Source organism: Papio anubis, chromosome 16 (assembly GCF_008728515.1).
Source record: "Papio anubis isolate 15944 chromosome 16, Panubis1.0, whole genome shotgun sequence".
NCBI lineage: Eukaryota > Metazoa > Chordata > Mammalia > Primates > Cercopithecidae > Papio > Papio anubis.
Genome location: NC_044991.1, coordinates 21,905,395 through 21,976,045, shown reverse-complemented (window position 1 = coordinate 21,976,045; position 70,651 = coordinate 21,905,395). Strand labels below are relative to the sequence as shown.

The 70,651-nt window shown below is 45.5% G+C and overlaps 3 protein-coding genes across 10 annotated transcripts in view; 2 read left to right on the top strand and 1 right to left on the bottom strand.

Annotated features, from left to right (window-relative positions):
• The window catches only part of HSCB (HscB mitochondrial iron-sulfur cluster cochaperone), a 15,700-nt gene extending 4,559 nt beyond the window's left edge, over positions 1-11,141 (top strand). For 4 of the 7 annotated variants that reach the window (XR_004178926.1, XM_017945200.3, XM_021921427.2 and 1 more), the window contains 2 exons: positions 4,982-5,029; positions 10,722-10,856. Coding sequence is in view for 6 of the 7 variants with exons in the window: in XM_021921427.2 (XP_021777119.1) it covers positions 4,982-5,029; positions 10,722-10,813 (140 nt within the window). In the remaining variant the exon portion in view is untranslated. Of the gene's footprint in view, positions 1-4,981; positions 5,030-10,721 lie in introns of all 7 variants that reach the window. The other 3 variants (XM_003905371.5, XM_017945201.3, XM_009216991.4) reach the window with 3 other exon arrangements.
• A 14,270-nt stretch (positions 11,142-25,411) lies between these two features.
• On the top strand, positions 25,412-41,620 carry CCDC117 (coiled-coil domain containing 117). Of its 2 annotated transcripts, XM_003905372.5 has the most exons (5): positions 25,412-26,402; positions 27,062-27,112; positions 34,010-34,234; positions 36,116-36,253; positions 38,398-41,620. In XM_003905372.5, exons 1-5 carry the CDS (start codon positions 26,215-26,217, stop codon positions 38,633-38,635), a joined length of 840 nt encoding a protein of 279 aa, XP_003905421.1. In that variant the 5' UTR covers positions 25,412-26,214; the 3' UTR covers positions 38,636-41,620. The 2 variants fall into 2 exon arrangements, with proteins under 2 accessions (XP_003905421.1, XP_003905422.1); XM_003905373.5 differs by lacking the exon at positions 27,062-27,112 and having other exon boundaries at positions 25,414-26,402.
• Positions 41,621-47,756: 6,136 nt separating this feature from the next.
• XBP1 (X-box binding protein 1) lies at positions 47,757-54,075 on the bottom strand. Its single transcript, XM_003905375.4, is given in 6 exon segments — positions 47,757-48,651; positions 48,967-49,074; positions 49,077-49,112; positions 50,310-50,438; positions 52,527-52,623; positions 53,775-54,075. Coding segments are annotated over 6 exon segments (1,155 nt in total). The 5' UTR covers positions 54,002-54,075; the 3' UTR covers positions 47,757-48,093.
• Positions 54,076-70,651: the final 16,576 nt, after the last annotated feature.

Genomic DNA, 70,651 nt, shown 5'->3' with positions numbered 1-70,651 from the left:
CTTTGGGAGGCCAAGGCAAGTGGATCACCTGAGGTCAGGCGTTCAAGACCAGCCTGGCCAACATGGTAAAACCCTATCTCTACTAAAAATACAAAATTTAGCCAGGTGCGGTAGCAGGCGCCTGTAGTCCCAGCTACTCGGGAGGCTGAGGCAGGAGAATGGCATGAACCCAGGAGGCAGAGCTTGCAGTGAGCGGAAATCACGCCACTGCACTCCAGCCTGGGCGGCAGAGTGAGACTCCGTCTGGTTATTTACTTTAAGGAATTAGCTCACATAATTGTGGGAGCTGGCACATCTAAAATCTATAGGGTAGGACTGGGCGCAGTGGCTCATGCCTGTAATCCCAGCATTTTGGGAGATCGAGAAGGGCAGATCCCTTGAGTCTAGGAGTTCGAGACCAGCCTGGGCAACGTGGCGAAACTCCATCTGTGAAAAAAAAGACTAAAAAATCAGCCAAGCGTCGACCGGGCGTGGTGGCTCACGCCTGTAATCCCAGCACTTTGGGAGGCCAAGGCAGGTGGATCACCTGAGGTTGGGGGTTCGAGACCAGCCAGGCCAACATGGAGAAACCCCGTCTCTACTAAAAATAGAAAATTAGCCGAGCATGGTGGTGCATGCCTATACTCGGGAGGCTGAGGCAGGAGAATCGCTTGAACTTGGGAGCCGGGGCAACAGAGTGAGACTCTGTCTCAAAAAAAAAAAAAAAATCAGCCAAGCGTGGAGGTGCACACTTGTGGTCCCAGCTATCCGGGAGGCTGAGGTGGGAGAATCACCTGAGCCCGGGTGTCAGAGCTTGCAGTGAGCTGAGATCACGCCACTGCACTCCAGCCTGAGTGACAGTAAGACCCTGTCACAAAAAAATAAATAGATAAAATCTATAGGGTAGATAAGTAGGCTGAAAGTCTAGGCAGGATTTCTATGTTACAGTCTTGCTACAGAATTCCTTCCCAGAAAACCTGTTTTTGCACTTAATGCCTCTACTTGATTGGATGAGGCCCACCCACATTATGTAGGGTAACATCCATTACTTAAAGTCAACTGATTATAAATGTTAATCACATCTACAAATACCTTCACAGGATCATCTAAACTAGTTGGTTTTTGTTTTTTTGAGACATGGTCTCACTCTGTCACCCAGGCTGGAGCGCAGTGGTACAGTCACAGCTCACTGTAGCCTTGACCCATGGGCTCAAGCAATCTTCTCACCTCAACCTCTTGGATAGCTGGGACTACAGGCGTGCATCACCACGCCTGGCTAATTTTTTGTGTCTTTTACAGAGATGGGATTTCGCCATGTTGCCCAGGCTGGCTTTAAACTCCTGGGTTCAAAGCAATCCCCCTGCCTCAGTCTCCCAAAGTGCTGGGATTACAGGCGTGACTCAATGTGCCTCGCAAACAACTGGGCACCATAGCCTAGCCAACTTGACTCATCAAATTGACCATTCCACATATAAAAGATTCCAAGGTTCTCTGTTAGACTATATTCATTACATACTTTCACAGATACTTGTAGTGTTCTACTACAAATATCAGGCACTGCGTATGACACTGAGGACACAGCATGGAACAAGAAAGACTGTGCCTTCTTGGAGTTTATATATGTCAACTGTGCCCAAAATGGATTCCCAAGTGTCTCCCCTCCCCACCTTTCCCCTAAAAAAAAGTCTGTTCCTCTTAGGCCGGGCGCGGTGGCTCACGCCTGTAATCCCTGCACTTGGGGAGGCCGAGGCAGGTGGATCACGAGGTCGGGAGATCAAGACCATCCTGGCTAACATAGTGAAACCCCGTCTCTACTAAAAATACAAAAAGTTAGCTGGGCGTGTTGGCATGCGCCTGTAGTCCCAGCTACTCGGGAGGCTGAGGCAGGAGAATTGCTTGAACCCAGGAGGCGGAGGTTGCAGTGAGCCGAGATCGTGCCACTGTACTCCAGCCTGGATGACAGAGCAAGACTCCAAATAAAAAAATAATGAGAAGAATAATCTGTTCCTCTTCCAGTGTTCCCTAAGAGAATGACACCAGTTGAACAAGTGTAAATTTTGAGGAGGCCTTAACAATCTTATTTTTCCTTATGCGCATAGTCAATCTTTTACGTCTGAAAGAGCCGACTTAAATTTGCCTCAAATTCATCCACCCATCTCTATTTTCACTGCCACCAACCTTTTCCAAGCTACCATTCACTCTCACCTGGACAACTGCAGTAGCTTTTCACTGGTCTGTCTATACCTTCAGGCCCCATCTAACAAATCCCTTCACTGTCACTGGAATCTTTTTGAAACTCAAGTCTTTTTTTTTTTTTTTTTTTTGAGACAGAGTCTTGCTCTGTCACCCAGGCTGGAGTGCAGTGGTATCATCTCGGCTCACTGCAACCTCTGCCTCCCAGGTTCAAGCTATGCTCCTGCCTCTGCCTCCCAAGTTGCTAGGACTACAGGTGTGTGCCACCATGCTTGGCTAATTCTTCTATTTTTTGTTTTTAGTAGTGGCGGGGTTTCACCATGTTGCCCAGGCTGATCTCAAACTCCTGACCTCAGGTGATCCATCCATCTTGGCCTCCCAAAGTGCTGGGATTACATGTGTGAGCCACCAAGCCCAGCCAAAACCCAAATCTAATCACTACTTTTGGCCTTATTTAAATTGGCCAGGTGTGGCTTACACCTGTAATCCCAGTACTTTGGGAGGCTGAAGTGGGAGGATCTTTTGAGCCCAGGAGTTCAAGACTAGCCTGGTCAACATAGCAAGACCCCGTCTCCATAAAAAAATTTAAAAATTAGCCAGATGTGGTGATGCATGCCTGTAGTCCCAGCTACTCAGGAGGCTGAGGCAGGAGGATCACTTGAGCCCAGGAGGTGGAGATTGCAGTGAACCGTGTTTGCACCATTGCTCTCCAGCTTCAGCAGTGGAGCGAAACCACATCTCAGAAAAAAAGAAAAAACTTTTAAGTGGCTTCTCACTGCTCTAAAGCTCTAGCATCCCTTACAGGGCCCTGCATGCCCTGTCCTCTGCTTCTCTTCGTTTTGCCCTCTCCACTCCAGCCACACTGACCACTTCCGGTTCCTCATCTGTACTAGGCACCCTCCTACCTTAGGGCCTCTTGCTTCTGCCTGAAGCCCTCCTCTCCTTCACCCCATTTAAGTTAACCCCTCCTTCTCCAGATCTGAAGGCAATCATCATTTCCTCAGAGAAGCCTTTTTTAAGCTATCTATTAGTAGTGGCTATCTCTTTTGTAAGACTAATCACAGTTATAACTTCACTGTTCTGTGTGATATTAATTGATCAATATCAGCCTCCCTCATTAGATTGGAAGTTCTGCAGAAGGAGAAATCATGTCTACTTTTTGCTTCCCTCACATCCTCAGCTCACAGAAAAGTACTTATAGTTTAAAAGGAACTTGGTAAGTATTTACTAAATGAGCAAACAATAATGAGAAAAGACATTTAAAGCAGTAAAATAGAATTTGTGGTGAGGGGACTGTCAGCTGGAGATATGTTGACAGCATTAGGGCTCGGTGATAGGGAGAAGAGAAACTCAGGAGTTGCAGTCGATGGGCTCAGCTGCCCAATTTTAGATGACAAGGCAGCATGCTATTGACTTTGTGTGACCTTGAACAAATGACTTCATTCCTCTGACCTTCAGTTTCCTCATCTGTAAATAGAGATAATATTAGTACTGGTTGTTGTGGGGATCAAGATAAATGAGATAAAGCATGTAAAAGCATGTATTCTAGGCCAGGTATGGTGGCTCACGCCTATAATTCCAGCACTTTGGGAGGCTGAGATGGGCAGATCACCTGAGGTCAGGAGTTCGAGACCACTCTGACCAACATGGCGAAACCCCGTCTCTACTAAAAATACAAAATTAGCGGGGCATGGTGGCGCATGCCTATAATCCCACCAACTTCGGAGGCTAAAGCAGGAGAATTGCTTGAACCCGGGAGGCAGAGGTTGCAGTGAGCCGAGATCGCACCATTGCACTACAGACTGGGCAACAAGAGTGAAACTCCGTCTCAAAAAAAAAAAAAAAAAAAAAACTTATTCTAGCCCTATAGTAAACATTTGACTTTGAGCAGCTCACTGACCTTAATTTAGATTAATTCCTAAATTTTCTCCTGTAAGGTATCTGTTACGGCCCAGGTAAAATGAATGTTCAAGGCATAGAGCTAGTTAATTTTAGGGTCAGGGCTTAAGAACCTCCAGGTTCGTAGTCTGTTCTTTTGTGGACACCACACTGCTACCTGAGAGGTGAGTTTCAAACACCAGACTGGGAGTCAAGTGACTTGGATTCTGCTCCCAGATCTTCCACTTATCACCCATGGGACAATTCCCCCAATACCTGTCATTTCCTACCTCAGGGATATAATGTATTTGACAGTGTTTCGAAAGACGACACCATATAAATGACTGATACTATTTATATCTGAGAAATGAGATTACTGGAAAATTTCTCATTTTCTAACAAGGAATCAAGAGAAATATGAGATAGCTGCTGCTTTATTTTGTTTGGCATCTTCTCTCTTATGACACAACATGATGTAAATGTTTTCATTTTCCTGAGAGGCCATACAATTTGCAAATCGTTGCCAGAAACACTCAGTAATGCTTTACTGATAGGTGTTCCCAGCATGTTAATATTCTCCTTGCTGAAATGTCGCAGACCCAAACTGTTTTGTGGAGATAATCAGTATATCCTTGTCTTTTTTTTTTTTTTTTTCTTTAACTGATTCTATAGCCATTTTATAAGCCTTGGTGATTGCTCCTCAGACCTTTCATGGGTAGAAAACAGAGTGTTATTAGGGTCAGCCAGAGTTCTGCTAAACAGCAGCTGCCGTCATGGTACACGCAGAGACAAAGGTTATGAAGCCTTACCCTTGAATACAAACTTCCTCCTTAGTTGTATTCAAACCAGCATGATTACAAAATATATGTATTGTCTTCATATTATAAGTCTATTTCAGTGGAAAAATTAAGAGAATGGTTTTCTTTTTCAGCTAAACAGAAAGAATTTACTGACAATGTGAGCAGTGCTTTTGAACAAGGTACTTTCTTTTCTTGACTTTCTTAAATATGGAAAGAAATTCCAAGCACTAAGACATAGCCATTCATTCAATGACTAGCTATGATATACCTTCCTATGATAGCTATGTTGGGAGATATGAAATACTTAGAATCTACATTTCTGCCTTTAAAAAATGCCTTTAATACATTTCTGGGCCGGGCACAGTGGCTCACGCCTGTAATCCCATCACTTTGGGAGGCCAAGGTGGGCGGATCATGAGGTTGGGAGATAGAGACCATCCTCGCTAATGCGATAAAACGCCATCTCTACTAAAAATACAAAAATTAGCCGGGCGTGGTGGCACACCGCCTGTAGTCCCAGCTGCTATGGAGGCTGAGGCAGGAGAGTCACTTGAACCAGGGAGGCGGAAGTTGCAGTGAGCCGAGATTGTGCCACTCTGCCAGCCTGGGCGACAGGGCAAGACTCTGACTCAAAAAAAAAAAAAAAGAAAAAAAAGGATCGACATTTCTGCCTTGCTAGAGAAACAAACTATATCAAAAAAGTGATCCGGGCATGGTGACTCATACCTGTAATCCCAGCAGTTTGGGAGGGTGAGGTGGGTGGATCACTTGAGGTCAGGGGTTTGAGACCAGCCTGGCCAACATGGTGAAACTCCCATCTCTATTAAAAATACAAAAATTAGCTGAGTGTGGTGGCATGTGCCTACAGTCCCAGCTACTCAAGAGGCTGAGGCAGGGGAATCACTTGAACCAGGGAGGCTGAGGTTGCAGTGAGCCGAGACTGCACTGCTGCACTCCAGCCTGGGCAACAGAGCGAGACTCCTTCTCAAAACAAAAAAAGAAACCTGAAGGAGGAATGAAGCTATTCTCAGGCAAATAAAAATTGAGGGAATTTGGACTGGGCGTGCTGGTTCACACCTGTAATCCCAGCACTTTGGGAGGCCGAGGCAGGTGGATCAAGAGGTCAAGAGATCAAGACCATCCTAGCCAACATGGTGAAACCCCATCTCTTGTAAAAATAGAAAATTAGCCGGGTGTGGTAGCGTGCCTGTAATCCCAGCTACTCGGGAGGCTGAGGCAGGAGAATCACTTGAACTTGGGAGGTGGAGGTTGCAGTGAACCTAGATCGCACCACTGCACTCCAGCCTGGATAAAAGTGCAAGATTCCATCTGAAAAAAAAAGAGGAAATTTGTTGACAGGAGACCTGCCTTGTAAAAAAATGTTAAAATAATTGATTGGCCGGGCATGGTGGCTCACGCCTGTCATCCCAGCATGTTGGGAGGCTGAGGTGGGTGGATCACGAGGTCAGGAGTTCGAGACCACCCTGACAAACATAGTGAAACCCCATCTCTACTAAAAATACAAAATTAGCCAGCGTGGTGGCGCTCACCTGTAATCCCAGCTACTCAGGAGGCTGAGGCAGGAGAATCGCTTGAACCCAGGAGTCGGAGGTTGCAGTGAGCTGAGATCACGCCAATGCACTCCAACCTGGGTGACAGAATGAGACTCTGTCTCAAAAAAAAGAATTTATTTAGAGTGGAGGAAATTTATATAGGTCAGAAACTTGGGTCTACGTAAAGAAAGGAAAACCATTGGAGAAAGGAATAAGTAAATGTAAAATTAAAACTTTTTTTTTAATTGATCTAACAGTTAAATTTGTTCAAAATAATAAGTCCAACAATGGGCTGGGCGCAGTGGCTCACATCTATAATCCCAGCACCTTAGGAGGCTGAGGCAGGCGGATCATTTGAGGTCGGGAGTTCGAGACCAGCCTGGCCGACATGGTGAAACCCCATCTCTACTGAAAATGCAAAAAAATTAGCCCAGCATGGTGGCAGGTGCCTATAATCCCAGCTACTCAGCAGGCTGAGGCAGGAAAATCACTTGAACCCGGGAGGCAGAGGTTGCAGTGAGCTGAGATTGCGCCATTGCTCTCCAGCCTGGGCAACAAGAGAAAAACTCCATCTCAAAAAAAAAGGATAGAAATTTTGACACAGGGTCAGGCGCAGTGGCTCAAGCCTGTAATCCCAGCACTTAGGAAGTCCAAAGCCAGCGGATCACAAGGTCAGGAGTTCAAGACCAGCCTGGCCAATATGGTTGAAACCCCATCTCAGGCCGGGCTTGGTGGCTCAAGCCTGTAATCCCAGCACTTTGGGAGGCCGAGACGGGTGGATCACAAGGTCATAAGATTGAGACCATCCTGGCTAACCCGGTGAAACCCCATCTCTACTATAAAATACAAAAAACTAGCCGGGCGAGGTGGCGGGCGCCTGTAGTCCCAGCTACTCGGGAGGCTGAGGCAGGAGAATGGCGTGAACCGGAGATGAGGCTTGTAGTGAGCTGAGATCGACCACTGCCTCTAGCCTGGGCGACAAGCGAGACTCCGTCTCAAAAAAAAAAAAAACTGAAACCCCATCTCTACTAAAATACAAAAAGTAGCCAGGTGTGTGGTGGCAGATGCCTGTAATCCCAGCGCTACTTGGGGAGGCTGAGGCAGGAGAAGTCGAGGCCAAGATCCCTTTGCCACCCTCCTGCAGAGCAACAAAGGCCCGAAACTCTGTCTCAAGGAAAAAAAAAAAAAAGGAAATTCCTGGGCGAGACTAACCCGGTGGGAAACCCGTCTCTACTAAAAGTACAAAACTAGCCCGGTGAGGTGGTGTAGTCCAGCTACTGGGGAGGCTGAGGCAGGAGAATAAGCGAGAACCGAGGGAGAAGTGAGCTTACAGTGACTGAGGAGACTCGGCCTCAAAAAAAAAAAAAAAAAAAAAAAAAAGGAAATTCTGACACAGGTTCCAACATGGATGAACCTTGAGGGCAATGTACTATGTGAAATGCCAGTCACAAAAGGACAAATACTATATAATTCCACTTATATGAGGTACCTGTGATAGATTCATAGAGAGAAAGTGGAATGGTGGTTGTGGGGAATAGAGTCAGGAAGAGGAAAATAGACAGTTATTTCATAAGTAGACAGCTTCAGTTTTGCAAGATGAAGAGAGTTCTGTGGAAGTCTGGGCAGGGTGGTTTGCACCTGTAATCCCGGCACTTTGAGAGACTAAGGCAGATGGATCACCTGAGACCAGGAGTTCAAGACCAGCCTGACCAACATGGTGAAACCCCATCTCTACTGAAAATACAAAAATTAGCTGGGTGTGATGGTGCATACCTGTAATCCCAGCTACTTGGGATTCTGAGGCACAAGAATCACTTGAACCCGGGAGGTGGAGGCTGCAGTCAGCCAAGATGATGCCACTGCACTCCAGCCTCAACGACAAAGGGAGACTCCATCTGAAACTAACAAAAAAAAAGTTCTGCGGATGGTTGGTGATGATGCTTGCATAACAATGTGAATGTAGTTAATGTCATTGAACTGTACACTTAGAAATGGCTAACATGATGAATTTTATGTCATGTGTTACCACAACTTAATTTTTTTTTTTTTTTTTTTTTTTGAGACCGAGTTTTGCTCTTTCACCCAGGCTGGAGTGCAGTGGCACGATCTCAGCTTACTGCAACCTCAGCCTTTCGGTTTCAAGTGATTCTCCTGCCTCAGCCTCCCAAGTAGCTGCGATTACAGGTGCCTATCACCACGCCCAGCTAATTTTTGTATTTTTAGTAGAGATGGGGTTTCACCATGTTGGCCAGGCTGGTCTTGAACTCCTGACTTCATGATCCGCCCACCTCGGCCTCCCAAAGTGCTGGGATTACAGGCCTGAGTCACTGCACCTGGTCCTAAAATTTTTTTAATACAAAAAATATATTAAATAAATTGAGAAATGAAATATGACCAAGGCCTTCCAAGTCCCTGGTAGACCCTTTGCCATTACATTTCCCACAGTAACCACCCTCCTGAATTTTGTGTTACTCATTCCCTTGCTTTTCTTGATAGTTTTAACCATATATGTACATAATAATGTATTATTTCGTCTCACATATTTTTATCTTTATATAAATATCATATATATCCTGTGACTTTTTTGCTAAGTATTTTATTTTTGGAGTCATCTGGAATGATGCGAGTGGTTATAACGTATCTTCATTTTAGCACTCTTCACATTGTGTTGTACTTATCTAAGTCAGGGTTTCTCAACTTTGGCACTACAGATATTGTAAGCCAGTTAATTCTTCATTTGGGGGAGCTGTCCTGAGCACTATAAGACGATTAGCAGCATCCCTGGCCTGTACCCACCAGATGTCAGTACTACCTCCTAGCTGTGACAACCAAAAATATCTCCAGATCTTGCCCGATGTCCGCATGGGGACAAAATCATCCCCAGTTGAAAATCACTGGTCTGGCCAGGCATGGTGGCTCATACCTATAATCCCAGCACTTTGGGAATCCACGGCAGGCAGATCACTTGAGGTCAGGAATTTGAGACCAGCCACAGCCAACATGGTGAAGCCCTGCCTCTACTAAAAATACAAAAATTAGCCAGGCATGGTGGCAGACACCCTGTAGTACCAGCTACTCAGGAGACTGAGGCATGAGTATTGGTTGAACCCGGGAGGCAGAGGTTGCAGTGAGCTGAGATTGCGCCACTGCACTCTGGCCTAGGTGACAGAGTGAGGCTCCATCTCACACACACACAAAAAAAGAAAATCACTGGTCTAACGGTGTCTTTCTTGGGAACTGTAAGCCCCCTGAGCTTATCTCTGTGCCTTAGCACCTAAACTGTAAGCCCCCTGAAGGCAGCTCTGTGCCTCAGCACCTGGCATAGAGGAAGCATCCAGTGCTTTCATATCCTCAGTATACCACCACATGTGTTAGGGAAAAAGTTTTAAAACTTTTAAAACACAACCCCCTGGCCGGGCGCAGTGGCTCAAGCCTGTAATCCCAGCACTTTGGGAGGCCGAGGCGGGTGGATCACGAGGTCAGGAGATCGAGACTATCCTGGCTAACATGGTGAAACCCCGTCTCTACTAAAAATACAAAAAACTAGCCGGGCGTGGTGGCGGGCGCCTGTAGTCTCAGCTACTTGGGAGGCTGAGGCAGGAGAATGGCGTGAACCCGGGAGGCGGAGCTTGCAGTGAGCCGAGATCACGCCACTGCACTCCAGCCTGGGAGACACAGCAAGACTCCGTCTCAAAAAAAGAAAAAAAAAAACAAAAAAACACAACCCCCCCTTTTTTTTTTTAAAAGAGACAGGGTCTCACCCTGTCACCCAGGTTGAAGTACAGTGGCGCAGTCATAGCTCAGTGCAACCTCAAACTCCTGGGCTGAAAGGATCCTCCCACCTCAGCCTCCCAAGTAGCCAGGACTACAGACATGTGCCACTATGCCCAGCTAATTTTTTTTTTTTTTTTGGTAGAGACAGGGTCTTGCTTTGTTACCCAGGCTGGTCTTCAATTCCTGGGCTCAAGCCATCCTTCCGCCTCAGCCTCCCAAAGTGCTGGGATAGCAGGTATGAGCTCCTGCATCTAGCCCCCACCAGTCATTTATTACTTGGGTCTATCCTGAAGAGAATAAACTTCTCTAATTTATGTGAATCCTGTGCACATGCTCTTACATGCCCCCCTCCACCCCATTTGGTTTATCCCTTTGTCTCCTTAACGATCCAGATGTTCTCCCTCTTTGTTGCTAAGTCTTATTGAGGAATTGAGGGGCCCTCCGGACCCCAGGGCTCCACCTATATATGGCTGCCCTAGTCATCAGAGTTGGTTTTATTCTTGCTTGAAATGAAGCCTGACTTCAGTGTCTCTGTTTATTTCAGATGACTTTGAAGAAGCCAAGGAAATTTTGACAAAGATGAGATACTTTTCAAATATAGAAGAAAAGATCAAGTTAAAGAAGACTCCCCTTTAATTGTTGATAGTTTAAAGTTTAAAAAATAAAGTTCTTGCCAGGCGCAGTGGCTCACACCTGTAATCCCAGCACTTTGAGAGGCTGAGGTGGGTAGATCACGAGGTCAGGAGTTCAAGAGCAGCTTGGCCAACATAGTGAAACCCCATCTCTGCTAAAAATACAAAAATTAACCGGGCATGGTGGTGCGTGCCTGTAGTCCCAGCTACTCGGTAGGCCGAGGCAGGAGAATCACTTGAACCCTGGAGGTGGAGGTTGCAGTGGGCACAGACTGCCACTGCGCTCCAGCTTGGGCAACAGAGTGAGACTTTGTCTCAAAAAATAAGAAAATAAACAAAGTTATTGTGTATTTCTTTTCTGGCTTCTGGTAATTGGAAATAGATAAGCTGTAACCATTTATATCATCTTAATTAAGCCTGTGGCTCAAGCATTAATGGATGGCAAAGTTTGTCATGTGGGAAGAAACACAGCCTAGTCAGAGCTTTGGGTGGTCAGTTCTTCATCTGATACTTGACATTGCATGACCCCAATGTAGGCTAATGGATGAAGAGGTGGAGATGGGGCCAATTTGAGGCCCTACAAAGAGGAGTCCAAAAACTTTTTTCTGCAAAGGGCCTGGTAGTGAATATTTTCAAGCTTTGTGGTCTATATCAAGGGTCCCCAACCTGTTAGGAACTGGATCACACAGCAGGAGGTGAGTGGCAGATGAGCGTGCAAGCGAGCATTACCGCCTGAGCTTTGTCTCCTGTCAGATCCACTTTGACCTTAGATTCTCAAAGGAATACGAACTGCGCATGTGAGCGTTCTAAGTTGCATGCTCCTTGTGAGAATCTAATGCCTGATGATCTGAGGTGGAATAGTTTCATCCCCAAACCATCCTCCAGCACCATCTGCATCCATGGAAAAACGGTCTTCCATGAAACCACTCCCTGGTGCCAAAAAGGCTGGGGACCCCTCGACTATATGGTCTTTGTTGTAACTGCTGTTGTGCCATTGTGACACAATCAGCGTAGAGAGTATGAAAACAAATGGACAGGGCTGTGTGCCGGTCAGACTTTATTTACAAAGCAGGTGATGAGCCAGACTTGGCCATGGCTCTGCCAACCTCTGCCCAAGAGCCACAACTTTCTAATGGCATGACCCTCCTCCCTAAGATAGGTAGTCCCCTTTGGTACTGTGGCCTTGGGGCATTCTGTTTGCTAACAAGCAAGGCTGCCTAAGAGTCTCTTTGGTCTAAATTTCAAACTAGATAATATTATAAAGAATTAATCTGGTATTAGGCCGGACATGGTGGCTCATGCCTGTAATCCCTGCACTTTGGGAGGCCAAGGCGGATAGATTACCTGAGGTCAGGAGTTCAAGACCAGCCTGGCCAACATGATGAAAACCCATCTCCACTAAAAATACAAAAATTTAGCCAGGCGTGGTGGTGCGTGCCTGTGATCCCGGCTACTCGGGAGGCTGAGGCAGGAGAATCACTTGAACCCGGGAGGCGGAGGTTGCAGTGAGCTGAACTTGCATCACTGCACTCCAGCCTGGGCAACAAGAGCAAAAAACTCCATCTTAAAAAAAAAAAAAAAAATTGATCTGGTATTAAGCACTAACCACATTTTCTGCTCCATCTTAGTGGAGTGGAGAGTAGTTGTAATTACTCTCTGGACAGCTGACGCACTTGTCACTATTTCCATGCTCTTCTAATGCAGCCCAATGCAGTTCTACTTCCCCTTCTGTATCTTTGAAATTCAGTTTAAGTTCTTCATCCCTTTCCAGGAAAACAAACAAAAAGTCTCTGGATCAAGGAAGATTAAAATAGCAAACAAAATTCTGAATTAAAAAATTCCAAGGCCAGGCACAGTGGCTCCTGCCTGAAATCCCAGCACTTTGGGAGACCGAGGCAGGGGGATCACCTGGGGTCAGGAGTTCAAGACCAGCCTGACCAACATGGAGACACCCCGTCTCTACTAAAAATACAAAAAATTAGCCGGGTGTGGTGGTGTGTGCCTGTATCCCAGCTACTCAGGAGGCTGAGGCAAGAGAATCGATTGAACCCAGGAGGCGGAGGTTGCAGTGAGCCGAGATTGTGCCACTGCACTCCAGCCTAGGTGACAGAGTGAGACTGTCTCAAAAAAAAAAATTCCAAGAAACAACATTTTAAAACTCTGGAGATAATTGCCTGTCTGTAATTGGAAAAAAGTCAGGGGGTTTGATCCAAAGTTTAAATACTACTCCAAGAACTTAAAACTGTAGCTCCTTTGCAGTTTCTTTTTTCTTTTTTCTTTTTTTTGAGACAGACTCTTGGCTCTTGTTACCCAGGTTGGTGTGCAATGGCGTGATCTCAGCTCACTGCAACCTCCACCTCCCGGGTTCAAGCGTTTCTCCTGCCTCAGCCTCCCAAGTAGCTGGGATTACAGGCAACTGCCACCATGCCTGGCCATTTTTTTGTATTTTAGTAGAGATGGGGGTTTCACCATGTTGGCCAGGCTGGTCTTGAACTCCTGACCTCAGGTGTTCCACCCGCCTCAGCCTCCCAAAGTGCTGGGATTACAGGCATGAGCCACCATCCCAGTCTCTTATCCTTGTCGAAAAATGTGTATCTTGTGAATCCCGAACCAGTTATACTCAGTTAACATTTTAGAATTCTTTGATCTTTAGAAGGCAAATTAACCACAGCAGCTGTCGGGCTTAATGATACTTGGGAACATCAGTACAATCTCTACCCCCCCCCACAGTATACAAGGAGAATGAATTACTTGTCTGAAAACACACCAGGAGTCCTTTAAGTAAATAATTACAATGCAAGCATATGTCCTCATTAAATTGGGTGCTTCTGCAAAAAAAAGGAGGAAATGAAAGGAGGGTTTGAAATACTTGTGCAGACAATCTTCATTCCTTCTTCAGAACAATGATCAAGACCAAAACAATCTGACCACAAAAATAAATCAGATCAACATTGCCACATCTTTGGAGGAACTTCAAAGAAACTTTCCTTTACCTGTTACCATCAGCTGGAAAAGCTGCAGGGCCTCCCAGCAAACCATGTCTAATTTGGGGAATAAATAAAAAAGACATTATTTCTGAGTCATGGCTTCTGAGGTGAGTGGGTTTACCTTTTTCTCCCACCTCTTCCAAATTCTTCCCCTTCTCATCTGAAGTTTAACTGGACTTCTAAATCCAGGAACCCTTTCAAGTGTTCGCTAACAAAGCCCTGTGGGAGGTATGCTAATAGATGGCTGAAAAGTTGGCAGCCCAATTTGGATTAAAGTTTTAGACCAACAATTGAAGCAAATGAAGCACCTCCTGCCCCCGCCCCCAACACACACAGGCACACACACACACACAGTTCCCAATATAGTGTCAGAACAAATCAGAGGTTTCAACTAATTTGTGACTATGTCTTCCCAGAGTTTGGTGTCAGACAGTGTTCATGTTGTGAACTGAATAATTTTGTCTTCCAAAATTCATATGTTGCAGTTCTGGCGCCTCTAAGGAAGTAATTAAGATTCTACAAGCCAGGAAGAGAAACTGAAACTGACCATGCTGGTACCTTGAGCTTGGACTGCAGCCTCCAAAACTGTGAGAAAATAAATTGCTGTTATTTAAGCTACCTAATATCTGGGTTTGAGTCCCAGTTCCCCTACTTATATTTCATCTGTATTTTTTTTTTTTTTTTCGAGATGGAGTCTCGCTCTGTCGCCCAGGCTGGAGTGCAGTAGTGCCATCTTGGTTCACTGCAACCTTCACCTCCCAGGTTCAAGCTATTCTCCTGCCTAAGCCTACCAAGTAGCTGGGATTACAGATGCCTGCCACCACACCCGGCTAAGTTTTTTTTTTTCTTGTATTTTTAGTAGAGATGGGATTTCACCATGTTGGCTAGGCTGGTCTCGATCTCCTGACCTCGTGATCCACCCACCTCAGCCTCCCAAAGTACTGGGATTACAGGCATGAGCCACCGCGCCTGGCCATCGTCATCTGTATTTTGTTTGTTTGTTTGTTTGTTTGTTTGCTTTTGAGAAAGGGTCTCTGTTATCCAGGCTGGAGTGCAGTGGTACAATCTTAGCTCACTACATCCTTGACCTCCCAGGCTCAATCAATCCTCCCACCTCAACCTCCCAAGTAGCTGGAACCACAGATGGGCACCACCATGCCTGGCTAATTTTTTAATTTTTTGTAGAGATGGGGTCTCTCTACATTGCCCAGGCTGGTCTCGAACTCCTGGGCTCAAGCTATCTACCCACCTTGGCCTCCCATAATGCTGGGAATACAGGGGTGAGCCACCAAGCCCAGCGTCCTCATCTTATTTACGTATTTATTTATTTAAGACAAGGTCTGGCTCTGTTGCCCAATCTGGAGTGCAGTGGCATGATCTCGGCTCACTGCAACCTCCACTTCCCGGGCTCAAGCCATTCTTCTGCCTCAGCCTCCCAGGTAGCTGGAACTACAGGCATGCACCACCATGCTCGGCTAATTTTTGTATGTTTTGTAGAGACAGGGTTTTGCCATGTTGCCCAGGCTGGTCTCTAGTGATCTGCCCACCTCAGTGGCCTCTCAAAATGTTGGGATTACAGGCATGAGCCACTGTGCCCGGACATGGCCTCCTTATCTTTAAAAGGATAATAATAGTTCCTATCTCACAGTGTCATTGTGAAGATTAAGTGAAATAAATTATCCATGCAAATTGCTTAGCATGGAGCATGGCACATGGAACTCAGAGATAATTCTTCTTTTACTTTCAATTATTTTATTTTATTTTTTTTTTTCTGAGGCGGAGTCTTGCTCTGTCACCCAGGCTGGAGTGCAGTGGCCGGGTCTCGGCTCACTGCAAGCTCCGCCTCCCGGATTTACGCCATTCTCCTGCCTCAGCCTCCTGAGTAGCTGGGACTACAGGCGCCCGCCACCTCGCCCGGCTAGTTTTTTGTATTTTTTTTAGTAGAGATGGGGTTTCACCATGTTAGCCAGGATGGTCTCGATCTCCTGACCTCGTGATCCGCCTGTCTCGGCCTCCCAAAGTGCTGGGATTACAGGCTTAAGCCACCGCGCCCAGCTATGCTGCAGTTTTTTAAAAGCCTCCTAAATTTCAGGCTGAAAACAACAAAAGTTTAGGTCTGTCTCATGCTACATGGCTTTTTTTTTTTTTTGAGACGGAGTCTCGCTCTGTCACCCAGGCTGGAGTGCAGTGGCCAGATCTCAGCTCACTGCAAGCTCCGCCTCCCGGATTTACGCCATTCTCCTGCCTCAGCCTCCTGAGTAGCTGGGACTACAGGCGCCCGCCACCTCGCCCGGCTAGTTTTTTGTATTTTTTTAGTAGAGACGGGGTTTCACTGTGTTAGCCAGGATGGTCTCGATCTCCTGACCTCGTGATCCGCCCGTCTCGGCCTCCCAAAGTGCTGGGATTACAGGCTTGAGCCACCGCGCCCGGCCTACTTTCAATTATAATTACTACTTTTATTATTTTTACTTGGGAAACAAAATCATGCCTTTCATTGCGCCGTAAATACATTCTTCCAACAAAATTCCAAGCACCTACTTTGTGTAAGAAACCACTTAGCACTGAGAGAGATAGAACAGTCAGATGCTTCCTGTATATTTGGGGAAATCACTTTTCACCAAAAACAAAACAATAATAAAAGTTCTGGGCTGGGCCGGGTACGGTGGCTCACGCCTGTAATCCCAGAACTTTGGGAGGCAGAAGTGGGTGGATCACTTGAGGTCAGGAGTTCGAGACCAGCTTGGCCAACATGGTGAAACCCGGTCTCTGCTAAAAATACAACAATTAGCCAGGCGTGGTGGTGTGCGCCTGTAATCCCAGCTACTCGGGAGGCTGAGGCAGAAGAATCACTTGAACTTGGGAGGTGGAGGTTGCAGTGGGCTGAGATCATGCCACTCAACTCCAACCTGGGCAACAGAGTAAGACTCCATTTTGAAAAAAAAAGATTCTGGACTGGGTATGATAGCTCACACCTGTAATCCCGGTACTTTGGGAGACCAAGTGGGAGGATCACTTGAGCCCAGGAGTTCAAGACCAGTCTGGGCAACATAGTGAGACCCCATCTCTACAAAAAATTTTAAAACTTAACCAGGTGTGTTGGCAGCCTGTGGTCCCAGCTACTGAAGTGGGAAGATTGCTTGAGCCTAGGAGTTGGAGGCTGCAGTGTGCTATGTACATGCCACTGTACTCCAGCCTGGGCAAAAGAGCAAGACCCTGCCTGAAAAAAAAAACAAAGTTCCCATTTGCTGCATAGTTACCATATGCCAGGGAATATGTGTAGTATTTCGCCTGATTCCATCAAAATAAGCTGAATTTGACTTATTTTACTGATGAAGAAACACAATTCAAGAAGGTAAGAGTTAGCCAGGTGAGGTGGCTCATGCCTGTAATGCCAGCACTTTGGGAAGCCGTGGCAGGTGGATCACTTGAGGCCAGGAGTTAGAGACAAGCCTGGGCAACATAGCAAGACCCCATGTCAAGTTTTGTTTCTTTTTTCTTTCTTTTTTTTTTTTTTTTGGAGATAGTCTCGCTCTGTTGCCCAGGCTGGAGTGCAATGGCATGATCTAAGTGCACTGCAGCCCCCGCCTCCCAGGTTCAAGCGATTCTCCTGCCTCAGTCTCCCAAGTAGCTGGGATTATAGGCACTCACCACTACGCCCAGCTAATTTTTGTATTTTTAGTAGAGATGGGGTTTCTCCATGTTGCACAGGCTGGTCTCAAACACCTGGTCTCAAGCCATCTGCCTGCCTCAGCCTCCCAAAGTGCTGGAATTACAGGTGTTAGCCACCATGCCCAGCCACGTCTCAATATTTTTTTTAATGTAACAAAAATAGAAAAACAAAAGTAAGAGTATTTAAACCCATCTATCTGCAAAGCCTGTGCTCTTAAAGGGCTGAACTCACCAAGATTAAGTACCAGTCAATGGGGTTAAGCAATTCATAATGAGAGGTGCCATTTACCAGGGTCCATGCCATGCCACGGAGAGGTAAGATTTGTTAGGAGTCCCTATTTCCAAAGCGTGTGCATACAGCCTCACTGGTTCTAGGGAGGGATCATTTCCAGGTGTGGTAACTGAAGAAGGGAAGAGGAGGAATAAAATCCAGACAAGCAGAAAGAAACTACGTCAGGTGTCCTTCAAACCACCGGAGTTCTGATGATTTGCCAGGAGATCTCACAGGATTCAGTATATGGTCCTACTCATGGCTATAACTTATTATAACAAAAGTATACAAAATGAAATCAACACAAGGAAAAGGCTCCTGGCACAAAGTCTGATAGAAATCGGATGCAAGCTTCCAAGGGTCTTCTTCCAGTGGAGTCACATCAGAAGCACATAATTCCCCCAGCAACAAGTTGTGACAACACATGTGAAAATGTTGTCTGTAAGGAAGCATAGATAGACGCAATACCAAGGGGTTGGCCGGGCACGGTGGCTCACACCTGTAATCCCAGCCTTTAGGAGGCTGAGGAGTGCAGATCACTTGAGGTGATAACTTCTGACAACCCCCACCCCTCATGGATCATTGCCATGAACAGTTTGGTATCATGTGTTTCTTTCAGAGGCGATAAAGCCTAGTACTCTAGTATTATTTACCTAACTCGCTTGCTAAGATTGTTTCTTTTTTTCAGATGGAGTCTTGCTCCATCACCCAGGTTGCAGTACAGTGGCACGAACTCAGCGCACTGCAACCTCTGCCTCCTGGGTTCAAGTGATTCTCCTGCCTCAGCCTCCTAAGTAGCTGGGACTACAGGCATGTGCCACCATGCCCAACTTATTTTTGTATTTTTTGATACAGACAGGGTTTCACTATGTTGGCCAGGCTGGTCTTATACTCCTGACTTAAGGTGATCTGCCCGCCTCAGCTTCCCAAAGTGCCGGAATTACAGGCATGAGCCAACGTGCCTGGCCGCTAAGTTTGTTTCTTAAGTTCTATCAATTAATAACTATTATGTAGGCAAATTACTCATTCCCCTCCCGCCAGCCCCAGCTTTTTTTTTTTTTTTTTTTTTTTTTTTGAGACGGGGTTTCACCGTGTTAGCCAGGATGGTCTCGATCTCCTGACCTCGTGATCCGCCCATCTCGGCCTCCCAAAGTGCTGGGATTACAGGCTTTAGCCACCGCGCCCGGCCTTTTTTTTTTTTTTTCTGAGACAAGGTCTTGCTGTGTTGCTCAAGCTGGAGTGCAGTGTTGCAGTCACAGCTCACTGCAGCCTCAACTGCCCAGGATAGTCATAATGGAGTTTCCTTCTGGATGGTATTAAGTGATTTTTATTTGCTTTTCTGTACTTTTATCAGCCCCACCACTAACTAAGAAGCTGTGTTCATTTTATAACCAGAAAACATTGTTTAAAAAAAAGGTAGGGGGGAACAGTTGAGATTAACCACCAAGGAAAAAGTAGTCATGAAAGGATTGTCTAAGTGTCTGTATGTCTCTGACCCACCAACCCTATGAGAGGTGCACTGGAAGTAACATCAAAGAGGCAGGGTTGGACAGTCACTAAGAAAAAGATGGGTCCAGGTGCAGTGGCTCATACCTGTAATCCCAGCACTTTGGAAGGCCAAGGCAGGTGGATCACTTGAGGTCAGGAGTTTAAGACCAGCCTGGCCAATATGACAAAACCCTGTCTCTACTAAAAATACAAAAATTTGGCCAGGTGCAGTGGCTTATGCCTATAATCCCAGCACTTAAAGAGGCCGAGGCAAGTGGATCACTTGAGGTCAGAAGTTCGAGACCAACCTGAGCAACATGGTGAAACCCCATCTCTCCTAAAAAGACAAAAAATTAGCCAGCTGTGGTGGCACATGCCTGTAATCCCAGCTACTCGGGAGGCTGAGGCAGAAGAATCACTTGAACCCAGGAAGCGGAGGTTGCAGTGAGCTGAGATTGGGCCATTGCACTCCAGCCTGGGCTACAAGAGTGAAACTTCGTCTCAAAAAAAAAAAAAAAAATTGGCCAGGCATGGTGGTGTACACCTGCAGTCCCAGCTACTCAGGAGGCTGACACAGGAGAATTGCTTCAACCCGGGAGGTGGAGGTTGCAGTAAGCACCACTGCACTCCAGCCTGGGTGACAGAGTGAGACTCTGTCTCAAAAAAAGAAAAAATAAAAATAAGAGGAGGGGCTCTTAGGGGCCACTGTCAAATTCTGTAGCTGCTCTCCCCAGGGTAATGGAGGAGACAACTAACTACAATCCTCTGACTTATGCTTCTGGGGTCTTAAGCTCCAAGGTCTCAGACACACTGTAGAAAGGCTTTCAGATTGATTCCCCAAAGCCCTTTCTTTCACAGAATTCAGTGAGATGAGCAGACCCTACAAGTTTAGGGCAGGATCTAGGGTCTCAGATCTGAGGCTGGGCACTGGCTAGTTCACATATAGCTGAGGGAATTGGGAACCATAACTTGCCTCAATTTCCTTATCTGTAAAATGGGAGTAGGAAAATCATCCAATTCACAGAGCTGTGAGGAATACTTGACTTAATCTGAGTAAAGAGCACCTGAAAATAGAAAGCACCTAATAAATTATTAATTTTAGTACATTGCCTGACAAGGGGTATAACTTAGTATAGAATTGTGAATTATGGCCGGGTGTGGTGGCTGATGCCTGTAATCCCAGCACTTTGGGAGGCCAAGGCGGTCGGATCACCTGAAATCGGGAGTTCAAGACCAGCCTGGCCAACATGGTGAAACTCTGTCTCTACTAAAAATATAAAAATTAACCAGGCATGGGGGCAGGCACCTGTAGTCCCAGCTACTGGGGAGGCTGAGGCAGGAGAATCGCTCGAACCCCAGAGATAGAGGTTGCAATGAGTGGAGATCGCGCCACTGCACTCCAGCCTAGGTGACAGAGTGAGACTCCATATCAAAAATATATCTATATGTATATATAGATATATATCTAGTAGATTAAAGAATGAAAAGAATGGCTGTGTGTGCCTCCCCTCCCAGGAGCTCAGGGCTGGGGCCTGCCAAAGGTGTCTCTACACCACATCCCATGCTCCATCTCTTCTCTCTCTCTCTGGCTCTCTGGCTCTCACTCTCATTCTCTCTCCCTCCTCTCTCCATCTCTCCTTCCTTCCCTCTCTCCTTCTCTTTCTGCCATATGCTTTGAAAAAAGAAAGAATGAATTTAGATGTTCAAGAAATAGATAGAAAAGCAAGTTTCAGAATAATACGGAGTATAACTCTCTTATTTTTATTTATTTTTTATTATTATTATTATTTTTTTTTTTTTATTTTTTTTTTGAGACAGAGTCTCGCTCTGTCGCCCAGGCTGGAGTGCAGTGGCCGGATCTCAGCTCACTGCAAGCTCCGCCTCCCGGGTTTATGCCATTCTCCTGCCTCAGCCTCCCGAGTAGCTGGGACTACAGGCGCCAGCCACCTCGCCCGGCTAGTTTTTTGTATTTTTTTAGTGGAGACGGGGTTTCACCGTGTTAGCCAGGATGGTCTCGATCTCCTGACCTCGTGATTCATCCATCTTGGCCTCCCAAAGTGCTGGGATTACAGGCTTGAGCCACCGCGTCCGGCCTATTTTTATTATTTTTTGAGACGGAATCTCTCTCTTCTTGCTCGGGCTGGAGTGCAATGGCACGATCTCGGCTCACTGCAACCCCTGCCTCCTGGGTTCAAGCGAGTCTCCTGCCTCAGCCTCCCAAGGAGCTGGGATTACAGGTACTCGCCACCACATCTGGCTAATTTTTTTGTTTTTCTAGACGGAGTCTTGCTCTATTGCCCAAGCTGGAGTGCAGTGGCGCGATCTCGGTTCACTGCAAGCCCTGCCTCCCGGGTTCACATTATTCTCCTGCCTCAGCCTTCTGAGTAGCTGGGACTACAGGTGCCCGCCACCATGCCCGGCTAATCTTTTGTATTTTTAGTAGAGATGGGGTTTCACTGTGTTAGCCAGGATGGTCTCGATCTCCTGACCTTGTGATCCGCCTGCCTCGGCCTCCCAAAGTGCTGGGATTACAGGTGTGAGCCACCTCGCCTGGCCAAGTTTTGTATTTTTAGTAGACACAGGGTTTCACCATGTTGGCCAGGCTGGTCGTGAACTCCTGACCCCAGGTGATCCATCCACCTCGACTTCCCAAAGTGCTGGGATTACAGGCATGAGCCACCGTGCCCAGCCATGACTCTCTTTTTATAAATATATATTTATATTTATACCTAGGATCATCTGGAAGTTTTGTTTTTGTTTTTTTTTGAGCCAGAGCTTTGCTGTCTCACCCAGGCTTAGGTACAGTGGCATGATCATGGCGCCCTGCAACCTTGAACTGCTGGGCTCAAGCAATCCCCCTGTCTCAGCCTCAGGAGTAGCTAGGACAACAGGCATGCACCATCATGCCTGGCTATTTTTTTAGGTTTTATTTTTTTCAGTGACTGGGTCTTGCTGTATTGCCTAGACTTGTCTTGAACTTCTGGCTTCAAGCCACCTCAGCCTCTCAAAGTGCTGGGATTTCAGATGTGAGCCACCACACCCAACCTGGAAAAATATTTTTCCCTTTTTTTTTTTTTTCTAAACCTCAGAGTCAACAAAACTCTTTGGGAGCCAAGGGTGGAAAAAAGGATATTTTTTAAGGTGAGGAATGAGGTGGCCATTTGTAGAAATTGCCCAGGAGAGTATATTTTATATCCAGTTAAGCAGAATATTACTTTAAGAACACAAAATTGAATTGTAAATTGCATTAAGAAAACTGAAACCTAACCCATTATATTGGCAAAGGGGGTTCATTAGTTTTTTCTTGGATCATCACAGTGGCAGTAGAGTTGGAGAAGAATGGGGAGAATCTGGAAGCATTTTGCAAGTAAAGTCCATAGAACTTGCTAACTGACTAGATATGGGTGTTAACAAGAGAGAGGCATCAATGGTGATGCCTTGGTTTTTGGTCAGAAAGAGAAAAGTATCTTCTGACAGAGGAAACTGGCTTGATACTTACAGGTGAAGCCAGTGGAGCTTCTGGGTCCGGTGAGGACTTGGAGAACTTTTGTGTCTAGCGAAAGGATTGTAAATGCACCAATCAGCACTCTGTAAAAATGCACCAATCAACACTCTGTAAAATGGACCAATCAGCAGGATGCAGGCAAGACCAAATAAGGGAATAAAAGCTGGCCACTCCAGCCAGCAGCGCCAACCCCTTTGGGTTCTCTTCCAGGATGTGGAAGATTTGTTCCTTCGCTTTTCACAATAAATTTTGCTGCTGCCCACTCTGGGTCTACACTGCCTTTGTGAGCTGTAACACTCACCGCGAGGGTCTGCTGTTTCATTCCTGAAGTCAGCCAGATCACAAACCCACTGGGCGGGCAGAACAAACAACTCTGGACTCGCCACCTTTAAGAGCTGTAACACTCACTGTGAAAGTCTGCAGCTTCACTCCTGAAGTCAGTGAGACCACGAAGCTACCTGAAGGAAGAAACTCCGGACACGTCTTAACACGTGAAGGAACGAACTACAGACACATCATCTTTAAGAGCTCTAACACTCACCGCGAAGATCCGCGGCTTCATTTTTGAAGTCGCCGAGACCAAGAACCCACCGGAAAGAATAAATTCCGGGCCGGGCGCGGTGGCTCAAGCCTGTAATCCCAGCACTTTGGGAGGCCGAGACGGGCGGATCACGAGGTCAGGAGATCGAGACCATCCTGGCGAACACGGTGAAACCCCGTCTCTACTAAAAAAATACAAAAAAACTAGCCGGGCGAGGTGGCGGGCGCCTGTAGTCCCAGCTACTCCGGAGGCTGAGGCAGGAGAATGGCGGGAACCCGGGAGGCGGAGCTTGCAGTGAGCTGAGATCCGGCCACAGCACTCCAGCCTGGGTGACAGAGCAGCCCTCTGCAAAGAAAAAAAAAAAAAAAAAGAATAAATTCCGGGCACAATACTGTTAGACCTCGGTGTCCTCCTGTTACACATAAAATTTTCACAGAATGTCATCGAACAAGGCTACTCTGTGACCTCATGGATGAAGATAAAAACAAGTTCACTTAATCATATCCAAACACAGACAAAAACATAAACATTGTCCAAATCACAAAAATGGCCAAATATCACCCTACCCTAACTGATATGAAGGACTGTTGCTGCTTTACCAATTACAGGTTCAGCTTTCCTTCATTCCTCACACCTTCTAGAAAAGAATCACAGCCGGGGGCGGGTGGTCCATGTCTGTAATCCCAGCACTTTGGGAGGCTGAGGTGGGCAGATCACTTGAGGTCAGGAGTTTGAGACCAGTCTGGCCAACGTGGTGAAACCCGTCTCTACTAAAAACAGAAAAATTAGCCAGGTATGGTGGCACATGACTGTACTCCCAGCTACTCGGCAGGCTGAGGCATGAGAACTGCTTGAACCCAGGAGGGAGAGGCTGCAGTGAGCCAAGATCGCACCACTGTACTCCAGTCTGGGCAACAGATGAGAACCTGTCTCAAAAAAAAAAAAAAAAAAAGACACCCAATCACAAATTTATCCCCACTTCCTGACAGGATTAATTCCAGGCAAAGCTGTTTTGTTTCTTTTATTTTACCTTTTCTTTCTCTTGCCCTATCGCCCAGGCTGGAGTGCAATGGCAGGATCTCAAATCCCGGCTCACTGCAACCTCTGCCTCCCGGGCTCAAGCGATTCTCCTGCCTCAGCCTTCTGAGTAACCGGAACTACAGGCGCCCACAACCACGCCCGGCTAATTTTTGTATTTTTAGCAGAGAGGGGGTTTCACCGTGTTAGTCAGGATCGTCTCGATCTTCTGACCTCGTGATCCGCCCGCCTCGGCCTCCCAAAGTGCTGGGATTATACGCATGAGCCACTGCATCCGGCCAAAAGCTGTTTTTTTAAACCTTCCCTCAAATCATCTAACACAACCCCAAATCCTATAAAAAGCCTTTGTAACACCTTCTTAGGGAGACACTTCCTCACCGCAATGAGTGGATAAATCTTTCTTTGTTCAGTTATGTACAGGTGTGTGCTTTGGCTGAAGGGCATTGAGATTGGCATAAGCAATTTAGATTGGATGGTGGTGCTGTTGCGAGATGGAAAAAACAGTGCATAATCAGTGATTGGAGTTGACCATCTGCCAAGCCCAGGGAGGAGATGCTGCCTTTGAATGCCCCAAAGAGACTGGAAGGCTTGCCAATACCTCTCACAAGTGCTCTGAGGCTTTTGTTTTTGTTTAAGTCCTGATTTACTTTTTTTTTTTTTTTGAGACAAAGTCTTGCTGTGTCACGCAGGCTGGAGTGCAGTGGTGTAATTATAGCTCACCGGAACCTCAAACTCACGGGCTCAAGCTATCCTCTCACCTCAGCCCCCCGAGTAGCTGGGACTACAGGCATGCACCACCACACTTGACTAATTTTTATTTTTTTGTTGTTGAGATAGGGTCTAGCCATTTGAGATGGAGTCTCACTCTGTTACCCAGGCTGGAGTACAGTGGTGCGATCTCGGCTCACTGCAACCTCCGCCTCCCAGGTTCAAGTGATTCTCCTGCCTCAGCCTCCCGAGTAGATGGGATTACAGGCACAGACCACCACACTTGGCTAATTTTTTATATTTTTGGTAGAGACGGGATTTCACCATGTAGGCCAGACTGGTCTTGAACTCCTGACCTCAAGTGATTCGCCCACTTTGGCCTCCCAAAGTGATAAGATTACAGACTTGAGTCACCTCACCCAGCCAGCAAATGAGGTTTTTACTTATCTTCCATGCTGTTCTAAGGCACCACCAACTTCATTTGTATTAAAATTGTTACATTTTTATTGATTCACTTATATTAATAACTGATACTTAATGAGTGTGTATTGTACGTCAGGCACTGCTCTAAGGGCTCTAGATTGTTTTTGTTTTGAGACAGGGTCTCCCGGACTCAAAAGATCCTCCTGCCTCCACCTTCCAAATTGCTGGGATTACAGGACTGAGCCACCGCCCAGCCCTGGCTCTAGATGTTTAAATTCATGTACTCCACACATCAACTCCATGATTATATGTACTATTATTATCTCATTTTACCACTGTGGAAACTGAGGTACGAAACTTGCGGAGTGAGGATTTGAACCTAGGTCATACTCTTGGTCAGCCAGAGCCACCCTTTTTTTACATTCGTAGGAAGATATGGTTCACACTGTGCAACACATTGATCTTTTCATTTTACTCTTCTGTAGCTTGTCCATATCAACACATAGCCCCGGCTAAGCGGTTGAGAGACAGCCATTTTGTTTGTAGTCTGGAAGGACTGCAAATCCCGGCATCCCTCGCGGCAGCGGCCCTCTACACACAACAAATCCCGGCATGCCCCTGAGCGGCCCGAGGTGGAGGGTTCTAGAAGGCGTGACGTGGGGTCGAGAGCGGGATCGGAGGCTGGCGTCTTTCGGCAGTCGCTGTGGCTGCAGCTGCCGGGCCTGGGGACGCGGGCGGCCGAGGCCGCCGTCGCAGCTTCCTAGTCTCGCCGGCTATGGCTACGCTCGGCCGGCCCTTCAGCGGCCTCCCTCTGAGCGGCAGCTCGGACTTCCTGCAGCCGCCGCCGCAGCCGGCCTTCCCTGGCCGGGCCTTCCCGCCAGGGGCTGACGGCGCCGACTTGGCCCCGCGGTCGGGACCCCGCGCAGTCCCTAGCAGCCCCGCCGGGAGTGCGGCGCGCGGACGGTGAGGAGCCCGTCGGGCTCAGGGCGGGCGGGCAGGCTGGGCGCCCCTCGCGGCGGGCACGGGCAGGGGCGCGGGCTCCGCGCCGGGGCATCTTGACTTTCCCTCCCCACGGCCCTCCGCGGGAGCTTCGCAGCCCAGTTTACAGATGAAGAAACTGATCCCCAGAGACGTTAACTGTAAGTCGCCTGGGGTCTCACAGCCCAGGAGTCCGGTCCGAACCTCGGCCCGACTGTGTCCCCGAGAAGTGAGACTTCCAGTTGGAACCTGGGCGACTCGGTCTGGGTGCACCCTCGGCGCGGCCGCTGTTAGTGACAACTTTCAGTGTCTCATCTGCAAAGTATGCCAAGCATGGGACAGAAACGGGTCCTCTTAGTGAGATTATGCAAATAAAGTGCTTAGAACAGCGCCTTCCCCGAGGACGTTTTCCCTCGTTTGGTCTTCCACCTTGACAAAACGACAAGTTGAGATTTCAGTGCCCAGTTATGTCGGGGCAACCCACCGTTACCCGACTGACCTGTGATTTGTACCCATCCCACTAGGCTCAGAAAGGGACGTTTGGTGTGTGGGGATGAGGAAGATTATTGGAGCAAGAAAGAGGATCCTGAAAGCACAAGCTCAAGTACATTTCTGAATTGACTGATTTTTGTTTGTTCCAACAGTGTTTCTGTTCACTGTAAAAAGAAACACAAGCGAGAGGAGGAGGATGATGAGTAAGTTTCAGTGGTGGTTTATTCACTCTGTGGTCACCGTTAATTGAGCCCATGTTGTAGTCTAAATTACTTGTTTAAGTGAAAAGGTGAAACATTAGATGAGTGTTTCTGGAAAGAGACACAGGAATTAGTGACACTGGTTGTCTTTTAGAGAAAGTAACAGTGGCAGGTCAGAGGGAAACTTTTCGCTGTGTAACAAATTGTAATGTTTGGATTTTGAGCCATGTTAATGTTACATGCACAAAGTAAAATAATTTAAAAAGTACATATTGAAAAGTTTTTTTTTTTTTTTTGAGACGGAGTCTCCCAGGCTGATGTCGGCTCAATGTAAACTCCGTCTCCCAGGTTCATCGCATTCTCCTGCCTCAACCTCCCTAGTAGCTGGGACTACAGGCGCCCGCCACCACGCCTGGCTATTTTTTTGTATTTGTTTGTTTGTTTTTTTAGTAGTTGTTTTTTTAGTAGAGACGGGGTTTCATCGTGTTAGCCAGGATGGTCTCGATCTTCTGATTTCGTGATCCGCCCGCCTCGGCCTCCCAAAGTGCTGGGATTAAGGCCTGAGCCGCCCCAGCCTGAAAAGTCTTTTTTTTTTTTTTTTTTTTTTTTAAAGTCAGGGTCTCTGTCACCCAAGCTGGAGTGCAGTTGTGTTATCCCAGCTCACTGCAGCATCAAACTCCTTGGGCTCAAAATGATCCTTCAGCTTTAGCCTCCTGAATAGCTGAGACTACAGACTTGTCACCACGCTGAGCTAATTTTTTAAAAAAATTTTTGTAGAGATGGTGTCTCACTATGTTGACCAGTCTGGTCATGAACTTTTGACCTCAAGCAATCCTCCCAGCTCTGGGATTACAGGTGTGAACTGTCACACCAGACTGTATTCAAGTCTTTTACTCCACACCCCTAGTTTTCCCCACCAGAGATAACCATTACCCTTTTCCTGTGTCTCCTTTAGACGATAATCTAAAAATTTACCAAGTTTTCAAGTCTTTTTCTTTCTTTTTTTTTTTTTTGTTTGAGACAGGGTCTGATTCTGTCACTCAGGCTGGAGTGCAGTGGCTATTTTTTTACATTCGTAGGAAGGTATGGTTCACACTGTACAACACATTGATCTTTTCATTTTACTCTTCTGTAGCTTGTTCCATATCAACACATAGAGGTTTACATAATTTCTCTTTAAATAGTTGAGTGGAAGCCAGGCGTGGTGGCTCACACTGTAATCCCAGCACTTTGGGAGGCTGAGAAGGGCAAATCAGGTGGTTAGGAGTTTGAGACCAGCCTGGCCGACATGGTGAAACCCTGTCTGTACTAAAATACAAAAATTAGCTGTGGGTAGTGGTGTGTGCATGTAATCCCAGCTACTCAGGTGGCTGAGGCAGGAGAATCGCTTGAACCCGGAAGGCAGAGGTTGCAGTAAGCCAAGATCACGCCGTTGCACTCCAGCCTGGGCAATAGAGTGAGACTCCGTCTCAAAAAACAAACAAAAAAATAGTTGTGTGGAATTCTTTTTTTTTTTTTTTTGAGACGGAGTCTTTGCTCTGCCACCCAGGCTGGAACGCAGTGGCGTGATCTCGGCTCACTGCAAGCTCCGCCTCCTGGGTTCACACCATTCTCCTGCCTCAGCCTCCTGAGTAGCTGGGACTACAGGTGCCCGCTACCACGCCTGGCTAATTTTTTGTATTTTTAGTAGAGACGGGGTTTCACCGTGTTAGCCAGGATGGTCTCAATCTCCTGACCTTGTGATCCGCCCGTCTCGGCCTCCCAAAGTGCTGGGATTACAGGCGTGAGCCACCGCGCCTGGCCAGTTGTGTGGAATTCTATTGTGGGACTTGGTATAGATAATTAACCAATTTCCTATTGATGGATTTCTAAGTTATTTTCTAATCTTTTGCTATTACAAATCTACCCTGACCATTCTTTTGAAGTTCTTTGTATATGTTTGGAAGTATATGAATGGTTTCCTTGATGCGGAATTGCTGGGTCTTAAAGTGTGTGCATTTTAAAGTTCGAATGTGAGTTTTTGCCAATTTATATGCCCATTAACATCTTCTCAACACAAGTGTATTTTTAAACTTTGGGATTACTGCCTAACTAATACATGAAAAATTACATCTCATAAACAGGGAGTCTAATAGAAAAAGAAGTAAGGCCAGGCGCGGTGGCTCACTCCTGTAATCCCATCACTTTGGGAAGCCGAGGCAGGTGGATCACGAGGTCAGGAGTTCAAGACTAGCGTGACCAATATGATGAAACCCGGTCTGTACTAAAAATACAAAAATTAGTCAGGTGTGGTGGCAGGTGCCTGTAATCCCAGCTACTCGGGAGGCTGAGGCAGGAGAATCGCTTGAACTTGGGCAGCACAGGTTGCAGTGAGCCGACATTGTGCCACTGCACTCCAGCCTGGGTAACAAAGTGAGACTGTCTCAAAAAAAAGAATAAGAAGTAAAAAGATTTCTCAAAGATAATATCCAAGAACAACCAAATAAAAAAGTGTTCAACCTCATTATCTTTAGGGAAATGCGTATTAAAGCCACAATGAGATGCCACTCTACCTCCAGATATTGGGATGCATGTGAAGCACCAGGAACTCTTAAACATGGGTAGGAGTGTAAATTGGGACCATTAGGATCATTAGGCATCCACATTAAAGTCCTGATTTGGCATCCAGCGTAGTGCCTCATGTCTGTAATCCCAGCACTTGGAGAGGCCAGGGTAGGTGGATTTCTTGAGCCCGAGAGTTTGAGACTAGCCTGGCTAACATGGCGAAACCCTGTCTCTACTAAAATACAAAAAAACAGCTGGTGTGGTGGTGCGTGCCTGTAATCCCAGACACCCCAGAGGCTGAGGCAGGAGGAGAAGGCAGAGGTTACAGTGAGCCAAGATTGTGCCACTGCACTCCATCTTAGGCAACAGAGCAAGACTAGATTACCATTTTGGGATGCTGGCTGTATTCTGTATCTTTTCTTTTGTTTTTTTCCCCAGTTACTTTGTTGCTCAGGCTAGAGTGCAGTGGCACAGGCTCAGCTCACTGCCACCTGTATCTCCCAGGTTCAAGCGATTCTCCTGCCTCAGCCTCAGAAGTAGCTGGGATTACAGGAGCATACCACCACGCCCAGCTAATTTTTTTTTTTTTTTGAGACGGAGTTTCACTCTTGTTGCCCAGGCTGCAGTGCAATGGCACAATCTCCACTCAGCACAACCTCTGCCTCCCAGCTTCAAGTGGTTCTCCGGCTGTACCTCCTAAATAGTTGGGATTACAGGCATGTGCCGCCTTGCCTGGCTAATTTTGTATTTTCAGTAGAGACAGGGTTTCTCCATGTTGATCAGGCTGGTCTGGAACTCCCGACCTCAGATGATCCTCTTGCCTTGGCCTCCCAGAGTGCTGGGATTACAGGCATGAGCCACTGCGCCCGGCCAATTTTTTGTATTTTTAATAGAGAAAGGGTTGTGCCATGTTGGCCAAGCTGGTCTCAAACTCCTGACCTCAAGTGATCTGCCTGCCTCGGCCTCCCAAAGTGCTGGGATTACAGGCGTCAGCTACTGTGCCAGAGCAGTATACTGTAGCCTTTTTTTTTTTTTTTTTTTTTTTTTTTGAGATGGTGTCTCGCTCTGTTGCCCAGGCTGGAGTGCAGTGGCACAATCTCGGCTCCCTCGGCACAACCTCTGCCTCCCAGGTTCAAGTGATTCTCCTGCCTCAGCCTCCCGTGTAGCTGGGACTACAGGTGTGTGATAATTTTTTGTATTTTTGGTAGAGACGGGGTTTCACCATGTTAGCCAAGATGGTCTCGATCTCCTGACCTTGTGATCTGCTCGCCTCGGCCTCCCAAAGTGCTGGAATTACAAGCATGAGCCACTGTGCCTGGCCTATTCTGTGTCTTAAATTACATTGTCATTATTGTTTGTTTTGTAATTATTAAGCTGTATGTTTGATGTAATTTTACGTGTGTAGGATTTTATAGTTAAAAAGGTTAAAGAAGTTTAGATTGTTGTTTTAATTTATATTTGTTAATTATAAGTGATATTGAACATCTTTTCTTTTCTTTTTTTTCTTTTTTTTTTTTTTTTTTTTGAGATGGACTCTCACTCTGCCCTGGCCAGGCTGGAGTGCAGAGCTGTGATCTTGGCTTACTGCAACCTCTACCGCCCAGGCTCAAGTGATTCTCCTGCCTCAGCCTCCCAAGTTGCTGGAACTACAGTCGCGCACCACCAGGCCCACCTTATTTTTGTATTTTTAGTAGAGACGGGGTTTCACCATGTTGGCCAGGGTGGTCTTGATCTCTTGACCTCATGATTCACCCGCCTGGGCCTCCCAAAGTTCTGGGATTACAGGCGCAAGCCACTGCGCCTGGCTGTTTATGCATATTTTCTATTGGCTTATTGATCTTTTTCTTACTCATTTATAGGAATTTTTTTTTTTTCTTTTTGAGACGGATCCTCACTCTTTTGCCCAGGTTGGAATACAGTAGCATGATCTGGGTTCACTGTAGCAACCTCCGCCTCCTGGGTTCAAGCGATTCTTCTGTCTCAGCCTCCGGAGTAGCTGGGATTACAGGTGCATGCCACCATGCCTGGCTAATTTTTTGCATTTTTAGTAAAGACAGGTTTCACCCTGTTAGCCAGGATGGTCTCTATCTCCTGACCTTGTGATTCGCTCACCTAGGCCTCCCAAAGTGTTGGGATTATAGGCGTGAGCCACCACGTCCTGCCAGGAAATCTTTATTTTTTATTTTATTTTTTTTTTTTTGAGACGGAGTCTCGCTGTGCTCCCAGGCTGGAGTGCAGTGGCCTGATCTCGGCTCACTGCAAGCTCCGCCTCCCGGGTTCACGCCATTCTCCCGCCTCAGCCTCCCAAGTAGCTGAGACTACAGGCGCCCGCCACCACGCCCGGCTAGTTTTTTGTATTTTCAGTAGAGACGGGGTTTCACCATGTTAGCCAGGATAGTCTCGATCTCCTGACCTCGTGATCCACCCGCCTCGGCCTCCCAAAGTGCTGGGATTACAGGCTTGAGCCACCGCGCCCGGCCGGAAATCTTTATTAAGGAAGTTAGGGGTTTATGTGTGTTGCACTTGTTTTCTTCAAATTTATCCTTTGTCTTTTAATTTTGTGTATGATTTTTTTCTGCCATTGGACACTTTGGATTTTCTAAACTTGTTGATACGTAGATTCATAAAACATTAGATTTGAAAGTTCCCTTAGTTTAAAAATCACTGGGTCCGGCGCAGTGGCTCATGCCTGTAATCCTAGCACTTTGGGAGGCCGAGGCAGGCAGATCACCTCAGATCAGTAGTTTGAGACCAGCTGGGCCAACATGATGAAACCTCTTCTCTACTAAAAATACAAAAATCATCTGGGCGTGGTGGTACGTGCATGTAGTCCCAGCTACTCGGAGGCTGAGGCGGGAGAATTGCTTGAACCCAGGAGGCGGAGGTTGCAGTGAGACCCACTGACCAGAAAATATTTCTGTTCCTTATTGCCTTGGGATTACTGTGGATAACACAGGAAACTTTTTGCTTTTATCTTTTGGGGTTCCCTCTTAAGATGTTATTATAGATGCCTAAATAAATAAATAAAAAGTTTAAAGTATAGAAACTATTGGCTTAAAAAGTTAACCATCTTTAATTTACAAATGGAGAAGTTGAGGCCTTGGGAGGAGGTGGGATGAGACATTTGGATGTCTAATGCCCAGAAGTGTGCTATCATATTATCTTTGGGACTTAATTATCATCGATCTCTATTTAGAAAGTGAACCTACAGGCATGAAATAACTTAGCCTAAATCATGTTGTTGGAGATCAGAGTGCAGAACCCAGCTGTTAAACTCATTTGCATTTTATAGTGGAATTGTTAGATTGTGTGGGGAAATTACCTGTTCCCTTTAGATTTATTTTGCTTTTTGGGGATGTGGACTCTCTCACTGTGTTGCTCAGGTTGGTCTCAGACACTGGGCTCAAGTGATCTCCTTCCGCAGCTTCCCAAGTAGCTGGGACTGTAGGCACACACCACCACACTTGCCTTATTCTGCTTTTTCCTCAAGATGCAACTCATTACTTTACTGTGACACTTTGGAGAAGCCAGGTTAGTTTTTCTAGGTCCTGGTTTCCAAATAAAAAAAAAAAAGGGATTTGATGAATTCTTAAGTTTCTATGAAGTACGAATTTGTTTAGGATGTGAAGACATTATGTTGCAAAGTGGGAGAAAATTGGACCCCACTATTGGTTGGACACTGATAGAGCCTCTGACATTTTGAAGGGGACCAAGAAATTAATGCTGTCCCCCACACCTGTAATATTAATACTTTGAACAAACCTCATGAGATGTACATTTTTGCCCTAAGGGAATATAGAATGGCTGCCAGACCATCTCCCTATATGTTTGATGGAGCAGTAGCAGTATGACAAAATATGCTGAATTGCTGACTTTTGGTTTCTTTGTTTCATTCATTCATTCATTCATTCATGGTTTGAATTAGTGTCTCACTATATTGCCCAAGCTGGTCTTGAACTGTAGGCTCAGGTGATCCTCCTACCTCAGCCACTCCAAGTGCTGGTATTACAGGTGTGAGCCACCACGCCCAGCCAACTTTTGGTTTCTTTACTTCCCACTTGCCCTTTCCAGAGCCAAATAAGCAGGAATGACTTTAAGGTCCCACATTGAACACTTAACTGTTTGAACAGGCAAAATCTTGCAGGTGCATCTTTATTTGGCAAAGAGCAGTAGAAGAAAGCAGTTCAGTGTGGCTGTGAGAATAGCAGGAAAAAAATGCAGTATTTTCCATCTTGTAATCACACACTGTCAAAAAAGTTAGTTTTTTAAATATAAAAATTTGATTGGAGATAGGAATGATAAACGTTTCATTTATATTAGTTGGGATTTTCATTGAATTTTTTTTCTGTTTTTTAGTTGTCCAGTAAGAAAGAAAAGGATAACTGAAGCAGAGCTCTGTGCTGGTCCTAATGACTGGATTCTTTGTGCACATCAGGATGTAGAGGGGCATGGAGTAAATCCCTGCATTAGTGGCCTTTCCGTACCTGGGATATTAGATGTTATTTGTGAAGAAATGGATCAGACAACTGGAGAACCACAGTGTGAAGTTGCCCGAAGGAAGCTTCAAGAGATTGAGGACAGGTAACTGGGCAGTGTATATAGCTGCTTTTTTGCTGTTTCCTTGTAATATCTCTTCTCATATAAGCTAATTCTGTTTATCATTTGGTGATACCTTGATCCTTAACCTCTCAGAAAGACTGTAAGTCAGAGAATTCAAAGCGTATGTTTTGTTTTGTTTTGTTTTTTTGTTTTGTTTTGTTTTTTAGATGGAGTTTTGCTCTTGTTGCCTAGGCTGGAGTGCAATGGCACCATCTTGGCTCAGTGCAACCTCCGCCTCCTGGGTTCAAGCGATTCTCCTGCCCCAGCCTCCCGAGTAGCTGGGATTACAGCCATGCGCCACCAAGCCCAGCTAATTTTGTATTTTTAGTAGAGACATATTGGTCTCTACTAAAGAGACCATGTTGGTCAGGCTGGTCTCGAACTCATAACCTCAGGTGATCCACCCGTCTCAGCCTCCCAAAGTGCTGGGATTACAGGCGTGAGCCAACCCGCCCCCCCCCCTTTTCTTTTTTAATTGAGACAGGGTCTTGCTTTGTCACCCAGGTTGGAGTGCAGTGGTTCACTGCAGTCTTGACCTTTCAGGCTCAACACATCTGCCCCCCTCAGCCTCCCGAGTAGCTGGGACTGCAAGCATGCACCACCACCCCTGGCTAATCTTTGTGTCTTTTATAGAGACGGGATTTCACCATGTTGCCCAAGCTGGTCATGCATTCTTGGGCTCAAGCAAGCCGCCTGCCTCAGCCTCCCAAAGTGCTGGGATTACAGGCGTGAGCTACTGTGCTGGGCCAGTATACTGTAGCCTTTTTTTTTTTTTTGAAACAATCTCGCTCTGTCGCCCAGGCTGGAGTGCAATGACACCATCTCAGCTCACTGCAACCTTTGCCTCCCAGGTTCAAGCAATTCACTTGCCTCAGCCTCCTGAGTAACTGGGATTACAGGTGTCTGCCACCACACCTGGCTAATTTTTTTTGTATTTTTATTTTTATTTTTGGAGACAGAGTCTCGCTGTGTCGCTTAGGCTGGAGTGCAGTGGTGCGATCTTGGCTCATTGCGATCTCCGCCTCCCAGGTTCAAGCAATTCTCCTGCCTCAATCTCCTGAGTAGCTGGGATTACAGGTGCCTGCCATCACACTTGGCTAATTTTTGTATTTTTAGTAAAGACAGGGTTTCACCATGTTGGCCAGGCTGGTCTCGAACTCCTGGCCTCAGGTTATCTGCCCATCTCGGCCTCTCAAGTGCTGGGATTACAGGCATGAGGCACCGTGCCCAGCCATGAAGTATGTGCTTTTAAAGTGAATTCTCATAGAACTGCTAAGTGTTTTCACTTACTGTCTCTGAATATTAATTTTGGTTTATGTGATAATTCTCAGAAAAACATTCAGATTTGATTATATGTAAAACTTTTTTGTTAAATGAAGTGTTGAACAACCCCCTGAGTATAGGTTTTTTTGTTTTGAGACGGAATCTTGCTCTGTTGCTCAGGCTGGTGTAGAATGGCACGATCTTGGTTCACTGCAACCTCCACCTCCTGGGTTCAAGTGATTCTCCTGCCTCAGCCTCCTGAGTAGCTGAATTACAGGGATGTGTCACCACACCCGACAAATTTTTGTATTTTTAGTAGAGATGGGATTTCACCATGTTGGCCAGGCTCTTCTCCAAATCCTAACCTCAGGTTATCTGCCCGCCTCAGCCTCCCAAAGTGCTGGGATTACAGGTGTGAGCTGCCACGCCCAGCCTGAGTATACCTTTTATACTCAGGTATAGCCTCATTTTTTGCTTAGTCTATTGCTGTATTACTTACTGCTTTTATCCTTTTGTATTTTTAAAATTTTGTCTAAATACTAGAATATATAATAGCTTGTCTAAATATTTTTTCTTCTGCTGATGCCTTAATTGATTTAGGATAATTGATGAAGATGAAGAAGTTGAAGCTGACAGAAATGTTAACCATCTCCCCAGTCTTGTCCTTTCTGATACCATGAAAACAGGTTTGAAGAGGGAATTTGATGAAGTTTTTACAAAGAAAATGATTGAGTCTATGTAAGTTTTGGTACCTGATTTCTATTTATTTATGATCTTGCAGGGAAAACCCAGTGTCTAGATTCTGCCCATCCTGTCCTCGTCAGCTCTTTTTATCTCCTGATCACCAGGCAATCGGAGATTGGCTTTTTCCTAGTTCATTGGGTTGAGCAAAGTGCTTTACAAGTAGAAGTTTGAAGTATGGGGAAGTGGCTGCCTTGCCTACTTACTCTTTCTTTCCTTTGAAGACCTAAAATGGACTGTAGTCTGCTATTTGGAAATGGGATGACTGGCAAGAGAGCCCACTCTCTCAAGTTCTTGTGATAGGATACAGGAACCACATTTCAAAGGCTCCTGTTTACCCGGCTTTCTAAATTACCCAGGAACAACATTGAGGCCTAGGAAACAAAAAAAAAAGTGGCCCATCAGTGAAAGTAGTTACTGCAAAGACTGCAAAACAAAGCTCATATTCTTGGCTCATTAGCATAGTCCTTCCAGGCCTTTAGCAGAGCTGTTTTGCTTTTAATCTAAACACAGTTTATGAGCTCAGTTATCTGGTTTCCTAGATCATCAGAGTAGAAGCAGAAACAGCAAATGAGAGCAGAACAAACAAAACTCCTAACAGGGAGCTGTGACTACACTGTGAGGACAAGAGAGGAACCTGGAAAGCAAACACAATAACCTAAAAAGTAAAGTGGCCTGGGGCCTGTGAGTAATGATTAGCCCAGCCCTGTAATCCTGTAGTCCCTGAAGCCTCCATGATCTCAAATTGTCATCATTAACTATGTAAAATAGTAGGGAAGTTGGTTATAAAGTGGCATTTAGGTATTGCCTAGGAAAGACTTTAGATGGAGTTGGTACCCAATGAGGGCAAGTTTCAGGTATCTGAAAAAACCTCTTAGGACACCAGTCTCAGTGAGGCCAGATAGATGAGGCATTATTACCTTTGGATACAGGGGAGATGGTTTGTGCTAGAAGTTCAGCTGCTATTTGGTCTTATCACAGAGCTTTTGCTTTAGGGTCCTATCTTGAGCTTATAATTAACTACCAAGCCCTAAGGGTGGGTAAATAGCCATAAGTAAGCTGGTCACGTTACCCTCCAGCCTAAAACATAGCAGTTTCTGCTTTTGGTAGTTTTCCAGAAGCTAGCCTTTGGGGGTATTTCATTGTTTTGTTTTATTTTTGCTTCCTCTTTGGGCCCAGACACCATCGCTGCCGCAGTGTGTGTATAACATAGTCATTTTGCCTTAACCGTGAAGCTTGTTTTGTTTTGCTTTGTTTTGTGTTTTGAGACAGGGTCTCACTCTGTCACCCAGGCTGGAGTGTAGTGTGGCATGATCACAGTTCACCACAGACTTGACCTCCCGGGCTCAGGTGATCCTCCCACCTCAGCCTCCCGAGTAGCTGGGACTACAGGCACCCAGCTAATTTTTGTATTTTTTGTAGAGACAGGGTTCACCACATTGTCCGGGCTGGTTGCAAACTCCTGGGCTCAAACCGTCTGCCTGGCTCGGCCTCCCAAAGTGATAGGATTACGGGCACGAGCCACCATGCCTGACCCATAAAGCATTATACTTTGTACCTGTACTAAAAGGCATCTGAGATACTTTCAGCATGTTTGTCCAGTGTTTCCTTTTCATTTATAATGATTTAGTATAAGCTAGCTGCCTACATCTAATATTAACCACAGTTTTAAAAAATTTCTAACAGTCAAGGGCTCTATGTTTTCACATTGGATTTTTAGATACTTCCCATTACAGCATCATTACATCCACTTGATTTGGTTAGATATACATGTTGAAGTGTGCAATGTTATGTATTTGAGGGGCGTTTCTAAAGATCAGTTGGAGCCAGGCATGGTGGTAATATGCCTGTAGTCCTAATTACTGGGAAGGCTAAAGTGGGTAGATTACTTGAGTCCAGGAGTTAAAGGCTGCAGTGAGCTATGACTGTGCCACTGTACTCCACCCTGGACAACACAGCAAGACCACCATCTCTTTAAAAAAAAAAAAAAAAAAGAAAGTAAAGATCAGTTTGTGTGTTCTAAATCTCCTGTTTTGCTACCATCAGTCCTTAAGGTATTAGGTAATGTTGGCTTTTCAACCTATAGCTTTTGTTTTCATGTCCTAAAATTTTTTGATAAAAGTCTGTATTTTATGTCTTAGGAGCCGTCCTTCCATGGAGCTTGTTCTCTGGAAACCCCTCCCTGAACTCCTTTCTGATAAGCCAAAGCCATCCTCTAATACTAAGAACTATACAGGAGAGAGCCAAGCTAAGCATGCAGCTGCTGGCACTGCCTTCCCTCAGAGAACTGAACTGTTCTTGGAACCTCGGCAACCAGGGATGTCTCTTTATAATAGTTTGGAGACAGCTACTAGCACAGAAGAAGAGATGGAACTCTAGAAACCAATTTCTACACTAAAGTTGTCAAATGTTAGAAGAGTCCTGTGTTCAGTTATGAGACTCTTTGCATAGTATAGGGACTTGAAAGTTTTATGAAACGGGTGTAATAATATCTCCACCTGTGATTTGGGGGTGGGACTCTCATTTTGGGTAGCCATTTATTGACTTCAACTTTTTGCCAAGGAAGTTTGTCTCAAGGGAAAAGCAGTTTTCTGTGGGGCTTATTAAAGGAATGTTGGTTTACAGTTTCTTCGAAGATTACAGCCTCTTCAAAGACAAGTATAGAAGCTGTATGTGTAAGGGTGACTTAAATCATATATCACATTGTCTAAACTATTCAGACACTTGGAGAATATTCTCCTTGAATTAAAAAAAGATGATTAAGAAGGATGCTCCTACTACAGCTGTATCCTGACAGTTAAGTCACAGTTTAGTGTGTAGATATGAGCTATTTACAGTGGTGCCTATATCTAATTGGGGAGGAGGGAAGAGAGCAGTAGCTTAAGCCTGTTGCTAAGAAATCTAATTTCTTAGCAACTTGTAATTTAGTTATCAATTCAGTATAGCTCGTTGATAGCCAGTAGTATTGTGGCTCTCCTCTTTGACTATGAAAATAATAGAGAAAGTTTTTCCTTCAAGGCTTTTTTGCCTTGTGCCACTGTTACTCCTTGGTTTCCCTTGCGTAATTGATAAGCCCAGTTATTCAGTAATGTTTACAAATTAATTGACTTTCAATGATAGTTAAAAGACTGATGTAACCCATCTGCAATTTGCCTATGGGAGAAGCATCCTTTAGTTCATCCTAAGGAAGTGCTTGGTCAACTAAACCCAGCATTGATAACTTTAGTAATTTTTTAAAAAGTTATACTTGTATTAGCAAGTTTTTTTTTTTCCCCCCCACCGCAACCTCCACCTCCCAGGTTCAAGCAATTCTCCTGCCTCACCCTCCTGAGTAGCTGGGATTACAGGTGCCTGCCTCCACGCCCAGCTAATTTTTGTATTTTTAATAGAGACCGGGTTTCGCCATGTTGGCCAGGCTGGTCTCGAACTCCTGACCTCAGGTGATCTGCCCACCCCAGCCTCCCAAAATGCTGGGATTATAGGCGTGAGCCACGGCGCGCAGCCAGCAAGTTACTTTTAAATGTTAATTTAGAAAACAGTGAATGATTAGCTGAAAATATATGAGCAGGTGACATTGAGATTTACTGAAACAGCCAATTTGACTGGTGCTGAGACTTGTGCAGTAAGCCTAAAAGGTAGTGGAGAATTGCTTCCTGCTAGCAGGAAGCCTTCATCTTCTTGAGTACCTAAACCAGGCTTCAGGTGTCCTTTGAGGATAGCCAGGTTTGAAATTTGTAGTTTCTCAGGAAGAGCTCTTCTGTGTGGCAGGGGCTGATAGGGCAAAATAAAATGACAGTTTCTTTATTGCTACAGAGTATCCACTATAAGTTATTAAATGAGTGTAATGGTATAATGCCCTTCCATCACAACAGGACACCACCCCAGTTTTGTTTTCTGGGTTTCTTCCCCCTTTGTAGGAATCAGATACCTTTTATAGAAAAAAAATGGCTTATGCCACATAAAGGTGAATTTTTAGAAACCACCTTCTAGGCGTTTTTGGAACCCTTACTGAAATCCCTCCCCTTGTTACAGATGGCATAGAAGTCACAAGTCTGTTAATTGGACTGTTACTTCTTTGCCTGTTCCTGCTTTCTCTTTCTGTCTGGATAGTCAGGAAAATATTTAATGTTTAATATTTAAACAAATTATTTAATATCTATACAGTAAAATTATTCAAACTTCAAACCAGTATTGAAAGCAGTTGAAAACCAGCTAATAGTTTCTTAATCTCAGATTTCGAGATGAATGTAAACTGTATTCTTTCGAAATGTGCAAGTGTTTGATTCATGCCGTTTGATAAACTTCTGCCTTGTAGTCATTGTTTGATGGGACCAACTTGTAAAGTTTGTAGCCTTAAACAAATCTCCATGCTAAAAAATGTGTTCCAGTGCAACACAAAAACATGAAGTGACTGCCCAGAGGTAGAGTTAGTGTTTAGGTGGAAAGGAAGATGACAGCTTTCCAAAGAAGGATCTAAAACACACCAAGATTGTCTTCTACAGGAATTGTTGGGCAGGTCTCCGACTAAAGGTCTTAACGATGAAAAGGAAGAAACGAGCCCCCAACCCAAGGCTCTGATACTACTGGTAAATGTAGGAGAGAATTAAGATTCTGTTAATTAAAATCCAAACAGAGCTTATTTCACTAGTCAAGTTACCTGACGTGATAATTATTTCTGCAGGATAATTGATGTTTTATGTTCTTTTTTGGAATTTATCTTCTTGCATATGTTTCTACAAAAATTGTTTTCTTCATCCTTGTGGTGCTTATTCATCTGAGCCGTCTCCACAGTCCCAATGCCTCTGCTTTTTGTTTTACTTTTGTAGCATAAGGGTTTTGCTTTTGCTTTGCCTTAAGATTTCCCTAGGGAGTTATCAGGGCTTTTCGTTTTGTATAGCTTTTGCAGCATGGATCAAACATTGGCTTACTGTGCTAATGTGTGAAGAGAAAAAATTATCTAAAGCAGGTGAGCTTTAATGAACAAATGTGTATTTTATCTGAGTTTGAGTAGGGTGCGTGTGGTTTTTGTTTTTTGTTTTTGTTTTTGTTTTTTTGTAATATGAAGAAAGTCCAGTTCTCATAAATATTAATCACTTAAAAAACTGCTACTCTTTCTTGAAAAGGTACACATGTAAAATTTAGGAAAATAACTAAGGTAGGGGCAGGAACCATAAGAAGAATGTTTACCAGCATGTTCATGTATTATTTTGGATTTGGAACTTGGCTTTGTTTTTCAAAAGTGACAAGAATGGTTCAGTTCTAGGAATGTTCTGGAAGATGCTGTTAATTTTACTTTAAAATGAGAATCTGGTGTTTCTGTATTTTATCGTTTTCAATAAAACTTCTTAAGTGTTTTGGACTTTTGAGATATTTGTATTACTCCACTTAAATAATGAAATCAGATATCTCCTTTCCTCTCAATTGTAGTTGAAGCAGCATTCATATTAGTGAAGGACTTAAATTTATGCTGAAGGGATGATTATGTTGGGATACAGCTTAAGTTTCATATTTGAATTAGCTATTCCCAAAATAGGCAGGGTGTGTGTTGCTGTTCTAAAACCTGTAGACTGCTTTCCACTCAGAGCAATTCACTGCTATTGTTAGTATTTAGATGGCAGTGGTAACTGTGTATTCAAAAATGTTCAAATGGACCAGGTACGATGGTGCATACATGTACCAGCACTTTGTGAGGCTGAGGCAGGAGGATCACGTAAGCCCAGGAGAGACGGACCTGGGCAATGTTAGCAAGACCTTGTCTCTTAAAAAAAAAAAAAATATGTGTGTGTATGTGTGTGTATATATATATATATATATTCAAATGTAGAGTTGGAAGAGTGGCATACAGAGTTCATAGAGGGGGTTGAGGATCTTTGAAAAAGGGGAATGGAAAACCCAGTGATGTTCACTTACGTGGTGGTTAATTTTTTTTTTTTTCAGACGGAGTTTTGCTCTTGTTGCCCCAGATGGAGTGCAATGGTATGATCTTGGCTCACCACAACCTCTGCCTCCTGGGTTCAAGTGATTATCATGCCTCAGCCTCCTGAGTAGCTGGGATTATAGGCATGCGCCACCACACCTGGCTAATTTTTGTGGTGGTGGTTTTTTTTGTTTTTTGAGACGAAGTCTCGCTCTGTCGCCAGGCTGGAGTGCAGTGGTGCAATATCGGCTTGCTGCAACCTCCGCCACCTGGGTTCAAGCGATTCTCCTGCCTCAGCCTCCTGAGTTGCTGAGACTATAGGCACATGCCACCATGCCCACCTAATTTTTTTTTGTACTATTAGTAGAGCCGGGGTTTCTCCATGTTTGTCAGGCTGGTCTCGAACTCCCAACCTCAGGTGATCCGCCTGCCTCAGCCTCCCAAATTGCTGGGATTACAGGTGTGAGCCACCGTGCCCAGCCAGTTCATTTCTTTAAGACTTGACAGGACACTGGGTGGCAGTATTGCCTGCATATTTACATTCTTTGATAAATACATTCCTGATTTGGTGGGTAGGGGGAGTTAAGTTTGGGATACAATTACAAAAAGCATGGAGGCTTTTTTTTTTTGAGATGGAGTCTCCCTCTGTTGCCCAGACTGGAGTGCAGTGGCGTGATCTCGGCTCACTGCAACCTCCGGCTCCTAGATTCAGGTGATTCTCCTGCCTCAGCCTACAGGCATGCGCCACCACGCCCGGCTAATTTTTGTATTTTTAGTGGAGACAGGGGTTCACCATATTGGCCATGCTGGTCTCGAACTCCTGACCTTGTGATCCACCCACCTCAGCCTCCCAAAGTGCTAGATTACAGGCGTGAGCCACTGTGCCCGGCCACGTGATGTTTTAAATCAAAATTTGGAAATCACAACTAAAAATGATCTAATTACAGGTTTGGAAACTAAAACCTAAGTAGATCGTGTCGTCCAGTTCCTCAGGTCAGTGTTCTTTCACTTGACCAGTTGGTTTTAGAGTCTTTGCAGATCTAAGATGTCATTTAGATTTGGTTGAAATAACCAATAATATAGTTCAAGCAGTCTAACATTAAACTCCTCAAGGAAACATGGTTTAGTATGCATCAGTTTGGTACAAATCCTCTAGCTATGTTAATTCCCTAGTTCCTCAGACTACTAGTAGCATCTTAGAGATGAAGTAGTTGTGGTTAGAATAGTGTTTGGATTATAGCCCCAGCAAGACAGTGATGTTTGGTTGGGTGCAGTGGCTCATGCTTAAAATCCCAGCACTTTGGGAGGCTGAGGTCAGAAAATTGCTTGAGCCCACACATTTGAGACCAGCCTGGGCAACACAGTAGGACTCTGTCTCTATAAGAAATTTAAAATTAGGTGTCGTGGCTGGTCCCAGCTACTTAGGAGGATGAGGTGGGAGAATGGCTTGAATCCAGGAGTTCGAGGCTGCAGTGAGCCATGATTGTGCCATTGCAGCTCAGCCTGGGTGACAGTGAGACCCTGCCTCAAAAAAAGACTGATGTTTTCTTTCAGAAACTGTTCGGTGGGTAAACAAGCCAGTCTTCCTTTGTTTTTGTTTTTTGTTGTTGTTGTTGTTACTTATGTATTTATTTTTTAGAGATGGGGTCTTGCTATGTTGCCCAGGCTGGTCTCGAACTGGGCTCAAGCCATCCTCCCACCTCAGCCTGTCAAAGTGCTGGGATTATAGACGTGAGCCAGCATGCCTGGTCCAGTCTTTCTGTTTCTTAATGAACTTTATGTCATAAGAGAATTGAATTCTTAGGAGACTAGAACGTAACTGATTATTTTAAAGTGTGCCTGGAGTAAGCAGTATTACCTTCTGCCTGCAGTTCTGTCCCTACTTTCTCTCTGCTCCAATAGCATATCTAGTAGAAAAGCAAGGAGGGGGCCGGGCGTGGTGGCTCACACCTGTAATCCCAGCATTTTGCAAGGCTGAGATTGGTGGATCACTTGAGGTCAGGAGTTTGAGTCCAGCCGGGCCAACATGGTGAAACCCCGTTTCTACTAAAAATACAAAAATTAGCTGGGTGTGGTGGCATGTGCCTATAAGCCCAGCAACTCAGGAGATTGAGGCAGGAGAACTGCTTGAACCCAGGAGGTGGAGGTTGCGGTGAGCCAAGATTGTGCCACTGCACTCCAGCCTGGGTGACAGAGCGAGACTCAGTCTCAAAAAAACAAAACAAAACAACAACAACAAAAAAGAGAAATAGATTGGTGTGACAAGGCCTAGGGAAATGGCATGCAGGCATCTTACCACTTGCCTCTTCAATCGCAGTTATGAGACAACCCTCTGCATTTAATGGAACTCTTGCTTTGGTTTTGTGGGAATTAATCGTGATTTTTTATTCTAACCATTCAATTTGGTGTTTCAGTATGAAAATGTCCATGAATACCAGGTGTTTTCTCAAGGCTGTTTAGTAATTTCCACCCATCTGTGCAGGAAATGAAAACCCTAATAATTTACACTGGTTATATATGTCCTGTCCTGTTAGTACAGCTGCCTCTTTCATATGATATCATTGAATATAAATAACTTGAGCCTCAACCTCCAGATGCTTGTGCTATAATGATAGAGGCTAAAGTACCTCTGTAATTACATCTGCCTATACAATCCCTAAATAGGTTCTTGGCGCTAAGGTTTGCAGTTATAGAAAATCAGGTGAGATAAAGTTTCCAATCATGGGGTCAGCTGGAGGCTGTTCTTATATTTATAATACAGAAACCTTTTTTTTAAGGCAGAGTCTCGCTTTTTCACCCAGTCTGGAGTGCAGCGCTGCGATCTTGGCTGACTGTAACCTCCGCCCCCTGGCCTCAAGCGATCCTCCCACCTCAGCTTCCTGAGTAGCTGGGACCACCAGTGCACACCACCATGCCTGGCTATGTTTTTTACTTTTAGTGGAGAGGGTTTTGCCATGTTGTCCAGGCTGGTCTTGAACTAAGCTCAAGCAATCCGCTGGCCTTGGCCTCCCAAAGTGCTGGGATATAGGTGTGAGCCACCATGCCTGGCCTGTAAGTTTCTGAAGAAACTTAAGAGCCTAAGCAAGCTTGCATTGCTGAGCACCAGGATTGGGCCCTGGCTTCAGCGACCGAATCTTGAAGGCAGCTGACTTGCCTCCAGTCACTACACCAAAGGCATTCTTTTTTTGTTTTGTTTTGTTTTAATGGAGTTTCGCTCTTGTTGCCCAGGCTGGAGTGCAATGGCACAATCTTGGCTCCCACAATGGCCTCCCGGGTTCAAGTGATTCTCCTGCCTCAGCCTCCCGAGTAACTGGGATTACAGGCACGCACCAACACACCCAGCTAATTTTGTATTTTTAGTAGAGACAGGGCTTCACTATGTTCATCAGGCTGGCCATGAACTCCTGACCTCATGTGATCCGCCCACCTCTGCCTCCCAAAGTGTTGGGATAACAGGCATTCTATAGTCCGCTTTGCCTTGCTGCTTGGGATTCTCTGAATCCTGCCTTTTTTCTATTCATTCACTTTGACCTCCCCAGAGTTAGTCTTCATAAGTAGGGAACAGAGCATTTAAATGCTAAATTGGCATAGAATGATTTCATCTACTGGCATAGGTGAAATTTTATAAATAAGGAAAGTCCTGTAAAACCTTGTAAGATTTCCAAGGAAGGCCGGGCGCGGTGGCTCAAGCCTGTAATCCCAGCACTTTGGGAGGCCGAGATGGGCGGATCATGAGGTCAGGAGATCGAGACCATCCTGGCTAACATGGTGAAACCCCGTCTCTACTAAGAAATACAAAAACTAGCCGGGCGAGGTGGCGGGCGCCTGTAGTCCCAGCTACTCCGGAGGCTGAGGCCAGAGAATGGCGTGAACCCGGGAGGCGGAGCTTGCAGTGAGCTGAGATCCGGCCACTGCACTCCAGCCGGAGTGAGACACAGACTAAAAAAAAAAAAAAAAAAAGATTTCCAAGGAAAAGATGCTATGAAGGATGAGGTGGTTATCAAGTCTTTGGGAATTGTATTAATGTCACTAGGATTTTTTTTTTTTTTTTTTTTGAGACGGAGTCTCGCTCTGTTGCCCAGGCTGGAGTGCTGTGGCCGGATCTCAGCTCACTGCAAGCTCCGCCTCCCGGGTTCACGCCATTCTCCTGCCTCAGCCTCCCGAGTAGCTGGGACTACAGGCGCCCGCCACCTCGCCCGGCTAGTTTTTGTATTTTTTAGTAGAGACGGGGTTTCACCGTGTTAGCCAGGGTGGTCTCGATCTCCTGACCTTGTGATCCGCCCATCTCGGCCTCCCAAAGTGCTGGGATTACAGGCTTGAGCCACCGCGCCCGGCCTAGGATTTTTTCTTGAAGAGATTATTTGATGAAACAAATTCTTGAGTAAATATAATTCTGGAAGAAATTAATACCCTTCCAAAGTGGATTAGGAGGTAATAACTAACTTTCCAGTGCTTAGGATGGTGCCTGGCATATACTAAATTCTTATAATGCATCATCTCTTTGAATCTTAACCACCTTTAGAGATACCATTATACAACTTTACAGATGAGGAAATAAGTGATTATATATAACCCCTGGGTTACCCAGCTTACCAGTGGCAGAGTTGAAACTAGGGAGTTTGAGTCTAGAAAATGCTCTTAATTCCCATGATAAGGGCAAGAGAATCTCAATATGTGATGGTGTGTCCTTGTTTAACATTTATAAGATGGTATAGCAAATAGTGGTTAGGGTTCTAGCTCTCCCACTTACTGGCTGTGATATTGGTCAGTTAGGCTGAAGAATCTGTCTCAGAAAGATAGTAACTGCTGAAATTATAGCTTATATCACTTATGGCAATCCAGAATTAAAGCAGGCAGTAATTAAGGTGGAAAAGCCTTCAGTCACTTTTAAAAGTGGCAGGCTCACTTCAGTTGGATAAAGTCCTACCACAGCACACAGAAACAACTAGAGAGAAAATAAGACTTACGGCCCTAGAAGAAATCAAAGAACAAGGATGCTGCATTGTACCTTTTAATTGCATGGGTAGTTTTAAATAAATGGAGAAGCACCTTTCAGAAGCTACACTAGCAGGAAAAAATTCCATCAAGCATTTACATAGTAAATTTCTATAGTTTTTTTTTTTTTGAGACGGAGTCTCGCTCTGTCGCCCAGGCTGGAGTGCAGTGGCCGGATCTCAGCTCACTGCAAGCTCCGCCTCCCGGGTTCACGCCATTCTCTGGCCTCAGCCTCCCGAGTAGCTGGGACTACAGGCGCCCACCACCTCGCCCGGCTAGTTTTTTTTTTGTATTTCTTAGTAGAGACGGGGTTTCACTGTGTTAGCCAGGATGGTCTCGATCTCCTGACCTCATGATCCGCCCGTCTCGGCCTCCCAAAGTGCTGGGATTACAGGCTTGAGCCACCGCGCCTGGCCAATTTCTATAGTTTCACAAAAGATTCTTGATCTTACTTGAAGTATACGTGAGGGAAAGAGCCCCCCAGCAGGTGTTCTCTTTGCTTACAGAAGCAAACTAAGGGACCTAAAACTGGAGGCAAGCCAGGATGCCAAAAAGGGGGAAGAGAAACGATAAAGAACCATTCATAAATTCTACTTCAAGACATTTGTCTAATGACCCTTACATAATAAGTATTTTAGGGCAAACTACCACCCTTTTAAGATAAAAGTACAATCTTAAAAGCTGTAGTTCTCAATTATAGTAATATTTCTTAATTACAGTAATATGTCTCAATACTTTGGACTGCTGGATGTCAAAAGACAGTACCTGGGGCTCATCTATGAGATCTGAACAAATACTTGAAAGGAATTCTCTAGGACTGTATACTCTCTATTTTGGCTTTTTGAATGAAGCACAGGCAGGCTTCCCTGCTATCCTCCAGGCAGTGTAATAGTCAAGGAAAAGGGCAACAGTACTGGATCATTCCTTAGACACTAATCAGCTGGGGAAAAAGTTCATTGGCAAAAGTGTCCTCCCAAGAATGGTTTACACCAAGCGGAGAGGACATGTCACTGAAGGGGGAAAGGGAGCCCCCATATCCACAGTCACTGTAAGCATCCAGTAGGCAGGAAGATGGTTTCGGGCAGTGGCTGGATGAAAGCAGATTTGAGATACCCAGCTCTGGAATGAGGTCATCTTCTACAGGTTCTTCCTTCACTGAGACAATGAATTCAGGGTGATCATTCTCTGAGGGGCTGAGAGGTGCTTCCTCGATTTTCACTACCACATTAGCTTGGCTCTCTGTCTCAGAGGGTATCTCTAAGACCAGGGGCTTGGTATATATGTGGTCAAAACGAATTAGTTCATTAATGGCTTCCAGCTTGGCTGATGACGTCCCCACTGACAGAGAAAGGGAGGCTGGTAAGGAACTGGGTCCTTCTGGGTAGACCTCTGGGAGCTCCTCCAGGCTGGCAGACTCTGGGGAAGGGCATTTGAAGAACATGACTGGGTCCAAGTTGTCCAGAATGCCCAACAGGATATCAGACTGCAAGAGGCAAAAATTAAATGATGTACAACTGTCAGAATACTATGGAAAATCGAACTGGAACACTTTGTACTGGATTCCATAATGTAAATTAGTCATTATGTGATTAAAATGACCTCAGGACCCACCAGACCCATTTATCTACACTTCACTCCATGTCCTATATTACCTGGAACTAGGAAGGTAGTTGATGTTCACCTCTAACCCCACCAAAAACTAACTTCAACCCTCATCTGTCTAGTTAGGGATGTCAAGCATCAAACAGATGTAATTAACTGGTTATATAGCTCTTTAATAAGTCAGAATGATCCCCACCTCTGAATCTGAAGAGTCAATACCGCCAGAATCCATGGGGAGATGTTCTGGAGGGGTGACAACTGGGCCTGCACCTGCTGCAGAGGTGCACGTAGTCTGAGTGCTGCGGACTCAGCAGACCCGGCCACTGGCCTCACTCCATTCCCCTGGGAGGAAAGACCAAAGTGAATAAACAGCTTCAAGTTCCCAAGGAAATGCTTGCTAGACCGCTGTGATTCTCAGCTTTCAAGAAAACTAGAAAACCGTTCTTTAGAGCTGAAATCTTTCCCTAACCATTGTTATTTCCACTTTTAAGTCCTCAAGAGATGAGAAAAGGGAGGTAAGATTTCCTTATACATTTCCTTCACAATGAAACATTTTTCCTTTTCCAGGCAAAGATTCAAGCAGAATTGACAAATAACATCTTATCTTGCTCTTCTCAATAATAATAATGTTCTTAGATAATAAAGTTCTATAGCAATTTAAACCTAGAATCTTTTTTATAAGTAATTCTTTTCTTTTTTTTTTTTGAGACGGAGTTTTGTTCTTGTTGCCCAGGCTGGAGTGCAATGGCGTGCTCTTGGCTCACTGCAATCTCCGCCTCCTGGGTTCCAGCAATTCTCCTGCCTCAGCTTCCCGAGCACCTGGGATTACAGGCAGGTGCCACTACGCCCGGCTAATTTTGTATTTTTAGTAGAGATGGGGTTTCTCCATGTTGATCAGGCTGGTTTCGAACTCCTGACCTCTGGTGATTCACCGCCTCGGCCTCCCAAAGTGCGGGAATTACAGGCATGAGCCACCGCACCTGGCCAAGTAATTCTTTAAATTCGTCCTGAACATTACGTTCACAGAGTAAAACTGCGCTATTGTCAATTTTAGACCATTTGATTGTTGTCAATGAATTTGCCTTATCTATATACTAAAACTCATATACCACCCTTCTCTTACCACAGAGGTATCACTATCACAAAGAATCCTTTCCCTACTCATTAATATTCATCAAAGGACTACTTTAATTTTAGTAGCATTCAAAGTCTGGTTTGAGTAGCTCTCTTACTTTGGTTCTCCTTAATGATTGCATGGTAATCTTGTTGGCTACTGCATTTGTTAGTACTTGTTCTTAGAGAGCCATGTAACTTGTTTTCATTATTAGATCTTAGTACTGTTCACTACACACTTAAAAAATGAGTAAGTGTCAAGTGCTTCTAGGGGAAGAACACTCTGCCTGCATGAAAATGTCTTAAAACTGAAGGAAAATTTCAAGAACGCTCTTGATCAGAAGTCCAGACTGTAAACATAATCACTGGGTCATGTTACTTGGAACCAGTTCTCACATGAGGCACCAAATAAAGGAGATGATTTACCTTGGCTTCCGCTGCCTCTTCAGCAACCAGGGCATCCATCCCCAGGCGCTGTCTTAACTCCTGGTTCTCAACTACAAGGCCGTGAGTTTTCTCTCGTAAAAGCTGATTTTCTAGCAAAAGTTTTTGGTTCTGGAAGAAAGTTCATAAGAGGCTATTAAAACAATTATTTCAGTTAAGAATCTACCTGATTCAGTATAATTGGTCTCCCTTCCTTCTTGAGCTTTTGGAAAACTCTATGCTTGTGGTGTTCACAGTAGGTTTTAGAAAGCTAGGCCATAATTATGGAAAAGCAAGCTACTTAATAAGTGCCACTTCATGGGGTCAAGAATAACACACTGCTTCCAACTACCAATACTGACTTCAGCAAAGTGTGACTTGTGGCTTTAATGTATTTTATTTTATTTTATTTTATTTTATTATTTTATTTTTTATTTATTTTTGAGACGGAGTCTCGCTCTGTCGCCCAGGCTGGAGTGCAGTGGCACGATCTCAGCTCACTGCAAGCTCTGCCTAATTTTTTGTATTTTCAGTAGAGATGGGGTTTCACCATGTTAGCCAGGATGGTCTCGATCTCCTGACCTCGTGATCCGCCCGCCTCCGCCTCCCAAAGTGCTGGGATTACAAGCGTGAGCCACCGTGCCCGGCCCATAATTTTTTTATTTTAAATTATCTTGGCCAGGCACGATGGCCCATGCTTGTAATCCTAACACTTTGGGAGGCCGAGGCGGGTGGATCACCTGAGGTCAAGAGTTCAAGACCAGCCTGGCCAACATGGCAAACTCCGTCTCTACTAAAAAATACAAAAATTAGCTAGCCAGGTGTGGTGGTGGGTGCTGTAATCCCAGCTAATCTGGAGGTTGTAGCAGGGAGAATTGCTTGAACCTGGGAGGCAGAGGTTGCAGCGAGTCAAGATTGTACCACTGCACTCCAGCCTGGGCAACAGAGTAAGACTCTATCTCAATCATAATAATAATATAAAAAAAAATAACTATCTTGAACTGGCAGGTAATAATAAAAGTGGTAGTGATGACTATAAATTCAAAAAAAAAAAAACAAAAAAAACCCTGCTCCTGACTCATGAGTCTTAGAAGAACCAACTAATGATTAAAACTTTAAAAAGAACAATATATGCAAATTGACCAAGGGGTTAAAAACATATATAAATAATCTCTATGTGTTCAAGATGTGTAATTGACAACAATTTAAGATTAAATAACAGGTGGACCCTAGAGGGGGAAAGGGACCTTTAGTGAATTTCTGGCCAAGCCAGGAAGAATGTAAAGTTTAAGCAATTATTTCCTATTAGCCCTTACTAATTTCTTACTACAAACTCACTAAACATTGTTGAATCCATCTACCTTGAGACACATCTAGCACCAAATGCCACAAAGTCAATCACTTCTGCCCTCAACAAGCTTCACCACTTCACCAACTACCTACCTGTCCTAACTTAGATTAACCTTCTTTTTTTTTTTTTGAGACAGGGCTTCCCTCTGTCACCCAGGCTGGGGTGCAGTGGTGCGATCTCATGATCTCAGCTCACTGCAACCTCCGCTTCCTGGGTTCAACTGATTCTCATGCCTCAGCCTCCTGACCAACAACTGGGATTACAGGTGCCTGCCATGACACCCGGCTAATTTTTATAGTTTTAGCAGAGATGGGGTTTCACCATGCTGGCCAGGTTGGTCTCGAACTCCTGATCTTAAGTGATCTGCCCACCTTGGCCTCTCAAAGTGCTGGGATTACAGGTGTGAGCCCCTGTGCCCAGCCACCTTTTTTTTTTTCTTGAGACAGTCTCACTCTGTTGCCCAGGCTGGAGTGCAGTGGTGCCATCTCAGCTCACTGCACCCTCCCTCTCCCAAGTTCAAACAATCCTTCCACCTCAACCTCCCAAGTAGCTGGGACTACAGGCACGCACGCTTGGGGGTTTTTTTGTTGTTGTTGTTTTTGGTATATTTTTGGGTAGAGATGGGGTTTTACAATGTTGACCAGGCTGGTCTCAAACTGCTGGCCTCAAGTGATCTGTCCATCTCGGGCTCCCAACGTGCTGGGATTACAGGCGTGAGCCACCACGCCCAGCCTAGTTTAACTTTTAATCACATATTCAATTGTATTCTAATAGGGGCTGAAACAACTTGGGATGGGAAGCAAATATCAGAACATTTACCAAGGAAGGATATACAATGGATAAAAGAGTTTGACCTTAAGTAGTTTTACCTCTTCTTCTAAATCTACCACTTGCTGTTCCAGCTCACTCATTCGAGCTTTCTTTCGATCTCTGGCAGTCTGAGCTGCTACTCTGTTTTTCAGTTTCCTGAGAAAAGGAACATACCACACTGAGTCATTTCAAACCTTATTTATGTCTTTATTTGAAAACTTGACCAGCTGGTGCTTTCATTTTTATTTACAGTATGAGACAGACTAATGATAAAATACACTTCAGGTTCCTCCCCTCAATAAAACAAAATAAAAAAATAGTCTGTCAATCTAGCTAGAAGACCTGCTTTATTCTCTCCCATATTGCATCATCCGCCCACCTCAGACTCATCCCCGTCACAGCACTGGGGCTGGACACACACACACTATTCATCTTGCATCATAAGGAACTTTCCTTTTTCCCCATCTATTCCCCCGCTGCTTCCTGTCTCCAATTCTCTTAAACAGGATCCAGCCTGGCCTCATTAATCCAGTGAAGGCTGCAATCTTGCTATGACATCAACCCTCCGTCCCCAAGCCCAATTTAGAAAAGGGAGAGGCTGATGCCACTCCCTGATCTCTAGTGTTGAGATCCTAGGCAGTGACCTGCTGATGGGCCCGTGTCTGTTGGAGGAGACACTTTTTAAGAATTAATTGAACTCAGAGGAGACACTTCATAAATCACAGAAGGCACAATGATCACAAAAGAGTGAACACTTACGGAGGACTAAGTGCTAGGCACATTACATGCAAGTCTGAATCTCCCCAAAGACCTCATGAAGTAGGTTCCATTTTAATAACGCAGACACTGAGCTAGACCAGTGAGCCTCGCAGAGCTCCCAGCCCTTTCAACAGCTCTGTTATTTCAGCTCCGCGCCTCTCCAGAAACAGAAGTAAACTAAAACAGATTATTCGACTTCATGTCACAGTCCGAGTTCAGAGAGGCTGAACCACCGGTCTGCGGCCACACAGCAAGAGGGCCTGGAAGACAGGTGCCCGCATCCCCACCTCTGGTCATCTCTAACGAGAGAGTTAAAAAGCACAGAAAAGAGCCCTGGGCCGCCCTGGGTTCCCGGCGAGGCGGATCCAGTCAGTCCGGGCTTCCTGCCCCGCCCCGCGCCACGCTGGCACCGACCCGCCAGGCCAAAGGCGCCGGAGCCCTGGGGGACCGCCAGTGTTGGGTCCCCGCTCCCAGCCCCAGCCCCAGCCCCAGCCCCTGCCCCTAGTCCCGGCTTCAGATCTGGCCCCAGACCCCGGCCCCTCGCCCACCTCCTCAGCGCCTTCTCCTCGGGGCTCAGATGCGTGAGGCGCTGCCGCTTGCGCGCCTGGGGCAGCACCCCGCTCGCTGCCTCCGGGCTGGCCCCTCTCTGGGCTGGCACCATGAGCGGCAGGGCCTGGCCAGCCGGGGCTCCGGCGGCGGAGGCGGGCTGCCCGGACAGAAGCAGTACTTTAGGGGCCCCGTCGGCCGGACTCGGTGCGGCTGCCACCACCACCATAGCTCGAGACTACGCACCCCGCGCGCGCCGCCGCCGCCGCCGCCGCCCAGCGGCCAGCCCAGACGCTCCCGGCCTTTCTACGGTCGTGGCCCTCCGCGATTAGCCAGCGTCGCGTGACGCACGGCCGAGCTCGGCGTCCATTGGCCCGGCCTGCCCGGCGGGGCGTTTCGGGGGCGTGACTATGGAGTCCGGAGTGGCAGCGGCAGCGTGGCCAAAGGTAACTGGGGTCATTTTCCGCCGGGGCGTGCGTGTTCTCAGCAAACAGATTTTCCCCCCTTAAGCGGACTTATTTCCATTCGGAGTGACAGAATTTAATTTCAAACCGAGAGATTTCCAGACGAATTTTTACTGGGAGTAACAGAGAATTACCTCAGCCTGGTAACATTTCATCTTGTGCGCCACTTCGGGCTCGGAGTGGAGCCAAAAGTCACGTTAGAGCGCAGTTGGGCCTTGGGTTCGAAAAAAGACTGGACAGAAGTTTCAGTGAGCCAAGCTCGCGCCACTGCAGCCACTGCATTTCGGCCTGGGCGACAGAGCGAGACTCCGTCTCAAAAAAAAGAAAAAGAAAAAAGCCTAGGGCCGGGCGCAGTGGCTCAAGCCTATAATCCCAGCACTTTGGGAGGCCGAGACGGGCGGATCACGAGGTCAGGAGATCGAGACCATCCTGGCTAACACGGTGAAACCCCGTCTCTACTAAAAAATACAAAAAACTAGCCGGGCAAGGTGGTGGGCGCCTGTAGTCCCAGCTACTCGGGAGGCTGAGGCAGGAGAATGGCGTAAACCCAGGAGGCGGAGCTTGCAGTGAGCTGAGATCCGGCCACTGCACTCCGGCTTGGGCGACAGAGCGAGACTCTGTCTCAAAAAAAAAAAAAAAAAAAAAAAAGCCTAGAAAGAAATTCTGCGGAATAAAAGTCTTTAGGAAATGAGATCGTGCCCTTTAAAACTAAGTTTAACAATAGTGAGGGCTTAATAAACGATAGGTGTTGTCTCTGGGTTGAGGGGGAATATCTATAATTTTAGTTTTTCGTTTGTTTTTTTTTTTTATTTTTTATTTTTTATTTTTTTTTGTTTTTTTTGTTTGTTTGTTTGTTTTTTTGTTTTTGAGACGGAGTCTCGCTCTGTCGCCCAGGCTGGAGTGCAGTGGCGCAATCTCGGCTCACTGCAAGCTCCGCCTCCCGGGTTCACGCCATTCTCCTGCCTCAGCCTCCCGAGTAGCTGGGACTACAGGCGCCCACAACCGCGCCCGGCTAATTTTTTGTATTTTTAGTAGAGACGGGGTTTCACCGTGGTCTCGATCTCCTGACCTTGTGATCCGCCCGCCTCGGCCTCCCAAAGTGCTGGGATTACAGGCGTGAGCCACCGCGCCCGGCCTTTATTTTTTATTTTTATTTTTATTTTTATTTTTTGAGACGGAGTCTCGCTCTGTCGTCCAGGCTGGAGTGCAGTGGCGTGATCTCGACTCACTGCAACTTCGCCTCCCGGATTCAAGCAATTCTGACTCAGCCTCCCGAGTAGTTGGGACTACAGGCGCCCGCCACCACACACGGCTAATTTTTTGCATTTTTAGTAGAGGCGGGGTTTCACCGTGTTAGCCAGTATGGTCTCCTGACCTCGTGGATCCGCTTGCCTTGGCCTCCCAAAGTGTTGGGATTACAAGCGTGAGCCACCGTGCCCAGCCTACTGTTATTTTAAATGAGGGGACAGGAAACGTCACATGTAGAGACTGAGACCCCAGGATTGACCCTGAACCGCCTCTCCGAGGGGAGGTCGAGGCTCCTGCCTGGCCATTGTGGCGTGAAGGTGGCCAGGTGTTTGTGAAAGAGGGGCCGCCAGAGAGCAGCACGGGAGCGATTTATACACACGAATATTAACATGGAAAAGTCTGAGAAACTCCCCCAAATATGCATGTCCAGTTTTTTGAAGCAAATTACAAAATGTGAAATTCCCCAGAAATACACAGCAATACTTTCTCTAACAAGTAATTATTGCTTCCTCCTCTGCGGCCAGCACTATTCCAGGTTCTAGGGGTGCAAAGAGTAGTAAGATTGCTACCTGGTATTTGGAAGATACGCAAAAAGTGAAATGTTAAGATAGCAGGTTCCTAAGTAATTCTTTAGTGTTATTAAGTCAGATTAGCTGGTCAATTGTATTTTGGTAGGGAGGGAACAGGATGGGAAACAGGAACTAAAAGCAAGTCTGTCTGTTGATATCTAGACCCTCCAAAGGGTTTTTCCCAGGACTGGGCCATGAGTCTCCTAACATGTGTTTTCACCCTCCATGTTGGGAGGGAAACCAATAATTTTTTTTAATTGGGCTGTCCCAACTCCAGTGCCTCCTGAGCAGGTTCTGTCCTGTGGGTTGGAAAAGAGGTGGGGGTGATTGGAGTCTCTGCAGGACCAAGAAACCAAGTTCCTGTTTAACTCTCATCAGCTTGGGCCACCTGGGTTCTGATGTGCCTTCAGATGTGGGGAGACTTACTCCTGGCCTCTGAAACGTTTTGGGAGAAGTCTGGAGGTGTCTTCTAGTTGAGACCTACAGCTTCATATTAAAAGACCTTGGAAAGCTGTTAGAGGCTCTTAGAAAAGTCATGTCATGCCACCTTTTACCTTTTATTTATTTTTTGATGCTTTTTTTTTAAAACTGGGTTTTGCCATGTTGCCTAGGCTGGAACTCCTAGGCTCAAGCAATCCTCCTGCCTTGGCCTCCCAAAGTGCTGGGATTGCAGGCAGGAGCCACAGCACTCGGCCCCTTTTATTTATTAAGTGAACATTTATTAATGCCAAGAGAATGTCTTGCACTGTGTGAGAAAGAAGATTCTGGAGGACCCTTTTTAGTCCTGCAGGGTGAAGTGAGTAACTGAGTAGAGAAAGCACAGGGTGCGGGATAGGGAAAAAAGGTTTATGAATTGCACTTTGGTCTTAGTTAATGGGATATTGGAATTCACTTCCCCAGCTTGCTTTCAAGATTTTTGTATTTTTGACAAACACTTTAAGTCATACTAAAAACAATAATTTGACCCCCTGCAGATTGCTGTCCATGAAGTCTTGAACATGTGAGTCCAAACCCTTGGACACTGTCATATCCTCTCTATAAGATGAGCCTGGTAATTCTTGCATCAGGCACCATCAGTGTTTTAAAACATTTACTAGGCACCTGTGATAAGAGCTATAATATATATAAAATATGGCTGGGCACGGTGGCTCACGCCCTGAGGCAGGCGGATCACGAGGTCAGGAGATCGAGACCATCCTGGCTAACACAGTGAAACCTTGTCTCTACCTAAAAAAAAAAAAAAAAAAAAATTAGCTGGGTGTGGTGGCTGGCACCTGTAGTCCCAGCTACTCGGGAGGCTGAGGCAGGAGAATGGCGTGAACCCGGGAGGTGGAGCTTGCAGTGAGCCACGATCGCGCCACTGCACTCCAGCCTGGGTGACAGAGCGAGACCCCGTCTCAAAAATAAAAAATAAAATATTTATATATACAAAGTTCTCAGTCTTTGAGGCCCGGTATGGTGGCTCACATCTGTAATCCCAGCACTTTGGGAGGCCAAAGTGGGTGGAGCACCTGAGGTCAGGAGTTCGAGAGCAGCCTGGCCAACATGGTGAAACCCCATCTCTACTAAAAATACAAAAATTAGCCGGACAGAGTGGGGGTGCCTGCAATCCCAGCTACTGGGGAGGCTGAGGCAGGAGAATTGCTTGAACCTGGGAGGTGGAGGTTGCAGTGAGCCAAAATCATGCCATTGCACTCCAGCCTGGGCAACAGAGTGAGACTCTCTCAAAAAAAAAAAAAAAAAAAAGCCTTATTCAGAAAGAATCAATCAGGAAAGCGTGAGCAAAACAGGAACAGAAATAAACAGGCATTCCAGAAAAGATAAGGGAAAATAGAAAAACACTGTAAGCTGGTAAGCAGAAAACAGAATATAACATGGCAAGAATAAGTCCAAACATATAAACAATAAAACATAAATGTGAATGGGTTATATTATCTTCTTAATCATGCTAAAACATAAATGTGAATGGGTTATATTATCTTCTTAATCATGCTGTTTTGTTTTATGTGTATCTCTTATAAACAACATATAGCTGGCTTTGGAGTTTCTCAATCAGAGCTTCTCTCTTTTAAGAAGAGAATAAAGCGTTCGTATTTATTTTTGATTACTTACATATTTGGACTTATTTCTGCCATGTTATTTCACATGTTCTGTTTACTATGTTTCTCAAGTCAGGAGGATTGCTTGAGGCCAGGAGTTCAAGACCAGGCTGGGCAACATATTGAGACCTCGTCTCTACAAAAAATAAAAAAAAATTAACCAGGTGTGGTGACTTGCACCTGTAGTCCCAGCTGCTCGGAAGACAGAGGTGGTAAGATCTCTTGAACCCAGGAGTTTGAGGCTGCAGTAAGCTATGAGCTATGATTGAACCATTGCACTCCAACCTGGGAGACTGAATGAGATCCTGCCTCTGAAAAACAAAAATTTAAAAAAAAAAAAAAAAATGAAATGGCTTACCAGCCATTTTTATGTTTATGGAAATGATTATGGAAAGAAAGCATATGTAGCAATATTAATATGAGACAAAATAGAATTTATGGCAAAGGCATTAAAAGGACAAAGAAGGGTATTTCATGTTGATTGAAGGTACAAGTTACCACATGTACATCTTTATGAACACAGCAACATAATTTTGAAATGTATAGGCCTAGCATGGCGGCTCACACCTGTAATCCTAGCACTTTGGGAGGCCGAGGCGGGCAGATCACCTGACCAGCCTGGTCAACATGGTGAAACCCCGTCTATACTAAAAATACAAAAATTAAAAATTAACTGGGCATGGTGGCATGCACCTGAAATCCCAGCTACTGAGGAGGCTGAGGCACAAGAATTGCTTGAACCTGGGAGGCAGAGGTTGCAGTGAGCCACGATCAAGCCCCTGCACTCCAGCCTGGGTGAGGGACAGAGCAAGACTCTGTCTCAAAAAAAAAAAAAAAATGGCCGGGCGCGGTGGCTCAAGCCTGTAATCCCAGCACTTTGGGAGGCCGAGACGGGCGGATCACGAGGTCAGGAGATCGAGACCATCCTGGCTAACATGGTGAAACCCCGTTTCTACTAAAAAAATACAAAAAAAAACTAGCCGGGCGAGGTGGCGGGCGCCTGTAGTTCCAGCTACTCGGGAGGCTGAGGCAGAAGAATGGCGTAAACCCGGGAGGCAGAGCTTGCAGTGAGCTGAGATCTGGCCACTGCACTCCAGCCTGGGTGACAGAGCGAGACTCCGTCTCAAAAAAAAAAAAAAAAAAAAAATTAGCTGGTCTTAGTAGTGTGCACTTGTAGCCCCAGCTACTCAGGAGGCCAAGGTGGGAGAATCATTTGAGCCCAGAAGATTGAGGCTGCAGTGAGCCAATGCATTCAAGCCTGGGCGACAGAGTAAGATCCTGTCTCAAAAGAAAAAACAAAAGAAAATCGGCCAGGCACCGTGACTCACGCCTGTAATCCCAGCACTTTGGGAGGCCGAGGCAGGTGGATCATCTGAGGTCAGGAGTTAGAGACCAGCCTGGCCAACATGGCGAAACCCCATCTCTACTAAAAATAACAAAAATTAGCTGGGCATGGTAGCAGGTGCCTGTAATCCCAGCTACTCAGGAGGCTGAGGCAGGAGAATCGCTTGAACCTGAGAGGGTGAGGTTGCAGTGAGCCGAGATCATGCCATTGCACTCCAACCTGGCAACAAGAGTGAAACTCTGTCTTAATAAAAGAAAGAAAAGAAAATAAATGTATAAAACAAAGACTGAAATGATGAAAATGATTGATCCACAAATCACAGTGGGAGACAAATACAACTCTCAGAATCAACAGAGGGAGCAGACAGAAAAGATTTGAACAGCACAACTTTCCTCCCAACCAAGGGCTTGGATTTTTTTCTTTTTTTTCGAGATGGAGTCTTGCTCTGTCTTGAATGGAATGCAGTGGCACAATCTCAGCTCACTGCAACCTTCACCTCCCAGGTTCAAGCAGTTCTCCTGCCTCAGCCTCCCAAGTACCTGGAATTACAGGTGCCTGCCACCACACCCAGCTAATTTTTGTTTTTTTAGTAGAGACGGGGTTTCACCATGTTGGACAGGCTGATCTAGAACTCCTGACCTTGTGATCCGCCCGCCTCAGCCTCCCAAAGTGTCGGGATTACAGGTGTGAGCCACAGTGCCCAGCCAGACCTATGTTTTTTCAATCAAGAAACATTCCCACTTTATTTATTTAATTATTTAATTATTTATTTATTTATTTTGAGACGGAATCTCGTTTCATTACCCAGGCTGGAGTGCAATGGCATGATCTCAGCTCACTGCAACCTCTGACTCTTGGGATCAAGTGATTCTCCCGCCTCAGCTTCCTGAGTAGCTGGAATTACAGGCACACGCCACTAAGCCTGGTTAATTTTTGTGTTTTTAGTAGAGACAGAGTTTCACCATGTTGGCCAGCCTGGTCTGGAACTCCTGACCTCAGGTGAGCCACCTAAGTTGGGCTCCCAAAGTGTTGGGATTATAGGCATGAGCCACGGGACCTAGCGAAATCTTTATATTTTCATTTCCCTAGAGTAAATACCTAGAAGTGGAATTGTAGTATCATATCGTAAGTACTATGTTTACATTTTTTAGAAACTTAGCAGCTTTCCAAAGTGGCTATAGGTTATGCCATTTTACATTCCCACCAGTGATGTACTGCTTTATTATATTGCTAAAGAGTAAATTGTTATTTAACTCTTTCATGGTTGTCCAACTTTTTATTGTTTATGTTGTATGTTTTTCCCAACTGGATTTCAACAAGCTCATTAGATGCAGAAGCTAGGATTAATCGTGGTTACATTTTGTGTGTGTTCTGTGTGTACGATAGTGCTGAGTACATACTAGGCATTCAATAAATATTTTTGAATGACTATTGAATGGTTAGATTATCTGCAATATGCTTTATTTTATTTTATTTTATTTTGAGACAGGGTCTTACTCTGTCACCCAGGCTGGAGTGCAGTGGCATGATATCGGCTTACTGCGACTTTCGTCTCCCGGGTTCAAGTGGTTCTCCTGTCTCAGCCTCCTGAGTAGCTGGGATTACAGGCATGCACCATCATGCCTGGCTAATTTTTTTTGTTTGTATTTTCAGTAGAGATGGGGTTTTGTTATGTTGGCCAGGCTGATCTTGAATTCCTGACCTCAGATGATCTACCCGCTTCACCCTCCCAAAATGCTGGAATTACAGGCATGAGCCACCGCTCCCAGCCAAATGTACTTTTTTTTTTTTTTTTTTTTGAGACGGAGTCTTGCTCTATCGCCCAGGCTGGAGTGCAGTGGCGCAATCTCAGCTCACTGCAACCTCCGCCTCCTTGGTTCACGCCATTCTCCTGCCTCAACCTCCCGAGTAGCTGGGACTATAGGCATTCGCCACTACGCCCGGCTAATTTTTTGTATTTTTAGTAGAGACGGGGTTTCACTGTGTGAGCCAGGATGGTCTCAATCTCCTGACCTCGTAATCCGCCCACCTCAGCCTCCTGAAGTGCTGGGATTACAGCCGTGAGCCACCGTGCCCGGCCCTTTTTTTTTTTTTTTGAGACGGAGTCTTACTCTTGTTGCCCAGGCTGGAGTGCAATGGTGTGATCTCGGCTTACCCCAACTTCTGCCTCTGGGTTCAAGCGATTCTCCTGCCTCAGCCTCCCAAGTAGCTGGGATTACAGGCATGCGCCACCACGCCTAGCTAATTTTGTATTTTTAGTAATGATAGGGTTATTCCATGTGGGTCAGGCCGGTCTTGAACTCCCGACCTCAGGTGATCCACCTGCCTCAGCCTCCCAAAGTGCTGGGATTACAGGCGTGAGCCACGGCGCCCTGTCCCGAATGTACTCATTTTAAAGCACTAATTTTAAAACAGTCGTAGTTACCTGCACAGCACCTATTATACTTTTTCTTCCTTATTAAAAAAATGTTGTTCAAGATGCCCACTTGAAAACACTCAGCTTCCAGACTCCCTTGAGGTTATGGATAGTTATGTAATGTGGTTCAGGCCAATGTATACATATGTGGAAGTTCTAGACACAGACGATTCCAGGAAAGTTTGTTAAATGGAGGAGTCTCAACTGGGAAGGCTTTCACCTTTTGCCTGTTGCTCTTTTCCTTTTTTCTCCTCTTCCTTCCCTGGAATGCTGATGAAACTTCCAAAGATTGAGATGTTCAGCTGCCATCTTGCAAATATGCGGATTGGAGTCACATGCTAAGGATGTCAGAAGGGAAAGACAGAAGGAGTCTGGGCTCCTGATGGCACCATGGAGTGGCCATTTAGCCCTAGACTGCCCATTTCCAGATGTCACATTACATAAAAATTATAAATGCTGTGGTAGCTGGGTTCTTGTTACATGCCATTAAATACAGTCTTCGCTTTTACTGACAATTTTTTTTTTTTTTTTTTTTTTTTTGAGATGGAGTTTTGGTCTTGTTGCCCAGGCTGGAGTATAATGGCGCAATCTCGGCTCACTGCAACCTCCACCTCCCAGGTTTAAGTGATTCTCCTGCCTCAGCCTTCCCAAGTAGCTGGGATTATAGGCATGCACCACCATGCTCAGCTAATTTTGTATTTTTAGTAGAGATGGGGTTTCTCCATGTTGGTCAGGCTGGTCTCAAACGCCCGACCTCAGGTGATCAGCCTGCCTTGGCCTCCCAAAGTGTTGGGATTACAGGCGTGAGCCACTGCGCCCGGCTTACTGACCATTTTACCTGCCACACTGCCCTTCGTTAGATTTCCCAAGTACCATCTTTGTTCTCATGAATAAGCTACTAGCACTGCTGAGGAACAAGTAGGCTTGAGCAGGGCAACTAGAAGTAGGTGAGTCCCAGGGACACAATTTTTGTCAGTGACACTTTCTTCTGATACCAGTAAAAGAGGTGAGTCATACCACATTATAGCATCACTATTTTGTGAATGGGAAAATTGAGGTTCAAAGGGAAAAAATAATCAACTTAAGCCTACAGATTACGTCTCCAGCTTATCTGTCCATCCCTCATTCCAGTCTTACCATTTCCCTGAATTATTCTTCTCTGTTTAGTTTGCCTAGTAAACCCCATTTCTTCTGTTTGTTTAAACTACAGTTTCTCAACCTCAGTGTTACTGACATGTGGGGCTAGACAATTCTTTATGGTGAGGGACAGCCCTGTCCCTTGTAGGATGTTTAACACTATCCCTGGCCTCTGCCCACGAGATGCCAGTGGCACCTCTCCCCTCCTCCAAGTTGTGACAATCAAAATTGTCCTTAGACACTGCAGAATGTCCCCTGGGGGCCAAGATCTTCCCCATTGAGATCACTGATCTAAAGTCAGGTCAAATACCACTCCAGTCTATACCTGCTTTATTCCCACATGTCCGCTACTAACTTCCAGCATAACAGCTACAGCACTGTTACCTGTCTGTATCTCCACATTACACTGTATGGTCCTTGAAGGCTCTTTGACTCATTTCTGCATCTCCCTGTTTATTGACTAAATGAATTTTAAAATTGTTCGTGAAGCCACGTGTGGTGGCTTGTGCCTGTAGTCCTAGCTACCTGGGAGACTGAGGCAGGAGGATTGCTTGAGCTTGAGCCCAGGAGTTCATGGCTGCAGTGAGCTATGATCATGCCACTGCACTCCAACCTGGGTGACAGTGCGAGACTCTGTCTCAAAAAAAGAAGAAAAACTCTTAAATGTTTTGGGAGAGAATGAAGAGTAAATTTCTATACAATGTTTTTGTTTCCCTGATGGAATCAAAGTTGAATCAATCTTGCAGAAAATGCTGTGTACACTCTTCTCAGTTCTAATTTCCTCTAATGTTGTCATCTTAAATTATTGTGTTACAGCCAGGCACGGTGGCTCATGCCTGTAATTCCAGCACTTTGGGAGGCCAAGGTGGGCAGATCACAAGGTCAACCTGGCCAACATGGTGAAACCCTGTCTCTACTAAAAATGCAAAAATTAGCTGGGCGTGGTGGTGAGCGCCTGTAGTCCTAGGTACTCAGTAGGCTGAGGCGGAAGAATCACTTGAACCCGGGAGGTGGAAGTTGCAGTGAGCCGAGATCGTGCCACTGCACTCCAGCCTGGGTAACAGAGCGAGATTCCATCTCAAAAAAAAAAAAAAAAAATTGTGTTACATTCGTCATAACCAAGAAAAGATCTTAAAAAAAAAAAGAAAAGAAAACAACTTGAATGCATGGGACTTCATTATTCTTCAGAAATGGATGAAGTCATTTTGGTTTGCTAGTACTATTGATCCCGTATTTCCAATTTTATTAGTTATTTCTAAAGAAAGACATCTACAAACCGTTCAAATAACATTGAGACGCTGAGTATGTGGGCAGGAAATCCTCTTGGTCATGTTGACGAGTGTTTCCTTCGGTCCTGTGGCTGCCCACCCCTTTCTGGAAAAAAAGTTGCAAAACTTCCTGAAGTTCACTTGTGTGCACTTGGGTTCTAAGAAATTCAGTACTTCTTTGGCACCTACAAAATGCTGCAGTTCATTTGCCCATTCAATTAAAATGACACTAAAGGGGCATGACAACAAAAGGAAAAGATTCATTCAAAAAATGTGAAGATATTGCATGGCTCTTTTTCACTTGGCACTGACCTGGCTCTGCATTTGGTTTTGCTTTTTTTTTTTTTTTTTAAAGAAAGCACAAACTCTCCATTGTTGGTAACTATTCTTTATGCTGAGGTTCAAAGGTAGCAAGAGAAGCAAGCTTTATCTTGTTTGAGAGAAGCTTAGCCGGGTCACGCCTGTAATCCCAGCACTTTGGGAGGTTGAGGTGGGTGGATCCCTTGAACCCAGGAACTCAAGACCAGCCTGGGCAACGTGGTGAGACCCCATCTCTACAAAAAATACAAAAACTTAGCCAGCCATGGTGGCGTGCACCTGTAGTCCCAGTTTCTCAGGAGGCTGAGGTGGGAGAAACACCTGAGTCCAGGAAGTCGAGGCTGCAGTGCGCTGTGATCATGCCACTGCATTCCAACCTGGGTGACAGAGACCCTGTCTCGAAAGAAGTTTAAGTGTTGCAAGCCCCCTTCATTATTCCTATAAGAAAGAAAACCAGTTCATTGGTACTGAAATTTTAAACTTTTTATTTTGGCATAATTTAAATGTACAGAAAAGTTTTTTTTTCTTTTTTCTTTTCTTTTGAGACGTAGTCTCGCTCTGTCACCCAGGCTGGAGTGCAGTGGCACAATCCCAACTCACTGCAACCTCCTAGTAGAGACGGGGTTTCACCATGTTGGCCAGGCTGGTCTTGAATTCCTGACCTCACATGATCCACCCACCTCTCAAAGTTCTGGGATTATAGATGTGAGCTCAGCCAAATGTACAGAAATGTTTCAAAGCTAGCACAGATAATTATCAGGCATGCCCTCACCCAGTTCCGGTTTCCCCTAACGTTACCAGCTTACACCACTGTGGCACATTTGTCAAAACTGAGAAACCAACACTGACACATTGCTAGGAACTAAACTCTAGTCTTTATTTGGATTTCACCAGTTTTTCCTTTAATGACCTTTTTCTGTTCCAGGATCCTGCATTGGCTTCCGGATAGTACACCTACTTTTGCAGAATATTTCATGATTAATTTCAGCAAACCATATTTATCTGAAGAGCTTAATTTACTCAAGTTCAATCTTCCCAGACATGCACCCTGGGGCTTTGACTCCAAAATGGCTACAATTGATCCCTTCCTCCCCCTTTGGTGAGGTGGCTTGGGCTTTAGGTGACGCTGAGAATTGTGCATGATCTGGCTTGTAGGAGACTGAATTTCCTGAGAATGATCTAGGGACTCTCAGCATTTTAAAAAATATCCTGTTTTTGTTTTGTTGTTTTCTTTTGAGACAAAGTCTCACTCCGTCGCCCAGGCTGGAGTGCAGCAGCACAATCTTAGCTCACCACAACTTCTGCCTCCTGGGTTCAAGGGATTATACTGGCTCAGCCTCCCGAGTAGCTGAGACTACAGGCACCTGCCACCACACCCGGCTAATTTTTTTTTTTTCGTTTTTTTTTTTTTTTTTGAGATGGAGTCTCAATTTGTTGCCCAGGATGGAGTGCAGTGGCCGGATCTCGGCTCACTGCAAGCTCTGCCTCCCGGGTCCATGCCATTCTCCTGCCTCAGCCTCCGAGTAGCTGGGACTACAGGCGCCCGCCACTACGCCCGGCTAATTTTTTATATTTTTAGTAGAGATGGGGTTTCACCGTGTTAGCCAGGATGGTCTTGATCTCCTGACCTCACAATTCTGCCTCAGCCTCCCAAAGTACTGGGATTACAGGCGTGAGCCACCGCGCCCAGCCTTTTTTTCGTATTTTTAGTAGAGACAGGGTTTCGCTTTGTTGGCCAGGCTGATCTTGAACTCTTGACCTTAAGTGATCAGCCCGCCTTGGCCTCCCTAAGCACTGGGATTGCAGGCACGAGCCACTGCGCCCGGCCAAAATATCCTCTTATTTATAGCTGACTTTGCACATCTGATATTCATGTAGGATAAGATAGCAAGCTGTACTTTTTCTGTTCCTTTTTTTTTTTTTTTTTCAATGAAAATTTATGTGGTTCCAAGAGCCAACTGGGTAAAATATAGACCCATTCTGTTTTGGTGAATAAAGGTGATATGAGAAGAAAAAACCTCCAGGAACAGGGGAGGAAGTATGATTATGTTTGCCTCAGAGAACACTGGGAGAGAAACCATTCATCTTCCATTCATTCATCTTCCATTCCCAGACCTTGGAAGAATAGTCACTGTAATGTGGGGGCTAGAAGCATTGGCTTATGAAATCAACAGGCATAGGTAGGTTTTCACCTCCACCACCTAGCTAGGTAACCTTGGACAAGTTGCTTAACCTCTTTGAGCCTCAGTTTCCTTGTCTCCAAAATGAGAGCTGAGCTTTGAATAAGATCATGTATTTAACACAGCACATGAAATAGAGAAAACACATATCTGTTACCTATTATTATTTCCAAAGACAGTCCACCCTAATTACCAACAAGCATTCCCAAACTCTTCTTAGTCTATCATTAATCTCATCCTTTCTTCCATCTTTAGATATTTGGTAGCCAAGGGCTGGGCACAGTGGCTCACACCTGTAATCCCAGCACTTTGGGAGGCCAAGGCAGGTGAATTACTTGAGGTCAGGAGTTGGAGACCAGCCTGGCCAACATGGTGAAACCCCGTCTCTACTAAAAATACAAAAATTAACTGGGCATGGTGTCGTGCATCTGTAATCCCAGCTATTCGGGAGACTGAGTTAGGAGAATCGTTTGAACCTGAGGAGGTAGAGGTTGCAGTGAGCTGAGATCGAGCCACTGCACTCCAGCCTGGGCAACAGAATGAGTGGGACTCTGTCTAAAAAATAAAAATAAAAATAAAAGGAATTTGGTAGGAAAGAAGTTTGAGAGTTCCCAGAGGTCTACGTGAAACAGTAGGATACTCACATCTTCAAAATATGTCTAAGTATGTATAAAATTTGATCACTGGTCACAAACAGAAATGGGGTCCACAAAGCAGGAAAAATGTCACAGCGATGGACCTTGGATAAGCTTTCTCCAGTTTCTCCCTCCTCCGAACTGGAAACAAAATACCCATCTGACCAATAGTGGGCTGGACCTAGTTACAGGCTGCCAAGTATCTGCCCTGTTAGTGTGACCTGGAACAAAATTCCCAGCAGAGGACAGCAAACATTTGCTGAGCACAGACCTGTGACCCTACTACATGAGATTCTAGGGGCAGTGTTTGAATTACGCCATAACTGGGGGTTGGTGGTTTATGGGGAAGTGCTCTATACTAAACAAAGTGTGTGAGGCAGTCAGGCCCGGGAAAGAAGAGGTTGGCATCTGCAATTTGAAAATGTGACTCTGTTGTTTTATTTTTATTTTCAGAGACACTGTCTTGTTCTGTTGCCTGGGCTGGAGTGCAATGGTGCAATCATAGTTCACTATAACCTCAAACTCCTGGGCTCAAGTGATCCTCCCGCCTCAACCTTCTAAGCACACTGCCATGCCCAGCTAATTAAAAACAAGTTTTTTTTGTTTTGTTTTTGTTTTTGGTAGAGATGCAAGTCTTGCTATGTTGCCCTGGTTGGTCATGATTTCCTGGTCCCTAATGATCCTCCTGCCTCAGCCTCCCAAGCACACCACCAGACCTGGCTAATTTTTTTCTTCTTTAGTTATTATTTAGCTCTCTTTATAACTGGCTTATTTTTATTATTTTTTGTAGAGAAGGGGTCTTGTTATGTTAGCCTGCCTGGTCTTAAAATGTAACTCTGTTGTTTTATACAAAACACTTATCTTTTTCCATTTGAAAACAAGTTGTATATTCCAGCATAAAATTCCAGACTTATAGACTATAGTATAGTCCTTAGGACCCATAATGTGTCTCCAAGAACTATTTGCCAATGTCTGTACTTTCAGTGATCTGTAACCTCTAGGAGTAGTGGAGAGGTTAAGCAACTTGTCCAGGGTTACCCAGCTAGGATGTGGTGGAACTGAAAACCGACCTTTGCCTGCCTATTTCATAAGCCAATGTTTCTAGCCCCCACGTTACAGTGACTGTTCTTATAAGGTCTGGGAATGGAAGATGAATGAATGGAAGATGAATGGTTTATCCCCCAGTTTTCTCTGAGGCAAACATAATAATACTTCTTCCTTTGTTCTTGGAGGTTTTTCTCTTCTCATATCCCCTCCATTCACCAAAACAGAGTTGGGTCTATATTTTACCCAGCTGGCTCTTGGAACTGCATAAATCCTGGCTGTTTTCACTTTTTAAAAATTATGAGATTAACTACCAAACTTGAGCTATAAGTTGTGGGTTAGCTCTTTACCCTGCTAGATAACCCAGAACAAAGTATTAACTTCTTTGAGAGCTTCCTTTTTTTCCCTTCATTGCTGTTGTGCATTTCTACCGGAAAATGTGGGAATGTGTGTGAAGGCGACCTAGCAGAGTGCCTGGCACACAGGAAGGAGCTTGTTGAATTTATAGTTCCGGGCTCCAGAACAAGGGCGGCCCATCTTAGCCTGAGCCACTCTGACTTCGCTTTAGGAAATACTGCCTAGATATCTAAAGGAAAGTGATAGCAACTGCAACCAACTGTTTTTGAGGTCTGCCTGCCCACCAGTGGCCCCCTCAGCACATGGGAACAGTGTGTGGAGGTGCCTGAAACAGACACTGACTCAAGGGAGGTCTGTACAGAGGCAGTGTGGGTAAAGAAATGAATGCAGATTCCCCAAAAATCCAGAGGCATATGCAAGAGGAGGGGCACGGGTTCTTTCGAGTCACCTTCCAGGTGACCAGGTGCATTTACAACTCTAAGGCTCTGTGAGTATGTTTTTTTCTTACCTTATGGAATAAAGGGGTAAAGAAGACAGCTGCCCTGGGTATGGCTTTGGGTCAGAATAAACATTTCTCAAATTGAAGTGTTTCAGTAATGTCTTGAGAAATCGGATTTGTTCAGGCTTGCTGGAAGTGCATTATTTGATTCTAAGTTTCACTTAAAAGTCTTGGGGAAGGCCAGATATGGTGGCTCATGCCTGTAATCCCAGTACTTGAGAGGCCAAGGCAGGCAGATCGCTTGAGCCCAGGCATTCCAGCCCAGCCTAGGCAACATGGTGAAACCCCGTCTTTACAAAAAATACAAAAGTCAGCTGGGCGTGGTGACAAATGCCTATAGTCCCAGCTACCGGGGAGGTTGGGATGGGAAGAGGGAGGATGACTTGAGCCCAGGAGGTTGAGACTGCAGTGAGCCAATATTGTACCACTGCACTCCAGCCTGAGCAACAGAGCAAGATGCTGTCTGAACAAAACAAAACAAAAAGTCTTGGGAAAAATCACTGACAACACAGTTTTCTTTTTTTCTTTTCTTTTTTTTTTTTTGCCCTCTGGCTCAGGCTGGAGTGTGGTGGTGTGATCTCAGCTCATTACAACCTCCGTCCCCCGAGTTCAAGTGAATCTCCTGCCTCAGCCTCCCTAGTAGCTGGGATTACAGGTGCACGCCACCACGCCCAGCTAATTTTTGTATTTTTTTAGAGATGGGGTTTCACCAGGCTGGTCTCAAATTCCTGATCTCAGGTGATCTGCCTGCCTTGGCCCCTCAGCGTGCTGGGATTACAGGGGTGAGCCACCGCGCCCAACCGAAAACACAGCTTTCTAAAGGGATTCCTCTGGCCTGGTACAGTGGCTCACACCTGTAATCCCATCACTTTGGAAGGCCAAGGCGGGTGGATCACCTGAGTCAGGAGTTTGAGATCAGCCTGGCCAACATGGCAAAACCCTGTCTCTACTAAAAATACAAAAACTTAGCCAGGCGTGGTGGCACGTGCCTGTAATCCCAGCTGCTCAGGAGGCTGAGGCAGGAGAATTGCTTGAACCCAGGAGAGGGACATTACAGTGAGCTGAGATCACACCACTGCACTCCAGCCTGGGCAACAAGAGAGAAACTCTGTCTCAAAAAAAATAAAAAATAAAGGGACTCCTCTAATCTTGACCAAGAGAGAAGGGAGTGTCCCACACTCTCTCGGGTACCAGCATGAGAAGGAGAACAATTTGCTTTTGTGCAGACTTAGTGTTCTCCTGAAATTCACCACCCTTCACCTGTGCTCTATTATTTGCATTCAATGCTTTTTTATTTTTT

Bases quoted from the DNA above. Each gene is read 5' to 3' on its own strand.
- CCDC117 (XM_003905372.5), top strand. From the start codon at position 26,215: ATGGCTACGCTCGGCCGGCCCTTCAGCGGCCTCCCTCTGAGCGGCAGC. The intron at 26,403-27,061 runs GTGAGGAGCCCG...TTGTTCCAACAG, and splicing joins GGGAGTGCGGCGCGCGGACG to TGTTTCTGTTCACTGTAAAA. The intron at 34,235-36,115 runs GTAACTGGGCAG...TAATTGATTTAG, and splicing joins CTTCAAGAGATTGAGGACAG to GATAATTGATGAAGATGAAG.